The 64,791-nt window shown below is 48.1% G+C and overlaps 5 protein-coding genes across 5 annotated transcripts; 2 read left to right on the forward strand and 3 right to left on the reverse strand.

Moving 5' to 3' along the window:
* The first annotated feature begins 1,785 nt into the window (after positions 1-1,785).
* On the forward strand, positions 1,786-4,642 carry LOC137801653 (keratin, type II cytoskeletal 8-like). The gene is made up of 9 exons (XM_068598983.1): positions 1,786-2,172; positions 2,830-3,038; positions 3,147-3,207; positions 3,301-3,396; positions 3,480-3,644; positions 3,754-3,879; positions 3,981-4,201; positions 4,296-4,354; positions 4,473-4,642. The coding sequence occupies exons 1-9, from the start codon at positions 1,786-1,788 to the stop codon at positions 4,640-4,642; spliced, it is 1,494 nt and encodes a 497-aa protein (XP_068455084.1).
* Positions 4,643-18,040: 13,398 nt separating this feature from the next.
* On the forward strand, positions 18,041-27,438 carry LOC137801697 (V-set and transmembrane domain-containing protein 2-like protein). Its single transcript, XM_068599051.1, has 4 exons — positions 18,041-18,232; positions 25,304-25,473; positions 26,741-26,785; positions 26,997-27,438. Exons 1-4 carry the CDS (start codon positions 18,055-18,057, stop codon positions 27,276-27,278), a joined length of 675 nt encoding a protein of 224 aa, XP_068455152.1. The 5' UTR covers positions 18,041-18,054; the 3' UTR covers positions 27,279-27,438.
* Positions 27,439-29,119: 1,681 nt separating this feature from the next.
* tgm2b (transglutaminase 2b) lies at positions 29,120-39,318 on the reverse strand. The gene is made up of 13 exons (XM_068599047.1): positions 39,239-39,318; positions 35,522-35,701; positions 34,375-34,593; positions 33,858-33,976; positions 33,425-33,553; positions 33,137-33,314; positions 32,852-32,984; positions 31,891-31,994; positions 31,574-31,813; positions 31,024-31,299; positions 30,781-30,941; positions 30,389-30,525; positions 29,120-29,746 (listed from the first exon to the last, which is right to left on the reverse strand). The coding sequence occupies exons 1-13, from the start codon at positions 39,246-39,248 to the stop codon at positions 29,596-29,598; spliced, it is 2,037 nt and encodes a 678-aa protein (XP_068455148.1). The 5' UTR covers positions 39,249-39,318; the 3' UTR covers positions 29,120-29,595.
* A 1,705-nt stretch (positions 39,319-41,023) lies between these two features.
* Positions 41,024-56,207, reverse strand: LOC137801644 (puratrophin-1-like). Its single transcript, XM_068598967.1, has 23 exons — positions 55,250-56,207; positions 54,328-54,519; positions 54,076-54,199; positions 52,977-53,070; positions 52,551-52,637; positions 52,355-52,471; positions 51,761-51,859; positions 49,893-50,041; positions 49,637-49,775; positions 49,425-49,547; positions 49,117-49,314; positions 48,638-48,980; positions 48,037-48,409; positions 47,587-47,836; positions 47,160-47,249; positions 46,709-46,933; positions 45,038-45,208; positions 44,552-44,729; positions 44,253-44,369; positions 43,883-44,119; positions 43,344-43,608; positions 42,129-42,184; positions 41,024-42,004 (listed from the first exon to the last, which is right to left on the reverse strand). Exons 1-23 carry the CDS (start codon positions 56,205-56,207, stop codon positions 41,913-41,915), a joined length of 4,677 nt encoding a protein of 1,558 aa, XP_068455068.1. The 3' UTR covers positions 41,024-41,912.
* Positions 56,208-56,279: 72 nt separating this feature from the next.
* Positions 56,280-59,341, reverse strand: LOC137801650 (uncharacterized protein KIAA1755-like; the record flags this gene model as incomplete). The annotated part of the gene is made up of 3 exons (XM_068598979.1): positions 59,078-59,341; positions 58,219-58,416; positions 56,280-56,744 (listed from the first exon to the last, which is right to left on the reverse strand). Coding segments are annotated over exons 1-3 (927 nt in total), but the record flags the coding sequence as incomplete, so codon positions are not given.
* Positions 59,342-64,791: the final 5,450 nt, after the last annotated feature.

The following is a 64,791-nucleotide window of genomic DNA, read 5'->3' on the forward strand; positions in this document are numbered from 1 at the left end:
GGGGTTCTGCTTTTTAAAAAGTCTGTTGACGTCTCTCTCCAGGATAGAGAGGATCGTCACTGAGGAAGGGGGTTTGGGTGGGTGGAGGGTGGTACAGAGGCGTGAGCCCCTGATTGGCTGAGGGAGGCGGGGCTGATGGTCTGTGGCTGGTTGGTGGTGCTGTGGGGGATGGTGTCAGGACTGCTGCATTGTCTTTCAAAGCGACAGCAGAACTCGTTCAGCTGGTCTGCTAGGCGGAGGGCGTTCATGGAGTGGGGGTTTACTGGCTTGTTTTTGCAATTTCTCAGAATCCAGTCGTTAAGCATCTCTTAGCACCTTGCTAAACCTGTATTTTGACTCTGTGTACAAGTCCTTGGCCCCACTCTAAAACACCTGGTCCTTTTGCAGTCTTAGCTTTCTGAGCTTGGCTGTGAACCAGGGTTTGTTGTTATTATAAGTCACCCTGAAGCTGGTGGGAACACAACTGTCCTCACAGAAGCTAATGTATGAAGTTACAGCCGCTGTGTGCTCATCCGGACTGTTTGTAGCAGTCCTCAACACATCCCAGTCTATACTGTCCAAGCACCCTCCAAGATCCTCCGGAGCTTCACTGGTCCACTTCTTGAACTTCCTCACCACAGGTTTCCAGAGCTTAAGTTTCTGTCTGTATGAGGGAATCAGGTGAACCAAGACGTGGTCAGAGTTTCCCAGTGCAGCACGAGGGACGGCGCGATAAGTCCCACTGATGGTGGTGTAGTAGTGGTCCAGAATGCTCTTCTCTCAAGCAGAGCATTTAGTAAAATGTCTTTATTTAGGGAGTTCATGGCTGAAGTTTCTTTTGTTAAAGTCCCAGAGGACAATAACTAAAGAGTCTGGGTAGGTTCGCTCCACATGCCGTATCTGTTTGTCGAGTGTCCGCTGTGCCTTCAGCATGTTGCCCTGCGGCGGCATGTAAACACCGACCAGGATGAATGAAGCGAACTCACGTGGGGAGTAAAAGAGTTTGCAATGGATGAAGAGGGATTCCAGGTCCACTGGATCCAAGGACCCTTGGCAAGCTGAGCCATGTGCAAGCATCAGCACAACTCAACTTTAGAAAGGGGTACTTGGGTCAGAGCCAGTGCGACAGACACAAAAGCGGCAGGCAGACAATGACGACGCTGCTGAAAACGGAGGCTGAAGCAAATCGTTCGTGCTGAGGAGCAGCTGAAACTGACGGTGCATCAGCAGCAAGAGACACGGCTGATAATACAGCTGTTGGAGAAGTTCTTGCTTAAACATAAGTCCAGGATAGTTTATCAAAAGAAAACTGAACTTTAAATGCTTCATGTGGATGTTGCCCAGTATGGCTGCATGCTCTCGAGGTTGCTTTCTCAACACACCATTTCATTGACTGCCTGCTGACTCACTCACTACTAATGACCACTGCCCTGGTATGAAATGTCATGTATGACGAACTCAACTTTGAAAGAAGTGTGTTTACTTTCAGCACATACCTGTCTCTCACTCCACTTCTTCAGCTCTCACTCTCTTGCCCTAGAGCCTGTCCAGGTGCAGGGTGTGTCTTATCTTTTGACAATCCATCCCTACCTGTTTTACAGGTCACTCCTGTCAGTCATTGCCAGAGGCGTGCAGCCTGAGGTGGAAGGGAGGCTGGACAGCAACATGAGTGCAGATTCCAGAGGGTCCTCCCTCTTGTTCCACACAGACATAAAAGCCGACAGCGCCTACAGTCAGACACTCAGAGGGACTTTTGAAGACTGCTCTTCTCCGTTCTCCAGAAAGCTGATAACCCCTTCCAACAAGATGAGGAAGTCATACTCAATCTCTGGCGGCAGCAGCATCAGGAGGTCCGCTGCACCAAGCAGCTACTCCGTCCAAAGATCCAGTTATAGTTCTGGTGGTGGTTCTGGAGGTGGCTTTGGTTCCGGTGGTTATGGAGCTGGAGGTGGTGGAGGTGGACTCCGTTCCGGTGGTTTCGGTGGTTCTGGTATGTCTTCAACGGGTGGTAGCTATGGCTTTTCTGCGGGCCAGGGCGCCTGCTTGCCTCCACCGATCACCGCTGTCACAGTCAACCAGAGCCTGCTGGCCCCCCTGAACCTGGCTATCGACCCATCCATCCAGGTGGTCCGCACCCAGGAGAAAGAGCAGATCAAGACCCTCAACAACCGCTTTGCCTCCTTCATCGACAAGGTTGGTCCCTCTACCTTCTGTGTGCCGGTCTGAGGTACTTTAGTAGATAGTTCTGTTTAGTTCAAGACAATCTGTCCACCAGCTGTGAATGATATCTGTGTGATGTTGAATGCATCCATGAGTTCCAGTCTCTGGGATTAGGAGGTTTACAAACATCTCAAAGTCTGTCACAGATGGTGACCCCACTGGCAACTCCATCCAAACTTTACTCAAGCTAACAGGTCTTTCTGCCTACTATCTAAACATGGGTGGGTTTTATATTGCAGTGACTGAACCGGAAGACAGCCATTAACAGGCTACACCTCTACGCTATGCTCAGAGTCCTAAGTCTGACATTTGCTCAGTGCACCTTTCACCTGGTCTTTATGGAAAAAAAGAAGTGCTGAGCAGTAAATTCACTTTCACTTTACGCAACAATCACATATTTGTGTTCTGTGAAAGCTATAAGAAGAGGTGAAGAGTGAGACTCTCTGAACACAATAAATTGGCACTGACAAAAACTGATACCACAATGGCACAACATTTTTGCAAAGATTATTATTCAAATCCCTTCTGAGCCCAGAATTGCCAAAAACAGTCAATCAAGCCAATCTCCAGTCAAACAAATCAACGTTGAAACAACATCTGACAATCGTCCTTGTCTTTGTGTGTCCACAGGTCCGTTTCCTGGAGCAGCAGAACAAGATGCTGGAGACCAAGTGGAGCCTCCTGCAGGACCAGACCACAACCCGCTCCAACATCGAGGGCATGTTCGAAGCCTACATTGCCAACCTGCGCAGACAGCTGGACGGGCTCGGCAACGAGAAGAACAAGATGGAGGGAGAGCTGAGGAACATGCAGGGCCTGGTCGAGGACTTCAAGAGGAAGTGAGTGCTGGCATGACATGGCCACTAGTTATAATAGAAACCTTGACATAGTGAGCAGATGTTCAAGAGGGAGCAGGTGGTCTAAAACGTTGGCTTTTGTCCCAACAGGTATGAAGATGAAATCAACAAACGTGCAACCGCAGAGAATGAATTTGTGCTCCTGAAGAAGGTGCGCAAACATCACAATGCTTTTCCGTAATCCTGGGTTCAGACCATGTGGCCTGTTGTAACACTTCCTGTTTCTGTATGATCTTCTTTCCAGGATGTTGATGCTGCTTACATGAACAAGGTGGAGCTGGAGGCCAAAGCCGATGCTCTTCAGGACGAGATCAACTTCCTCAGGGCCGTCTATGAGGCTGTATGTATCTGTAATGTCTAACCCTCATCATACCACCGTCACCATTTGAGTTGAAGCTGACAAAACAACCATTGGTTCTGCAGGAGCTTCGTGAACTGCAGGGCCAGATCAAGGACACCTCCGTCATCGTGGAGATGGACAACAGCCGTAACCTGGACATGGACTCCATTGTTGCTGAAGTGCGTGCTCAGTACGAGGACATCGCCAACCGCAGCAAGGCTGAAGCAGAGACCTGGTACAAACAGAAGGTGAGTGAAAAGAAACGTCTGGTTTCCTGCTAACGTCTTTTGATTACACTTTCAACACCTCTTCCAACTATCGGATCGTGCTCTTGATACAACTTGTGTTTCATATCAGTATGAGGAGATGCAGACCTCTGTCGGACAGCAAGGGGACGACCTGCGCTCAACCAAGAATGAGATTTCTGAGCTGAACCGCATGATCGCCCGTCTTCAGAACGAGATCGAGTCCGTCAAGGGACAGGTATATTTCCAGACCTTCACGTGGATGACGCCCTCTTATGTACACACTGCATTGTTTCAGAGGATTTGCAGGTATTAATCCATCAACATCATTTTCCACAGAGGGCCAGCCTTGAGGCCCAAATCGCAGAGGCTGAGGAGCGCGGTGAGCTGGCAGTGAAGGATGCTAAGCTCCGCATCAGAGACCTGGAGGATGCTCTGCAGAGAGCCAAGCAGGACATGGCCCGCCAGGTGCGCGAGTACCAGGAGCTGATGAACGTCAAGCTGGCCCTGGACATCGAGATCGCCACCTACAGGAAGCTGCTGGAAGGAGAGGAGGACAGGTGGGATACACTCGAATGTGAAATGCATTTCAATGTCTGCAGCGTTAGCTTCAACTCTGAATCGAGTGCTAACACCCCACTATTCCACCATTAGACTGGCCAACGGAGGTTCAAACGCAACCATCCACGTGCAGCAGAGCTCTGCAGGTGGTGGTAAGTTTCAGATTTCATACATCATCATCATCATCATCACAGAGATACCTGAGCCAACAGACCTCACTGACAGATAGACGGATCCATCATAACACTTACACGCTTTCTTTTGCTTCAGGATTATCCAGCTCCGCCGGTGGATTCGGCTACGGTGGCGGCAGCAGCTACGGTGGCGGCAGCAGCTACGGCAGCAGCAGCGGCTACGGCGGCGCGTCCGGTGGTTATGGTGGTGCGACTATTACCAAGTCCACAGTCTCATCCACCAGTTCCAGCAGGAGAGCCTATTAAAAGGAGAGCCAAACCATCTCTACCCCCTCATGGTGCTATGCAATATTGTTAAGCATGAGCCACAATGCAGCTTAATAAATTGTGTTACACTGTTGTGTTTCATGGATTAACAAATTAGAAAAATAAATGAAACTGAGAACTAAAATGATCACTCTCATTATTGTTTGGATTAAATGAAGAAAAAGCTGAAGAGGTTTTTACTACAACTTGTCTTTGTAATTTCACATGAGGGCAGTGCTGTGCCACTTTTCTGATCCTCACTTCCTGTTTGAAATAGCCGTGCAACACATGTTCAGATCCCTTAAAGACTCACAGCTTTACTTTCTTACTGTAAAGGTTTCATCTTCAAACGATTGGCTCCTTATCAGTTTTTAAACTTCTTTCATATTTATGCATGACATCCTACCTGTCTTATTTGATCACATTCAAACTATTTATATTTACATATTTAGGTATTCATACGAGTCCTAAACATATAATCAAATCTTGCAACAACTGCATTGAAAACATGGAACATATAAATCAGTCATTTTTAATATCAAATGTCGATTCACCTTCAAAATAAGTTATAGAATATTTGAATGCACAAATGTGCACAGTGTATGAAAATGTTACGCAATCCATTGTTCATCAACGTTGAATTGACAGAAATTCAACTTTCTTCCACGATGTTGATTAATGAACTTTGACCTCTTTATTGTAATATGTAACATGAAAATCATGATTCTTGGGAGGATTTTGTGCACAGAGGCAAGAAGGATGCAAACAATTAAGGAGCTGATGACGCAACATGGCCGACATGCAAACCAGCACCAACAGGACACTGAGGAAGACTTTCCCTCCCTCCTCGTCTTCCTCAACTCCCTCCTCTTCTCTCGCTTTCACAACCGGGAACGAGAATGTTCTGTCGGCTCGTCCGCTGGAGGATCCTCTGATCTGGTTCAGGTACAACACACGTTCACACTTAATGTGGTTTCGCAGCTGAATTCAGCGTCTTCACGACGCCACCATGAGCCTGCCGGCAGAGGCACAAGCGGCTCTGTCTAGAGTCGCCATGGAGGATAGACGCCGCTCTAGGAGCCGCTCTGGCCTCGGCTCGTAATGAAGCTGCACGCAGACGGTTTATTCCTAATAAACTCGCGTCTTCTCATGACATGTGGAGACATGTTGACTCACACGCAGACACAATGGTGTATTTTTAAATGTGCCCTGCTCACATTTACAGTTGTATTGGCAGGCGAACAAATGAGATCCTTCCTTCATCTTCCCCTCAGGCTCCGAGCGTGTGCAGCAATCCTTTTTTTTAGATGTTGAATCTGGTCCCAGAGGAATTAAAGTTGAGTCATAATATATTTACAAGGCTCATGCCAAAGTCTGAAGTTACAACCATTCATGTTTCCAGAAAACCAGTTACATCACCATGAGAGCAGTTCTGGGTGATGCAGCTCTTCTCCCTGCAGGGAACGTCATTACAAACCAGCAGTTTCATCTCCAACGCATGATCACAGCACAAGACATGTCCTCTTGATGTTGTTGTGCAGCAGCATTAATGTCAACATTGATGCTGCTGCACATTGTGGTCAACAAAGACGCCTTCGTTACAGAATAAGAGGCAATAATTCATATTTATTTGTAACTGAGCTCAGTGTTATAGCCCACAGCCTCGACATAAAGAAGCTGAAAGTATATTTATTTAAATATAAAATGTATGTGAGGGCTCCACATTTTGCATTGGGGCACATTTACGCGCGTCTGTGACATTTTAATGTACTGAATGTTTTTCACTTACTTCTGGCTCTTTTTTCTCCATAAAACAAGCTTTGGTTTACAGTTTTGGATAACGATGGCTCTGCCCCCGCAGGTTGCATTATAGAAGGCTAATTATGGCCCTTTAAAGAGCATTTGTTGGCTTTTATTTGTTCGCTCAGGTTTTCAGAAGCACACCTGAGCACCTGATCTGAGACGCAGCAGAGCAAAGGTCACGAGGAGGCGACCTTTGTTGTCTTTGCTCTCTCTGATGCGTGAAGACGCACAACGAGGAGCTTTTGATTGAAGGGCGGCTCTTCCACGCCACTGGAGGAAGTGCTCAGGAGCGATTGAACCGGTCGAGTAACCCTTGACCCGATCGATGAGCATCACACCTGCAACACACCCGACAGCTCCGTCCTCCTGAATATTAGCAGAGGATTGATGAGCGGCATGTGGAGCGGGGGAGGGTCAAACCACTCAGTGCTTTCACCCTGTCACGTGCTAATGAGGGGTGTGTATATGTGTATGTGTGTGTGTACATACTGTAGGTGTGTGTGTTTGTGTGTGTGTGTGTGTTGCACGACATGACAGTTTCCATAACTTATAATAGGACTTTTTTCCCCCTCCAGCGAAAACATAAACTGAAGGTGAATTCATGGCCGTGTTCACACAACGTTGACAAGTTAGCAAACACAACACGTTTCTTTGTGTCATAAAACTCCACCCTGAGCAAAGCTTTGGCATGAAAGCAAATGTTTGCTCTCTGCAACTGCAAACAGGAAAACATTTTACAAACGTGAAACATTATTAAATGTTCTACTAAACAACGCAGGAGTTCACGACCCGCCGTGAAACTGCACGACTGTGACCTCAAACCTGCGATAACGGGGTCTTTGTCGGGTCGTGCTCGTTCATCTCCACCTCCAGCAGACACATTAAAACATGATTACTTTGGTTTTAAACCACTAATATCCAACGTGATGGGATTTCACAGGAAATTGCTTCTGGGCTGCACGTTGAAGCTCCGCTGTGTTTTTTTATCGATGAAGAAGGTGTGTGATGTCACAGAGCATCGACCCCAGAGGATCCGCTCCGCCTGCAGCAGCTCAGCTCCCACAGGACACATCGTGGTGTCAGCCGGACTCTTGCAGCTTTGCAACAGACTTATTCAACAAACATTGTCATTTTAAATGATGCAAACAGATTGTATTTCAGTAATATTGTGTAAACATCTGAAAGCCTCCTTGTCTGTTGCAGAGACAATCAGGAGTCTTCCTCTGCAGGTTGTTGCTGTTCAGCACATTGTGTGCGATGGCGTGTCCCACAGCGATGTGTCTCTGCCCCGCGGCCGCCGCTCCGTCCTCGGTGCCTCGGTGCGTCTGAGCGATGGAGCGCCGGAGCCGGACGGACGGGAGGAGACAGATGGCCGACGCCACGGCTCATCCAGCCGGCGGGAGATGATCGATGCCCCGGCTAATTTTAAACTCTGTGAACTACATTCCTGTTTCCAGAGGCAGTGACGGGTAAGTGGGGCACATCTGGAGGGCTCAGATAAGACCTTCACTCACCTGTGTCTCACCACCACGGCCTTTGGACTCGCCCACGCCGCTAAATGTTTAATAATGACGGGCTGCTGGTGATGGATGAGGCTGAAGACGCGGGAGGAGAGGCGCTTGTTGCAGTCGGTCCTGATGAGAGGCGATGTCACGGCCAGCAGCAGGACTCTGACCTACGAGCTCCCTGAGCAACTTCACACACATGTCATGGAGGCGTCACTCAGCTGCGTCGCAGTCTGATGCTAACTGAAGTAACGCACATGGAGAGAAGAGGCTGATGTCAGTCCCTCGTCCTGGTGACCTCTTGACCTCTCATCTAGCCGCCTCCAGACTGCCCGTTCTGGCTTTGAATGGCACCTTCAAGCCCACAATGTTCCCTTTAAGAGCTGATAAAGTTTGAGCCTTTGAATAGTGCATATTGTCATCAGGATTAGTTTCCATCGAGTTCTTCCCTGATGCGCGTTTGCATTAAAAAAAAGCTTTAAAAGCAGAGTATTGATGTGTTTTGCCTTGGGACCTGTGGAAAGTGGCTTTCTGGACTCATTATCACACAAATCAATGGTCCTGCTGGTGCTGATTGGTGTCTTTGACTTTCAATCTATTGCGTGAAAACCTTTATCGACACCTGGAGCCGCAGGGAGACGAGCGAATGTGCGAGGCAGAAAACACGAGTAGAGGACGCTCCACACGGTTCACTTCCAACGAGTTCTCACTTCAGTTTGGCTTTTTTGTTCTTTTTTTCAGTTCAGAGCCAAGAGACTTGAAACATGGTATCACATCCCTTCTTGTTGTATTCTGTAAAACACATTAAAACAATCTTATGAGTGTAAATGCAGCTTTTCTTGTGTTGTGCAATATGAAGGCATTTTGTTGCTTTATTATCTATTATAATAAAACATGCATCTTAGATTCTGCATTGTTTTAAATCTATAAAAAAGGGAAATTACCCAGTGATTTATTTTCGCATTCCCAACGCATTTCAATGGCTGTTTAAAAAGTTCTGAGTAGTTTTGTCTTGATGCTGGAGCCTCGGCCTGAATCTGAATCATGAGTTCTCCTTCAGATGAAGAACAAAGATCTGAGAGCAACAAACCAGAAGCTGCGCTGCTGCAAAGCGTTTCACCGTCAAGTCGTCCGGTGGAGCGATGACGTCGTGGTGATGGAGGACTTCTCCTCCATGAGGTGAAACAGTCCCACTGTTCCTGACGTGAAAGGATGACCTCTGTGAGAGGATGAACACAGACATTCATGCTCATCCAGCAGCTCACATCAAGGCTGAGCTCCAAGGTCTGACGTGAAGCATCAACCTTCAGACACACCTTCACAACGTGTGCAGCGTTTGACTGAAACGCTGCACATCGTAGCGGCCAGGAGGCTCACAAGGACTCACAGGTGATGCTCACTGTCAAGAAAAGTGCAGACGCCATCTAGTGGACAGGTGTGGTGCAACCAAGTCCTAATTCCATCCTGCATCCGGTACAATCTGTACTAGCGTGTCCTCTATACAACAGTGACGCACAACATGGACCAACATGGTGATGCTCAGCATCCAGCAGGTGGAAGTGATGTGTGGAGCAGCGTCTTCTCTCCGTCAACACGCTGCACGGAGCTGCTGTGTGCGACCAGACGGCCGCTTCACGACCAGATATAAATATAGGAAGTCATCTGTTCTCACGGCGACCAGCAGGAGGTCGGGTTAGGAAACGGGAACATACATTGATGTGCAGCAGCAAACTGACCTCCAGCAGAGATAAAACATCACAGACGTGTCTCAGACCTCTGCACGTGTTGGTGTGAGTCCATGAAGCTTGAAAACATGCATGGACATGAAGCACGAGCGCCTCATTCCTGCACTTCCTTTAGCTTTAACGTCTGATCTCCTGCAGTGGAACAAACTTCACACATCTTTATACAACTTTAATGAACCCACTTACTTAGGGTGTGTTGTTTGCGTTATCTTTTGGTTTTATTTGTCTTTGAAGCCGGTTTTCTGGCAAAAGCACCAACGTAGACACGTTTTTAATTTGCATTGCAGTAAATGATCTGAATACTTCTTCAAACCCACAAACCACTGAGCCACAGCGCCACCTACTGACAGGACGTGATGTGTAAAGGAGTGCAACAAACCTCACCAAGGCTGCTCGCAGATATGAAACCATACGGAAAATCATCATCACTGGTTAACCCCTCGGTGTGTATATATGAGGGAATTAGTCAAATATTATATGACATGATATTTATATTGTATATTTATGATATTTATATTATATTGTGTTTATATTTCATATTATACTGATGATTATATCTATGGAATTGCATGAATAAGACCTCATTATGTCAGCGTGGTGATGTGTGTCTGATACCTTGAGCATTGCATCATCCTGGATGTTAACTGAAATGATTAAATGGCTCTACAGCCTTTATCTCCCAGCAGCCTCTCTGGTGATCTTCGGTCGTATTGACGGTCACTCTGAGGCGTCAGCAGCACTCACAGCTCGGCCGGCTCTGCTGCTGTCGTCCATTTTGTTCACTGCTTCTCTGCAGAGCTCTTCTGCAGCAACACGGAGATCTGAGCTGCTGATCAGGAGCAGATGTCATGTGTCCCTGTGCATGTGAGTTTTGTGTAAAAACGTTAAGTTCTCCTCAGCTCTTGAAGTTGTCCAACTTATAAATATGATATATTATGAATTACAAATGAGCTGTTGCCATTTCCAGGCATGAGCTGGATGAGTGCAGCGCACTTTGGACAGACAGAGAGAGCAGCAGGAAGTTATCTTTGCTAATCACGTTCCACTTTTACGATGAGCGTCATTTAAGTTTCATGTAGAAAGCTGTAAAATGTCCGTGGGAGGCGAGCGAGGCCGAGCAGAGCCTCTGCACTCCCACGAGGATGAAGCCGCTGGAGCTGGAACCCCCGACCTCCAGGACATTGAGCCTCTCTCCCTCCTCCACCACGTTGAGGTGGAGACTTTACTTCAATAAAGTATGTCCTTGATGTCTCTGCAGCACACTGCATGCTGTTGTGTGTCTTGTCCTCTGGTTGGTCTCCTCCGTCAGCGTCTCAGCAGCTCCAGAGATCTGCAGCACCAGCAGGAGCTGCTTCCTGCGTTGGTCCGTCCTTCACGGAGCTCCTCAGTGATCAATGTCCTCGCTGTTCTGAGTGTTTGTCAATGTTTAGTTCCCTTGTCTCTGTATCTCTGCTCCACCTCTCTCTCCTCTCCAGCGCCTCCTCCATCTCTATTCTGCAGCATCTCTAAATCTTTCCTTCAGTCGGTTCATCTCCTCTCTTTCTCCTCGCTGGTGTTCCCTCCGTGTTTTATTACAACTTTCAGCGCGGCGACCTTGTCCCTCCTTCCCTCACATCATTCATTCATATACACATCATTCATATTCATGTGTACATCGTTCACATAACGGCTCACGCCGTGTGCGTGTGGTGTGTATGTGTGTGTGTGTGATCATCGTGTGTGACCCCTCAGTACAAAGCACTTAATGGTTTGGCACATTTGAATGAGCCAGGAATCTTCTCAAAGGGAACGCAGCAGCTCAACGTCACAAATGTTCAATTTCAAGGGAACAATTCAACATATCTGAAGCTTTGAGTTCACAATAACAAATCTATATTTTGGAGTATTTTTATCAAGATGTTTCTAGAACTCTCAACAAATGAAAGGCTGTCTCTACTTTCTCTGCATAACCAGAGAGACTCTAAACAAAACATGTGAAAGGAGTTGCATGTTTGCTCTCTGCGTCTTCCTCACACCTGAAAGAGGTGACTGACCTCTGGATCCTCCTGCTGGACGTCATGCTGTGCTCAGCTGAAGCAGAGGTCCTCTCGGGGTCGGGGGGATTAGTGGCGGTGGCAGGTCATTACACACCTGGAAGCTGAAGCTAATCAGAGTGTCAGCAGAGCGGCGGGCTCTGAAATGATGGGCTCTTCTTTTACCTTCCACTGCTCCGCTGTGCTGATGGTGTTGTCACAGCGCTGCCGTCTTTATGGCCGCCGGAGCACATTTATAGCACACACACTGAGACAAGGGATCCATAATTCAGAGGTTGTGAGGTTCTTGCATAAAAGCACATCTACTATGTGCACGAGACAGAAAAGAGGACTTTGCTCCAGCAGGAAACCTGCAGGTTCGATGCTGAGCCTGATAGGCATGACATCATCATGTACATCATCATGTACATCATCATGTACATCATCATGTACATAAACATGTACATCATCATGTAGATAAGACATATATCATCATGTACATCATCATGTACATCATCATGTAGATAAACATGTACATCATCATGTAGATAAGACCTATATCATCATGTACATCATCATGTACATCATCATGTACATCATCATGTAGATAAACATGTACATCATCATGTATATAAAGACATATATCATCATAGATAAACATGTAGATAAACATGTACATCATCATGTACATCATCATGTACATAAAGACATATATCATCATGTACATCATCATGTACATAAAGACATATATCGTAATGTACATCATCATGTATATCATCATGTACATAAAGACATTTATCATCATGTACATCATCATGTGTAGAAAGTGCTGCTCCTGTCATCCTGTGGAGCTGTTAGCTCAGGTACATCCGTACAAACAGAACTGGGTTTACATCAATATGAAAACCTTTAGTTGTGCATGCAAATGATCCTATTAGTATTTTTCATTAAACTTTTATTTAAAATAATAAATCTAAAGCTTTTCAGTGCTCACTGTATGCACGTGTCAATCAATCCACAATACGTGTTGAGATGTGTTTTCATTGTTTCATGCGCACGTGGCTGTCGTGCTTTTATTTTGACACCTGCAAGAGAGAAACAGGAAGTTAAGAGCAGCAGGGTTTCACTCTGATTCAACGTTTACAAGATGATTTGATGTTGAGAGTCAATAAAGGAGCAGGTATCTCATCCCAGGCTCCTGAACAGGAGTTAGCTGTTTCAGTCTGTTAACACTGAAGTAAACACAGAGAAGGTTTTACAAGAGTAAAGGCAGTGATGACGTCACAGGAAAAAGCATCAGAACAACATGATAGCTTATCTAACACAGTATTGCAGTGTTGTCGTTATTTTGTCCGCTACGCGTAAATAATGGTTATTGATACACAAGCTAATGCTAAGCTAACTTCAGGATGCACAACATCTCATTTAGTAGAGACTAAAATATGACGGATGCAGTTTTGAGTGTGTTGCAGTTTAGTTTCTTCTGAGATAAGAGAAGAGCAGATAAGATAAGATAAGATAAAATAAGATAAGATAAGAAGATAAAATAAGATAAGATAAGATACAATAAGATAAGATAAGAAGATAAGAGAAGAGAAGAGAAGATGAGATAAGATAAAATAAGAGAAGACAAGAAGATAAGATAAGATAAAATAAGACAAGATAAGATAAGATGAGATGAGATAAGATAAGATACAATAAGAATAAGATGAGATGAGATAAGATAAAATAAGAGAAGATAAGATAAGATAAAATAAGATAAGATAAGATAAAGAATAAGAGAAGAGAAGAATAAGGATAAGATAAGATAAGATGAGATGAGATGAGATGAGATAAGATAAGATAAGATAAGAAGATAAGAAGATAAGATGAGATGAGATGAGATAAGATAAGAAGATAAGATAAGATAAGATAAGATAAGATAAGATAAGATACGATACGATACGATACGATACGATACGATAAGATGAGATGAGATGAGATGAGATGAGATAAGATAAGAAGATAAGATAAGATGAGATGAGATGAGATAATCCTTGATTAGTCGCTCACGTTCAGGTTCTGCTGAATGAAACGTTGCCGTGAAGCTGAAGTGTTGACAGAAAGCTGCAGCGCTGAAGACAACTGCTGGAAGATTAAAAAGCAGTTGACGGTAATTTGTTCCCGCTGTGTTGAAAAGCTGCTGAGCAGAGATTACAGATTACATCACCTCCTGAGCTGAAGCACTAAGGAGGTGTGTTCACACGGCTGTGTGTCACAGGAGGATCTGTGTGTCCAGCACCAGAGCAACAGCCGCTGTGAGGCCAGAGGGGTTCAAACATGTGATCGTAGAGCTCTGGACTGCTGGGTCATGCATTCACCGATGAGAGCTTTATCAAGGTGACATGATGTAAGAGGTTCAGCGTGTACTCCAAAGAGGTTTCACATCCGTACGAACAGAACCGGGTTCTCACGGCGTCATCACTGTGAGAACATGCTGTGATGGAGGCCATGATGCAAAAGACCTCTTTTCCCTGTTTGAGTCATTAGGAACCCCAAATTAATTACAATACTTGTGTTTATTGTATGTATTTGTTCAGCAAAGTCTTGGGAAAAAAATGTATATCTGCAAAAAAAAATCACTTTTAAAAGATGTTTTGATGGTAACTATGAACATCCAGCATGATATGAGCCAGATTCCCCAAAAAGCCTCCTGGAGCGTCAATAAGACCTTTATGGAAAGATTAGGACCTAAAGAATCAGAACCTGCAACAACAATCACAATAAAACAAAGTCTTGTCCTGTTATGAAGGAGTTTCAGTCAAGAAACTGTGTTGTTCAGTTAAAAAAAATGTAAAAGTACGTATTTTATGCCAAAATATTGTCTGAATGGGGCATGCTGGGTCTTACAATGGGAGCGGGATGATTTCCAAAAGGTTAAACTTTTATTTCATAAAGTTGTATATCTAATATCTTTCCAGTGGTAACTGTGTATGCGGCAGTCCACAAAGTCATATGGACTTTACATATTCAAACTGTCTGGTTTGTGTGTAAGATGTCGGATCCTCAGTGTGTTGTTGTCATAACTTCATAATTGGAACACAACATTTATCAAAAGTACAGTTTTAAAACAAATCGGTGTCTCATTGGACGACCGATCACAGCTTCCTCCATCGCTCCACGTGTGACAAGAAGTCATCATTTCCCCGTGAACATCCAGACTCGTGGCGCCCTCACGACCCCGTGATGGATCTTTATTCATGGCATGTTTCTGTCGCGCCGCGTTATCCTCGGGAGCGAGGCGTGAACGCTGAGGCGGTTAATGTGGCGCGCCGGCTCCTGCAGGGACGCTGGTTCACACCTTCAGCTGAAATTACAGCAGAAGCGAGCAGGAGGAGGTTCAGCGGAGCGCAGCGCCGCCGCCACTGAACCAGGAAATGGCGGCGAGGCTTTTTGCCACGGTGTAATTTTTCCTGAACGGTCAGCGAGGTGACGGAGCAGACAGGCGGTGACGGATGCTGCGGCGCGTGAAAACACTTTCCTCCTGTTGAGAACACGTGTCATGGTGTGTGACGCTCACAGGCCTGACATGGCCTCAGGACATCAGAGCCACAACAGACGCTTTCCTGCAGCTGCAAACCAGGAACACGCTCATGTTGTTTTAAATCATCGCATGAACGTGTTCCCTGTTGAACGTCCTGCGGTTTTAACGCGGTTGCAGTTGCACAGAGTTCTGCATCAGGAGAGGGATGCGCAGCAGAAAGCTTCATTTAAAGCACTTCTCTGAAGCTTCGGCTCACTTTCAATGCACATCGCTCACACACTCCGTCTGAAGTGAGCTCACACTGCTCCGGTCTGCGGCCTCCTCTGAGTGGACCTGGAGGGTCCGTCCTCAGAGAGGAAGCCCTGCACGTCTTCTCCACTCTTTCCACCGCTGGACTCACAGAACAGGTGACGCCTGCTCAAAAGCTCGGCCGTTGCAAAGGAAGTGAGACGGGGTGAGACTCCTCGGGCTTCAGGAGGTGAATCCCTGAAGATGCTTCGAGGATTCAACACAGAAATGATTCAGTCCAGAGTCGGTAAGATCACTGCAGACCCTCACACATATAGACCCTCACACCCTGTAGACCCTCACACCCTGCAGATACCAAGTCATATACAGTGACAGACATTATTACTCATATGCTGCAGGTATTTCCATCTCTAGCTGTGATTTCATTCATATGCTTTCAGAGGATTTCAATAGAATAAAGATCACGAGAACACGTGGAGTTTCCTGCCACACAACAATGATAATACATCATAAACATTTAAATCCAATAGCAAATCCAACATGTGAATATCTTAATGCTGTGTTGGATACAGAGGGATGCGCTCCACATCCTCTGCTGATTGCATCAATCTGCTGAGAGCGCTCTGCTCGCACAGAGCAGCAGGTACAGGAGGGCTGAACGCGTCAAAGCGACCTCAATAAATAATGGATGTCAGGAAGCGTCTCTGGAAGCTGTCGGCTTTGAAATCTACTCCCCGGTGGAGACCCACCGCCGGCTCGCGCCTTTCATTTTACATTTACTGGGTCCTGCTGTATAACCATCACACACACACACACACACACACACACAGCTCATCTGTGGTGGAGCTGTGTGAGGCGCTTGGTGCTGCTCAGACTCCAGGCGGGTGCTGTGTCCGTCTCCAGGCTCACGTCGGCATCCGTCAGCTTCAGTCTGACCCTCGGTCGGGCTGGAGAGCCGCGGTCGACGCCCACAGGAAGGAGCCGAGCATTCAAGAGGAACGACGAGCAGCTTCTCCTGGAGCCGGCACGCAGGCAACACTGTAGCGTTTCCCAAGGACCTTTGAGGTTAACTGGTTTTCTTTTGTGGCCGTGAATCGATTCGGAGCTCTTCAAAAGGAGCTGAATCCGTCTGATATGTGAGGGAGCTTCTCGCTGTGGATGTCTAGATGTCTAGATGTCTAGATGTCTAGATGTCGAGATGTCTAGATGTCCCCAAACAAATCATGTCCCTGCATTGCTGACAGGCAGAAGACAGAAGGGGCCTCGCAATGAAACACCTCATTAACGTCGGAGCAACCTGGATTCCACGACCTCACGTCATTCCTAATTCAGCTAATATAAACCCGGGAGATTAAAAATGTATAAAGATGTTCAAACGTGAATGAGAAACTTCCCAGAAAGTCTGAATGGCATGCTGCGAGCTCCACGTGTGGCTCCTGCACAGATGGATCAAAGTCAGTGGGATACATAGCTCTCTCCCTCGGATGATAATGAATTACACACTCAAGACAAAACAAATGCGTGTGCAGGCAGCGCGCCTCTATAAGCAGACGCAGAGCAGCAGCAGCATGTCCTCACCGCTTCACCTTGTCCAAAACTGTTTGAAAGATGAAAGGAATCAGCAGCATTTCTATAAAGAAAGAGCATTTGAGACACGAAGAGGACATAGAGAGGACAGAGAGGACATAGAGAGGACATAGAGAGGACATAGAGAGGACATAGGACATAGAGAGGACATAGAGAGGACATAGAGAGGACAGAGAGGACATAGAGGACAGAGAGAGAGGACATAGAGAGTACATAGAGGACATAGAGAGGACATAGAGAGGATAGAGAGGACATAGAGAGGATAGAGAGAGGACATAGAGGATAGAGAGAGGACAGAGAGAGGACATAGAGAGGATAGAGAGAGGACATAAAGTGGACATAGAGGACATAGAGAGGACATATACAGGATATAGAGAGGACATAGGACATAGAGAGGACATAGAGAGAATAGAGAGAGGACAGAGAGAGGACATAGAGGACATAGAGAGGACATAGAGGACATGGAGAGGACATAGAGAGGACATAGGACATAGAGAGGACATAGAGAGGACAGAGCGTCCTCACGGCCTCACTCTGAGGTGAGCGTTGTCCTTCAGCAGGTGAACGCCTGCTGGCAGAAGGACGCTGAGGCTTGTTGAGGGAACCAGTGAGATTCTAACACTGTGCACACACACACACACACACACACACACACACACACACACACACACACACACACACACACACACACACATTTGAATAGTGATTATAGATTAAAGGACATAAAGTAAAGTGCTTCTAAACATGTCCTTGGATGAGAGGAACAGGAAGTCAAACTGGGTTCCAGCTCTGAGTGAACACGTGTGATCATTAAACACAAAAAGGTGCAAAAAGTGGAACAACTCCGCCAGATCCCTCCGCCTGATTGACTCTGCGCGTGAGCCGCTGCACCTGCCGGCACGCCGCGTCTCCCTCCGCCGCCGCCGCGTCTCCTCCTCCCGCAGAGCCGCGTCTCCTCCTCCCGCAGTTCTCAGCTGCTGTCTGCGGGATGAGCGACCCCGCGCGCCGGCTCACGAGACGTTCCTCTCTGCGCGAGACAGCCGCTGGAGCGATGCGCGCCTTCGCGGCCGTGATGAGCCTCGTGCAGTGCGCGGGACTTTCCGTCCAACTTCACGCGGCTCTCAGCGGCGGACAAGCGGAGCTGCAGAACCACGTCTCTGGGAACGGCAAGTTGTTTACGCGTTGTTGTTTGTCTGTTGTTGTTGTTTACGTGTGTGTGTGTTGGAGCGGACTGGAGGAAGACGCTCCGCTATGTGTTGTGGAAGAGGAGGGCGGGGCTCATGGCTGTTGTGAAGTGTATTCTGGTTGTTGTGTCGTTGTGTGCATGTGGACTAGAGTGCAGTTTACGTGATATCTTGATAAGATGATTTGGGGTTAATTCAACTTCAACTTATGAATATTCTATCACGTGAAAGTGGTTGAATGTAGGCTGTTTTTTTTTACATTTTAAGTGACAGGAAGATGACTTTTCCTCACTTCTAAAGAGCTGGAGACACATTGAACCCTCATGAGAAGTTGATCAGGAATGAGTTCCAACAACCTGTTTGTTGCACGAAGCTGCAGCTTGTCAGGCTTTTCCTTCAAGGTTTTATTGTGCTTCATGATTGAACTCTTAGCCTCATAACCACAACCTCACAGATGTGACTCTGACAATAATAATGGTTTAAATGTCAGTCTTCAAAAGTATAATGATGTCATGATCCAATAAACACACTAGCATTCTTTAAAGTGTTTCCATGGACCAGACCAACAGTTCAGTGGGACTACTTTCTCAATTCAACACGCTGAGCAGATCAAATTAATTTATGGTTACAAACACAAGACCCAAGGTTGACACAATGCAAGCCTCCAGGAACCACAACGCAGAACCGGAAAGCCTTCAGGGCTTCACAGACAAATTACAGCTCCTGAAGGCAGCAATGAGAGGATGGAGAGGAGATGTGTGCTGCAGACACGCTTCATGAGGAGGGGAGGAAGCTACTGTAGCGCTGATAGCAGGTTTAATGCTAAGCTGATAGCAGGTTCAATATTAATCTGATACCAGGTTTAATACTAAGCTAAAAGCAGGTTTAATACTAAGCTAAAAGCAGGTTTAATACTAAGCTGATACCAGGTTTAATACTAAGCTGATAGCAGGTTCAATACTAAGCTGATACCAGGTTTAATATTAATCTGATAGCAGTTTCAATATTAATCTGATACCAGGTTTAATATTCAGAGTTTCTTGTTGGAACAAACATCCTGGTGAGTCTGTTGTTGCTCAATACTCGACCGCAGGCTGCATTAGATTTCTTTAGAGTGGTTTGTTTGTGGTGAGCTGTATTGGAGGCTGATGCATCAGTGTTATTCTATGAAACTCAAACAGTTTGCTGTGAGACATTGTTGTCTTTTAATTAAGGCAAGGAGGACCAACTCAAATATTAATGAGCTCTCTGGATGAAATGAAAGGGTGTTAGAAGAATTAACGGGAGGATTCAAACCCAATTACACGACAGTGAAGCTCACATTGTTGTATAGACTTTCCTGAAAACACTTGTTTTGAGTGACTGATTCCAGATGTGCATGCTGCAGGTGAGGTTATCCTTCACTATGCATGCTGCAGGTGAGGTTATCCTTCACTATGCATGCTGCAGGTGAAGTTATTCTTCAGTGTGCATGCTGCAGGTGAAGTTATCCTTCAGTGTGCATGCTGCAGGTGAGGTTATTCTTCAGTGTGCATGCTGCAGGTGAGGTTATCCTTCACTATTCATGCTGCAGGTGAGGTTATCCTTCAGTATGCATGCTGCAGGTGAGGTCATCCTTCACCATGCATGCTGCAGGTGAGGTTATCCTTCAGTATGCATGCTGCAGGTGAGGTTATCCTTCAGTATGCATGCTGCAGGTGAGGTTATCCTTCAGTGTGCATGCTGCAGGTGAGGTTATCCTTCAGTATGCATGCTGCAGGTGAGGTTATCCTTCAGTATGCATGCTGCAGGTGAGGTTATCCTTCAGTGTGCATGCTGCAGGTGAGGTTATCCTTCAGTATGCATGCTGCAGGTGAGGTTATCCTTCAGTATGCATGCTGCAGGTGAGGTTATCCTTACTTGACTTGTCACTTTAAAACTGCTTTCCTTTCCAACCAGTTCTTCTAGAATACATTTCCTGATACATTTGTGTCTCCGTCAGCTCTTTTAAACCTCATTGTGAAGCATTTGTTACCTTCTCCAGCATCTCCAGACACATTTACTGTTGTGTAATTAACTTGTGCGATAACCACTTCATCACGGTGCCTCACAGTTGTCCCTTGAGAGCGCTCTGCTTAGCACGTTAGCTTGAGCTTAATCACCACAAATGAATGCAGCGTGCGGTGCTTTCAGATGGATTGACTGCCTGGGACAGGTTGGAAAATCAATTAGCATTTCTCCCCATGGAGTTAATTAAAATTAGCAATAATCGTTGCGTTGTCTTTCCCGCTGCACGCCTCAGGAGGGAATGCCTCAGGGTGAGGACTCCTTTAACAATCAGGGGAATTACTCTGGAGAAACAAGTGTTTTTAGAAGTTGCTTCAGAAGAAGAAGCAGTGGAAACAGACAGTCCCTGTGGTGAAGTCATCCTGAGTTTGTGTTTTCTTCTTCTTCCTTCAATCGGCTCTTTGATGAATTGCCGAGCAGAGGGGAGCTGATCCGTCATGGAGAGAGACTGCACGCCCTGTTCTGGAGAGGGAAGGTCACATTCAGATCTGACTGATTGGTTTCAGATCAATTCAGTTCAGTTTGTTTTGTAGAGCCCTTAATCACAAATACACATTACCCTCTGAGGGCTTTACAGTCTGTACTCATGACATCCTGTCTCCAGACCTCACATCGGATCAGGAACAACTCCCCAAATAGAGACAGTAAAACCCTTTTTACAGGGAACAAAGGGAAGAAGCTTCATAGAGCAACAGAAGAGGATCCTCTATCAGGATGGAGAGAAGCAACAGATGTCATGTGACCAGAATGAGCAACGGAACAGAGCATTATATTACATAAAGATGACAGAAACTATTCATATAATGAGTAGTATACACATGTACATATACTGACTAGTATACACATGTACATTTAAAGAGTAGTATACACATGGTACATATAATGAGTAGTATACACATGGTACACCATCCATGGGTTGAGAGAGAGAGAGAGAGAGAGAGAGAGAGAGAGAGAGAGAGAGAGAGAGAGAGAGAGAGAGAGAGAGAGAGAGAGAGAGAGAGAGAGAGAGAGAGAGAGAGAGAGAGAGAGAGAGAGAGAGAGAGAGAGAGAGAGAGAGAGAGAGAGAGAGAGAGCTCACCTCGAGGAGGCTGGAGAACATTTTAACGATGTGACACTGTAAAGCTGCTTCCTGTCTGTTCTGACCTGCAGGTGAAACATTTTGTCTGCTCCACTTGTTGAAATCATTGATACGTTTTCCATGGAAAGAAATTAGGATTTAAAAAATACAGTAATAACTATTTTCAATTGTTTTGTCTCGATGCAGAAAAGTGTAAAATTCTTTTGCAGCTCATTGACCAGCGGCGTGTCGGTGACATCTGCACGCATGAGGTCATTGCATACACGTATGAGGTCATTGCATACACGTATGAGGTCATTGCATACACGTATGAGGTCATTGCATACACGTATTGACCTGAAGCTCTTTTATACGACAACATTAACTGCAACAGGACAATAAAACACGGCCCAATGCACTCGGCTGCAAAACATTATGATGGTGTTTGTGTCTGAGTACATGAACACAACTTCTAGTGAAGACTGGAGACAGAGAGCTGCAAACATGAAGCATGGAGCGGTCAGCTGCTGCTGCTCATGAGGGGATGTGATCTACTACCAGCTGATCGCAGCAGGATCAGACGTTTAAAGTGTCCTGAAGGCGTGATTGTGATCCTCATACAGCATTATTGACTGTTTTACTCAAACCCCCAGGGTGCTTATTCTGGTCTGCCGGTGTAATTATGTGTATTTCCACATTTGGTGATGTGTTGCTGCAGCTACTTCCCCCGCTGGACGATGGCTCAGTGAGTCTGTCTGTGACTCACACCTGCAGGTCGACTGATGAGAAAACAACGCTTTAATAAAGCTGCCATATATATTTGAAGGTCTGGTGTTAAAACTATATCTTGTAAACCACAAAGAGCCTTCAAGGCTTCTCCCTGGTTCACTCAGCAAACACACCTCCTTCCCCCCGTTGGTACCTGCATGCACAACTGAAGCTTTGTGAGAGATGAGCTCCTGCAGCAGTTCTTCATCTCAGGAGCTTCTTGTTGGTTCATGCTCCCTCAGGCCTCCCCTGCTTATTAAAGCCGCTCATCACGTGAGTGAACCTCCTCCCTCAGGGCTTCTTTACCTTCACCTTGCTGCTGCTCAGCTGGATTCGGATGTCTCAGTATTTACAGCCAGATACATCTCCATGAATCACTTCTGCTGTTCGGCGCCGGTGGATGTGACTTAAAGGGAAGCGACGAGTTAATGACCCGGATTTTACTTGCTGTGTCCGCCAGGTGGCGACTTCCAGGTGAACGTTGTCCACACGAAGATGTTCTACTCTTCAAGAGCTTTGTCTTTGTGTCCAGTGGCCGCAGCACTTTGACAGAACTGTTTGCTTCAGTGCCGACGTTCCTGAAGCCCAGATTTCATCTCAAGGATGACCTCACAAATTACACCTTACTGCTTTTAAAGAACAGAACCACTGCACATAGTTGTGGTTCAAAGTTCAGATTTCAGGAGGATTGGACTTGAAAATTAACTTTGATTTTGTTCTTTTCATGTGATGTATTGACAATAACAAACTCTATTGAATATGGCAAAGAAAAACAAAGGTTGGTGCGGTCTAAAACCGTAAAACACACACACACACACACACACACACACACACACACACACACACACACACACACAGAGCTGAAAAGATACGCTAATGCTAATTATTACTCTGTAATGTAGTCATCCTCAGGCAGCTGAAGCGGAGAGAGAGAGAGCTTGGAAACACATTTGTTTGTTTATTTGACAGAAAATATGTGAAAACAAGTGTTGATGAGGCTTTACTCCAAAATAAAATCAATACATCCAGAGGATGTTGCAGGGAGTCAGACATGTACTGTCCTCTCCTCCTCTGTGTGTGTGTGTGTGTGTGTGTGTGTGTGTGTGTGTGTGTGTGTGTGTGTGTGTGTGTGTGTGTGTGTGTGTGTGTGTGTGTGTGTGTGTGATAATTGGATGCGCTCCTTTCTTCGTGTAGGGACACGCTGCTTAGTGACTGAAAACATGCAACAGAAACACACCGCAGCACCTTTATGTGACACACACACACACACACACACACACACACACACACACACACACACACACACACACACACACACACACAGAGTGAGTCTCCCAGGATGCTGAACACCTGCCAGAGCCAGTGGGCTCGGCTCCAGGAGATGAAGTGAGCCACTGATAGCTGGAAGCATCTCTTTACAGCACACACACACACACACACACACACACACACACACACACACACACACACACACACACACACACACAGATTGCCCACTCAGCCGCAGAGAGGAGGAAACAGAACTGGATTAGAGGAGCGCTCAGCAGGATGGAGTGGAAGCAGCAACCTCTAATGGGGAAAGTAGGAAAGGGGGGTGGGATGTGGGGTTGAGGGTGGGGGGGGTGGGGGGGGGGGGGTGAGGGGGTGAGGGTGGGGGGGGTGAGGGGGGTCTCAGGGTCCACAACGAGAGGGGAGACTTGTGGGAGATGTTACTGAGAGAGAGCTGAGGATTTAAACAAGAAAGGAAGAGGTGGTTGTGTGAGACGACCTCTCAGCTCTGGACTCATGTTCAGGACTCGTTGAGATCTCCTTGACTGGACTTTGACTCTCGCTGGTTTTCTGCCGATTTCAAGATAATTATTTAACAAACAATGACATAAATAGTTGATAATATCAATCAAATTTAGTCAAACACAATTTGGTGCTGTAATATTTCCTCAATAGTCTCATTTATAATGAACGTGAGACTAATTGACAGGATGCAGAGACTCATGAGTAGAGAATGTAGGTCATATATGTATTTATGTATTTATATAAGATCAATGCACAGCTGCTCAGATGATATACATGCATTATACTTCCATATGCACTATATTAATGAGATAGAAGGGTCGATACCGTGTGAATATTGACTATGATGAGTTTATATTTCATTGTATATAAACAGTTTGTCTTGAGTCTTTGTGCAGAAGCTGCTGTTATGCTCTGTTTTCAATGCCAGCCTCATGTTACTGTGGAAGTGAATAGTTTCCATCACCCTGTCATCCTGGTGAAGCTTTCCTTCATTGAGTTTCATCCGTTACGTCCTGCTTCTCTCATCCATCCTTCCTCCTGCGTCTCAGGGAGTTTCAGGAGAGCTGAACGTCTTCATGGAGACGTTTCCTGCTTCCTCCTCCAGGAGGCGCTTCAGCAACCAGCACGCCGCACGAGTCACATGGGATGTCTGACTTTGACTTATTGACCGTTACAGGAAGCCAAACAGAGGAGAATGATGTTCTCTGTGTGTGTGTGTGTGTGTGTGTGTGTGTGTGTGTGTGTGTGTGTGTGTGTGTGTGTGTGTGTGTGGGATTAAAGTGTTATGACACTTCTAGATTACTTCTCAGGTTCAGCGTTGAGCTCAGCTGCTGCTCCATCAGAGGAAGGATTCAAACATTTTAATAGCATCTTATCTCCGTCTGCACTCGTGAGCTCGTGACCACAGTTTCTGCAGAAAGACTCACGCTGCAGACGCAGAACGCTGCAGACGCAGAACGCCGCAGACGCAGAACGCCGCAGACGCAGAACGCTGCAGACGCAGAACGCTGCAGACGCAGAACGCCGCAGACGCAGAACGCCGCAGACGCAGAACGCCGCAGACGCAGAACGCCGCAGACGCAGAACGCCGCAGACGCAGAACGCCGCAGACGCAGAACGCCGCAGACGCAGAACGCTTCAGACGCAGAACGCCTCAGACGCAGAACGCCTCAGACGCAGAACGCCTCAGACGCAGAACGCCTCAGACGCAGAACGCTTTCACCTCCGTTGGTTGAGGTGAAAGCGACTCTGGCGGCTCGCTGCTCTGGTGTTTTGCTCTGGGAGGTCTGTGAGCTCCCAGAGCGACGGACATCTTTCAGGGTTTTGTGCTTCTGTCGCTTCAGATCAGAGGTTTCTCTAAACGTCGCTGTCGTTGTCTCCTCTCGCAGCGCTCTTCACGGAGGTGCCGCGTGACGTCCGGACGCAGAGCGGCGCGGACGTGGAGATGGCGTGCTCCTTCCGGGGGGCGGGCTCTCCGTCCTACCTGCTGGAGATCCAGTGGTGGTACATCAAGGAGCTCCGGGACCAGCAGGAGAGCACGGACCAGACCAGCAACAGCGTGAGCGTTCAGTCTCAGATGGGCAGGACAAGATGAGATAATCCTTCACTAGTCCCTCAGTGGGGAGATTACAGGATTACAGGATGCTCGTGTCGCTGCGGGGGAAGAGCTTCTGTTTCTGTTGTGAGCGACATCCCAACAGGATGCTAGCTGTGACGAGAGGATTCACAATAAAGAGGCAACTGTGTATATACTATGAACACCAATAAAACACAGTAAACAACACATAATGAATCATGACATAACCAGAATAACACATGATGGATGACGCAGGGGTCCAGAGCTCAGTACTCTGGATTATACATCATGAACACAGTGAAACACTCACACACCAAAAGAACAACATCAAGAACGTTCAAGCCCGACAGTAATCCTACAAGGCTCTGCCTCGTCTCCTGGCTTCATGTCTCATGTTCTCTTTCTGTGTGTTGCTCGTGGTTTAAAAGATTACCTTTCAGCTTTTTATCCTACAAGACAACATGTGAAGTTTCCAGTAAAACAAGACAATATGGAACCAATGCCCTTCATCTTTGAGCTGCGTTTGGTTGCATGACGGTCATAACATCCTCCATGACAGATATTGTCTCATGAAGAGAGTTTTACTTCTCTCAGGAACCACAGCGTGAACATTTCTTTTGTTTAATCTGTTCAGTAGATTCACAAAGTCCATTTCCTGTCGCACCATTTCTGTTTTTAGCTCATGAATGTTTCTGGACAGAAGTGACTGAACTGGCGCTCGCTGCGCGGCAGCAGGGGGAAGTTGCAGGAACCCTCTGGCACGGAAACCAAGGGATAATTGCTGATTAGCATTCTCCAGCTCTGAGGGAACAGGTTGACTCTCCCGTCATGGAGGAACTCGGCTCCCCTGTTGTGCCTCCAGACGCCATAATTGGCACTGAGAAATAAATAGATTTTCAAAATCTCTGTCTGCCGCATGCATAATTCATACCTATACCCAAAAGAATAGCTCTGTGCCTCCGCATGCACACTCACACACACTCTCCTGCAGAGGCTTACGTGCTGGGGTGCAGAGAGTGTGCTCACACACACACACACACATCTAAACACGCACAAATCAGCATGCGCACCCACGCACACTGTACATGAAGCTCAGCCACCAGAGAGGAAATGGGAACAACAGGGACGGCTTTTAAAGAAAGAAACGCCGAAAACATCAAACGTCTTTGTCCACAGCAGCGTTTTGCTTTGTGAGATGTTTTTAGAAATGTGCCTGTGTTGCTAATGCATCATCCATGTTTCTGTGCAGGTCGCCCCCCTGGAGGAAACTTCCAAAGACGCCACCAAAATTAGTGTGAGTTTGATCCTGGTCAACAGCGAGCACAACAAAGACCACAGCGCCAGAGAAAACCAGCTGATCTGTATCTCAGTTCAATGAATATGAGAGACATGCGAGCTTCTCTTCAGATGATCCTGTAGCCCATGAGCATGCTGAAGGAGTCAGGACGTTACTGCATGCTGGCGTCCGGCTTCAGGTGAGAAACTTCCTGTCTCGTCTCCATCAGGTGGTGAAAGTCGCCGGCAGCAACATCTCCCACAAGCTGCGTCTGTCCAGCGTCAAGCCGGCGGACGAGGGCACGTACGAGTGCCGCGTCGTCGACTTCAGCGGCGGCGTGGCGCAGCGTCACCGCGTGCGCGCCCGCCTGCAGGTGGCGCCGGAGAGGAGCCCGGAGCCGCATGGCTTCACGCTGCAGGGGAGCCCCTCCCCCCCCCACCAGACAGAGGGCCGCCAGCTGAAGAGGAGGTCAGCGAGCAGCACTGACTGCAATGAGAGCTGTGGGCTGTAGACCCTCTATATGTCCACGACCTCCAGAGATAGAGCACTTCATCAGCTCTAGAGGGTCTTCATCAGCTCTAGAGGGTCATCATCAGCTCTAGAGGGTCATCATCAGTCTGTAGAGGGACTTCATCAGCTCTAGAGGGACTTCATCAGCTCTAGAGGGACTTCATCAGCTCTAGAGGGTCTTCATCAGCTCTAGAGGGTCATCATCAGTCTGTAGAGGGTCTTCATCAGCTCTAGAGGGACTTCATCAGCTCTAGAGGGACTTCATCAGCTCTAGAGGGACTTCATCAGCTCTAGAGGGTCTTCATCAGCTCTAGAGGGTCATCATCAGTCTGTAGAGGGTCTTCATCAGCTCTAGAGGGTCTTCATCAGTCTCTAGAGGGTCTTCATCAGTCTCTAGAGGGTCTTCATCAGCTCTAGAGGGTCTTCATCAGTCTCTAGAGGGTCTTCATCAGCTCTAGTGGGTCTTCATCAGCTCTAGTGGGTCTTCATCAGCTCTAGAGGGTCTTCATCAGTCTCTAGAGGGTCTTCATCAGCTCTAGAGGGTCTTCATCAGTCTCCAGAGGGTCTTCATCAGTCTCTAGAGGGTCTTCATCAGTCTCCAGAGGGTCTTCATCAGTCTCCAGAGGGTCTTCATCAGCTCTAGAGGGTCTTCATCAGCTCTAGAGGGTCTTCATCAGCTCTAGTGGGTCTTCATCAGCTCTAGAGGGTCTTCATCAGCTCTAGAGGGTCATCATCAGTCTGTAGAGGGACTTCATCAGCTCCAGAGGGTCTTCATCAGCTCTAGAGGGTCTTCATCAGCTCTAGAGGGTCTTCATCAGCTCTAGAGGGTCTTCATCAGCTCTAGAGGGACTTCATCAGCTCTAGAGGGTCTTCATCAGCTCTAGAGGGACTTCATCAGCTCTAGAGGGACTTCATCAGCTCTAGAGGGACTTCATCAGCTCTAGAGGGTCTTCATCAGCTCTAGAGGGTCTTCATCAGCTCCAGAGGGTCTTCATCAGCTCTAGTGGGTCTTCATCAGCTCTAGTGGGTCTTCATCAGCTCTAGAGGGTCTTCATCAGAGAGACTTCATCCTCTGGACGTCGCCACAGACTCGGTCGTCTCTGTATGTTTGTCCTTCATGTTGCTGTCTGGATGCTGGTGAAGGACACACTTTTCTTCTTGACTGTTCATCTGATTGTTTAGTTTAGTTGTGTATGTGCTTCATGTTTATGTTTATGTGAGGCTGCTGCAGTAGTGTCTGTCTGTCTGGACGCTCTCTATGGACAGAACCTCTCACAAAGTTAAAGTTCAGAATTATTACTGAAATACCACAAATACTAAATTAAGCTTCTGTCATTCACATGAGAAGGTTTGAAATTGCAGTTGTTTTACTCTTCACGAGGTTCCCTCTGAGCGTCTGTGCACTGCTTCTTCTCTCCAGACCTCTGTGATAACCTTCTCACAGCGTGACCTGTTGTTCTCTCCACTGTTTGTTGTGAGTGCTGCTGTTTGGTATCGGTTCTGTTCATTACATCTCTTCCAAAGGACTCGGCTCTCTGTCCTCATTCTGGTTTTCACTGTTGTGTTTTTCTACTATTGGCGGCACAAACTCACGTGTTTGTGGATCCGTGTGCGTTGTTAATGTGAACTGTGAGGTTAAATCACACTTTATCTTTACCTGCTGCATGCTGAGGATGTGAGAACGACGTCTTCTGCGTCTCTGAACACTTGAATGTCTGTGTTGCTGTTTCAGAAGCCTCAGTTTAATACCTGCAACTACAGTCTGTGGCCAGAAGAGGGCAGCACTTCCTCTATTGAGGACAATGAACCACACACGCTACAGACACGCTACAGACACGCCAGTATTGATGGTAGCAATATATATTTATTGATTTGTTTTGGGCCTGAAGAACCAGCAGATCAGAGATCAGAGTTGGCAGAAAGTCGCACTAATTATTAAAATAAAACACTTTGCATTTGTGCTTTCAGTTGAACACATTTTGTTCAACAAGGTCAAAGATTGTGTGAAAAGACGTTATCACTAAATAAAGTGACAAGTCTTCACATCGTGGCACTTATAAAATGTAAAAATAGTAAATAGCAGCTAAAAGCTCCTCATCACATGCCCTGTTGAGTTGTGCATGCACAGGTTGGATTAGCCTGAATGAGTCCAAAGCGTTCACATATCTATGGTTAGAATAAAGATCGATATACTTTAAGCCATCAGGATATAAAGGGACAAGTCAAGTATCTGAATATAAAAGCATGTTGTGTATTAAAAGGTCTTTAAAGGCTGAGCGTGAGCACGTCTGACTTCACAGTCACAGAGTTGTTGTTGTTTATTTCCCGATGATGACGTTCCTGTAGCCTTTGACGTGACACAGCTTGTCGCTGTCGAAGTCCACCAGCAGCTTCCTCAGGCCCGAGTGCGTCGGCGTGAAGTAGATCTTCACCTTGGCGTCTTGCCCGGGGCCCACCGAGGAGCCCAGCCTGCGAGGTAAATATTTAAACATCAACTTTGTGCCACACACTCAGGAGGGATTCATCAGACCTATTATCGCATAAATATTTAGATAATCAATTGTCTCTGACATATGACTATCTAAGGAGATGATGCGGCTGGAGCTGCAGCGTTTGACCTCAGCAGAGGACTGAAGGTTATGAAGAAGCTTATTTAACGGTTCCCTTGTTCTTTGTGCACCATGAACACACATCATGCCTCACTCGTGTCGTCAGGGTTAAAGTCATCGATTGGCTTCTCCTCACTTTGCTTTAATTCAATTAAATCATCGAGGGATTATTGAGCAACAACCAGCAAGAACCAGATGTTCTGCTCCCGGGAACCTCTGGACCGAGTTAATTCCTCAGAGGGCTCCTGACGACAGGGCCACACCCAACACATCGTAAAACACTGTGACACAACGACACAACGACACAATGACACATGTGTTTGGAAGTCAAACGCTCCCTTTCCACAGATGTGATGGTTTAAGAAGGACCAGAGCGGCCCGCGTGTTGTCCTCGTGAAACGTTTAATATTGTCTCCTGCTTCAAGACATTTGCTGAGTTGTGTTGCGATGTCTTTGCTGGTGATGTGCGAGCGTGAAGACGGAGGCTGTGCGGCGCTCGTACCGCTCAGAGATGACGCTTCCCGCCGTGAGGTTGGCCCCCTCGATGCTGAAGCAGCAGTTCTCCAGCGGCTGCGGCAGAGGGTTGTGGAGGCTGATCTCTGCAGCCAGCTTACGATTTTTCTTCGGTTCGCCGATGATCTGCAGAGCGCCACCACATCCAGGTGTCGTTAGGTTATACATCCATATAGTTATAGTTATGGATGAGGGAACAGGCGTTGCTGTTCCAGTACTCATCCTGATACTACACAAAGCGTTTCAGCCATTGGCCTTTTTTTACTTTCCTAAACGTGCTCAGGGCTTGTCATGATATTTAATTGGACATGACGTGTGTGGATGTGTTGGCATCCTTATGAAACGTTGTCCCAGGTTCATACCTCTTCACTTCATACTCACTCGGACTTTGATTTCAGGGTTGTCCAGCACGATGTTTCTGACTGCCAGCGTTGCTTCTCTGGTGGCGTAGTCCATCAACAGAGCCGCCAGACGGATCAGGTTGTCCTCGGTGAGCCGGTCCCCGTACTTAGAGAAGTTCAGCCTGAGAGGAACGCGGCGCTCTGGAAGAACACAGACGCCATGTTCAGTCGCCTCGGGGAGCGTAAAGCATCCTCATGAAGGCCTCGCTGCGACCCGGCTCACCTGCTCCTGGGGAGAGCTCCACATTCAGCAGGTCTTTAAAGCCACAGTTTTCTCCCAGGATGCCGTTGTAGGACACGGCGCAGGATCCGAACACCAGGCGGCACTTCCTGTTGCTCTGCGTGTTGTTCGTGACCACGGCGAACACGTCGAAGTCGCAGCCCTTCCTCATGTCCGACGTCACTTTGATGGCGAGGTCCAGGCCCTGGTTCTGCTGCTGCTGGAGCAGCTTGTTCTGGTGGTCGGCCTTCTGGAAAGCCTCCCGCTCCTCCTCAGAGCCTGCAGGCAGCCAGAGCACACGGCGGAGCTTCAGGAGAACGTCATATCTCTACATTTACCATGACACAGTGTTTATGTGCAGGAGCTTAAACCCAACCTCCTTAAGGAACTGCATCAGGATTAACACAAACACTGACATGTAAGAATTTACCCAGCGAGTGACCTTGATGCGAGCGGCTGGAGGAGGAGGAGGAGGAGGGTTGTGTATGTGACATGTAAAGCTCGCAGCAGCTCCTGTGATGTGTATCTCATGTGCGGGTCCAGCTCTCTCTACCTTCGGGGTACTTGTACAGGTGAGTGATGTCCTCTCTGTCGTCGCTGCCGACGCTCTTGGTGCTGATCTTCTGGCCCACCACCGTGGCGCTGGTGACCCTGGACGTGCTGCCGTCCGGTTTCCTCATGGTGGTGACGACGTCGGCGTTGACCTCGGCGAAGACGAACGGGGCGTCGTACTTGAAGGTGAGCTCGCCCTGCTTGATGGCCCTGACGGGCACCGGGCCGCAGCAGTACGCTCCTGAGGGGGAAACCTCGGTGAGGGTGAGCCTTGTGAGGCCTCACAGAGGTCACGCAAGGTCACGGGCGCTTCCTTACCTTCGCTTTTCTCCTGAGGCGTCGGGTCGCTCGCCTGCCAGCCGTTGAAGTCCGAGCTGAGGTCCGGCCTGGTCATCCAGCTCTCCACCCAGCAGTGGTAGTTCCTGCAGGCGTCACGGGTTCATGCACTTACAGATGACGTGGTGTTTGTGTAAGACTTCTCAGTTCTGAAGGCGTTACCAGAACCAGCTGAGGGTTCTGTGTCATGTCAGGGTTCTTACACATTGTGACCAATGGATTTCCAGGACTTTAAACCATATTTTAATGACTTTAACTAAATGTTCATGAGCAAACATTGTGTGAAATGTGTGTGTAAACAGTAAAAAGTGATAAAATGCAGTATTTAAACTAACATTGAGGATTCAAAGCATACAGTAAACCTTAAATGACTCAAATGAATGAGAGACAATAGTTTGATTAAAAGAATAAACATTTCTATAGATGCCTGTATGGATGCTGCTGATGTTTTGAGACTTTCTTCTAAAAGCAGATTCATTATTTAAACTAAATGAACGTCATGAACACATGAATATAACACTTTTACACAACTTTTACTACACTTTTGGGGATTTTAGTTTTTTCAAGGACTTCTCCTGGCCAGGAAATAACCATTTTAAATGATCATGACTTTTCCAGGTTTTCCAGGTTTTCCATGAGCGTATGAACTCTGTATGAACATTTCTACTAGGAGGGTTCAAATGTTGTAAACTTTATGGAAAAATAGTCAAATCAGTGAATCCAAACTCCAGTATTGGGAAGTAAATCTGATTGAATACTTTTCTACATATTCAATATTTCTTTTAATGGAGTCATTGCCGTAACGGAGGAAAGACAATAACTCAAACTCAGTTTGAACTACTTCCCAGTCCTCGTTGTGCGTCTGCAGCTTCTTTCACCAGTGTGTGTATTGTAGAACATGTGCAGTGCGTTGGCGCGAGGCCGTGCACGTGAAGCCTCCTACCAGATCATCTCTCTGGACTCAACGGCTTCTCCCTTCTCGTTGATGAAGCGCTCGATCACCAGGTCGCTGTTGTTGTCGTGGGCCGACAGGTAGTTGGTGACGACTCTGCAGGGGATGCCGAGGGCTCTGGAGACTAACGGGGAACACACACACACCACAGACGCACCACAGACGCACCACAGACGCACATCAGAACCGAGTGTTTGCACCCGCGGCGTCACGGTGAGTCGGTTGAGGACCGATCAAATGTGCTTTCCGGTGACGTGCCGCTGCCTCCTCTCTCACCTGAGCAGGCCACCGCAGCAAACACCCAGCACTGTCCGTAGCGGACGGGCTGACAGGCTTGTGTGTCCCAATTGCGCAGAATCTCCACGCAGCCCCTCCAGAACAAGGGGCTGACGCCGCCGTCGTAGCTGTCGGCCCACTTCCCCTCCACCACCCCTTTGTCTCCGTTACAGTTCACCTGGCAGGCGCAGGGGAGGAGCGTGAAACATCTTCCATGACATCATCGGCATTGCACACAGCGACCCCGCCGTGCAGATAAGACCAGAGGAGAGGATGATTATAACTCACCATGGCACTCAGCACTCTGGACACATATATGGGGTTTCTCCTCCCCGAGCAGTCCTTGCCAGGATTCTTCAGACATTTCGGATTCATGTCCAAGATCCTCAGACAGATGTCCAGGATTCCACTTTCAAACTGTCGGAGGGAAAAGAGAGAGTCCAGGTGAGACAAGGTGCCAGGCTGTGAAGCTCCATCGCTGCCAAACCAATCAGACTGGACATCACATGTCCAGGAACCGGCTGCAGAGCAGATGGCTCCTCCTCGCCCGTCAGACCCATTGCAGATAAAATACCTCAGTCTGTGCACGTGTCAAATGATCAGTAAGTTATTGCCCGTTTCCAGTGGACGTGTTATCAGAATGTGAGTGCTTCATGTTCCTCCACCCCTCCGTGGGCGTGAGGTGAAGTGCGGCTGACAGCGCTGATGTTGCTGTTGGTACCTGGCCAAAGTTCCAGGGCGTCGGGACGGGATGCTTGTAGCTGCCTCGATAGATGATCCCATCCTGAGACAAGACGTACTCGGCCAGACTCTGCTGGTCGTCCATGTAAACTGCGTCTCCTGTTACCAACACACACAGTCAATGAGCTCACACTGCTCCTGCTAAGTGGACCGTGACAGGTGAAGCATCGCCTTCATCTCTCGGGAAAAAAGAGACGCACTCCAGTTGATGGAGGGTTTTTTATAGAATTATAAACCTTCACTTAACAAAAGGAATAGTTTGTTATTTTGGAAATTGCACATCTGTACATTAACTCCATTCAGAAGCTGGTTAGCCGAGTTATTATGCTTCTAATCTTTATGCTAAGCTAACTCAGTGGCTGTTATACATTCTGAGCTATTGCTAATGAATCAGTTTATTATTACATGCCCTCTGTGGGCTCTGCGGCGCTCTCAGGAGTAAAAGCCTCAGATCACTCCTCCAGACCGGCTGCATGCCGTGCGGCCCGCTCACCCACCTGTGCACCAGGGGTTGAAGAGCAGGATGAAGTCGACCCGGCCCGAGCGGCCCAGGGTCAGGGTGTAGCGGCCGATGGGCGCGTCGGGAGCGGCGCAGAGGGACAGCGCCACCGTGGCGCCCGGCGGGCTGCTGACCGCCGCGCTCCAGCGGGAAGCGTCGATGCTGGCCGACAGGCCGAAGGAGGCTCTGGTGCCGTACTGCTCAGAGGGCTGAGGACCTGCAGGGACCAGACACACAGTGAGAGCCATGACATCACACGGCGCCTGAAACACTATGGGGAACGGAAACTTTTCCACTGTTTGCACAACCCTGCTTCAATTAAGTTCAAACATCTCTGGAATCCGTCTCATGCAACTGTGTAATGGCGCTTCATTAAGAGCGGCCGTTTGGGCCGTGAGTCTCCCTGTGGGCTTCGGTGCAGAAGCACTTCCTGGTAAACTACGTACACTAGAAGTCATTTGCAACGCTTTGACTTCACATCTTCCTCTCGCTGCAGCCAAACAAATTAAAGGCGGCTTCCTTCTCAACGGCAGAGATTAAAGTTCCAACTTTGAATCATTAAAATACATTTAACTTTCACAGGCTGACAATGTTATCTGTGATTATACGTGCACTCCTGTTGGCAAGCAGAACTTCCTGTTTGGGATTAAATGGCCAGCAGCAGCTGTCTTATCATCCCCGGCATGAGGAGACATCTAAATATGAACCGAGGAAAAGAGACAGATGGTTTCAGCGTTCGTGGAGTTGACAGTAAATCCTTGAGCGTACAGTATCTGAGGCGTCCAACAATAACATGAGTTCACTCGCACCCGCAGAATAAAAGGGAGGGGTCGAGGTTAACAATAGAAAAAACAAAAGAACAGCTTCCAGCTGCTGAACATGCGCTCCAGCTAACAGCAGTAGCAGCGAGACCCTAACAAGGGAAATAACACCAGCGCTCCCTTCCCCTCTCGTCCCTCAACCCATAAGGTAGCAAAGAAAATAACGTCTGCAAAAACACACAGCGGGTTCAAACGGGACGTCCTGAATAGGAAGAATGCTTTGCACTGCACTTTTCCAAACGTCTGATGCAGTGTAAATGAAACGCCCTCCAACAGGAGGAGACAACCGGAGGAGACAGAGCGTTGTGAATGATGAGTCTCTACCCGTCTCGGCGATGCAGTCCAGAGAGCTCAGACCCGGTTGGAAGCTCCCGGAGCGAAGGACCAGGCTGATGGTGAAGGGCTGGCCTCGCCTCACCACCAGGCGCTCCGCCCCGTTCAGGTCGGTGCGATGGTCCGCGTTGTTGAACTCACACTCCAGGTCCCAGCGGTCAATGTCCAGATCTTTCAGGGAGAGAGGGCATTGAAACAGCTTAACACACAGCGCCACTGAAGAGGAGTCTATTACACATCTATTACACACCTATTACACGTATATTACATGTCTATTACATGTCTATTACCCATCTGTTATACACATATGTTACACATCTAATACATGTCTATTACACATCTATTACACATCTGTTACACATATGTTACACATCTATTACACATCTATTACACGACTATTACATGTCTATTATACATCTATTACATGTCTATTACCCATCTGTTATACACATATGTTACACATCTATTACACATCTGTTACACATCTGTTACACATATATTACACGCTTATTACCCATCTGTTATACATCTATTGCACATCTGTTACACATCTATTGCACATCTATTGTACATCTATGACATGTCTAATACATGTCTATTACCCATCTGTTATACACATCTATTACACATATGTTACACATATGTTACCCATCTATTACATGTTTATTACACATCTGTTACACATCTGTTAACATGTTACATGTCTAATATACATATATTACACGTCTATTACCTATTTGTTACCCATCTGTTACACATCTATTATTCATCTATTACACATATGTTACATGTGTAATATACATATATTACACATCTATTACCCATCTATTACTCATATGTTACACACCTATTACACATCTGTTACACATCTGTTAAACATCTCACAGGACAAATGTTTCAGCAGGGTTCTTGGATCTGAGTTTACTTCAATCGGAGCGTATAAATGTTTACGGCGCCGCAGCGCAGTGTTGAGGAAGTTGTAATATCAGATGAAGGATATTTAATTCACACGACTCAACAACGACAAAGCGCTCAGTCATGGCGTGTGGGGCAAGTACACAGAGGTTCACTGGAGGCTGGATTTCTTCACGTGGCCAGGTATGTGTCACTTATATTCTATACTCAAGCCGGTGATGTCATGCCAGGAAAGGTTCACCATTATTCTGTGGAAACGGCAGGACACTCAGGCATTTATGGTCGGACAATGGTGCTTTCTATCTGGGTTGAAGAGGTAAACAGTCACAGAGCGTGCTCACACAGGCACTCCTTCTCTCCGGGCGCCGGCTGGCTCAAAGGATCCCACCCTTTGATTTCCTGTTTGTAGGGAAAGTCCGGGTCCGCCGTGTATACGGCCTCCATGGTGCTCCGGCTCCACGACACGTCAGGAGGTCAACCTCTCCCCGTTCAGTGTGAGGACGAGAGTCAGGTTGTAGTTTCTCGTCTAGACGACGCTGGGGTCAACACTGAGGTTGAAGACTTCACATCAGGAAGTCCTCCGTAGTTCTCACGGCTCAGGTGCACGATGCGAGTTAGCGTGAATAATCGGGGCTAATGCTTTAAAGATGGCCTCGCTCTGTGTCGAGCAGCTGCAGCCTGTCGGCAGAGCGTCATGAGGGCTCTGCTGCTCGGCTGCATGTTCTCACGTCTTTGTGAGCACAGATGCAGAAATAAATCCTCCATCTCGCTGGTGTCCAAGACGTTCTTCACGTTCTCCTTTTGAAGCGAGAGCAGCTTCACTGTACTGCCAGCTCGCAGCGCCAACAACACAGACCTGAGCGTAAAGAATGTGAAATCTACCCCAAAGATTAAGAACACATGAATGTCCCACACACACACACACACACACACACACACACACACACAGCAGACTGATGGTGCAATGTGAAACTGACATCATGCTTTCTGTGGAGATTTAAGGAGTTTTTCTGTAGCTTTTGTAATTGATGTCAAATGAAATCTCGTTGGGTTTGTTCCCTGCACGCATGCAGCAGCGCGCGGTTGGAGGTGAAGGTGGAGGTTGGTGGAGGTGGAGGTGGAGGGAGCAGATGGTGCTCGTGTGATGTGAAGCCAGACGTTGCGTTTAACTGCAGCCTGCAGTTTATTTTGTTGGGTTACAGACATTTTAGCAGCACAACTCTCTGATAATATGAAGCATACGGACACAGATTCCTCAGCCTTGACCCTGCTCTCTGGACACGCCCACTTTACCCACGATGCCCTCCCCACAAACACACACACACACACACACACACACACACACACACACACACACACACACACAGAGGGCGCTTCAGCCATATACGGTCACTGCAGCTTGTCACTGTACAGAAAACACTGAACCCTGGAAAAATAAATATGCTCCCGTAAGAGATGAATGATGCTTCAGTGTCGTAACGGCGTGTTGACTCCAGAGCTCCGTCACACACTTTAAACACACTTTAAATGTCAACAAAATGCTTCGTAAACACACTTAAACGAGCGAGCGGTTAATCCATGAACATCCAATATTGAAAAACACATTTATTTTAGTCCAGACCAGTCTGTTCCAGGTCACAGGTTTTATTTTCAATAGTCACACCTTGAAGTACAAGGTGTGTCTGTTCTGCTGCTGAGCGTCCAGCAGCCCTCTGACCTTCAGCCTTCTGCTCGCCAAGGTCAAACACAGAGTTACAACCTGAAGAGGCGAATCTGAGCAGCCTGGAGTTTGACTTCTTTTGTGGAGTTTTGAAAGCCCTTCCGAGGTTTTAAGGGTAAACTGTGTGTGTGTGTGTGTGTGTGTGTGTGTGTGTGTGTGTGTGTGTGTGTGTGTGTGCTTGTAAAGAGAGCAGCAGTGGACTGCAGCTGCTGTTCGCAGGGTCCCAGCAGAACAACAATCATCTTCTCCAACATGTTCTCTGTGTTTCAGGCGTAATGATGTGGTGACGTGTGCAAAGCGTCTCTGTACATGTGTAATGTCTCTTTATGTCTCTGTACATGTGTAATGTCTCTTTACATGTGTAATGTCTCTTTATGTCTCTGTACATGTGTAATGTCTCTTTATGTCTCTGTACATGTGTAATGTCTCTTTATGTCTCTGTACATGTGTAATGTCTCTTTATGTCTCTGTACATGTGTAATGTCTCTTTATGTCTCTTTACATGTGTAATGTCTCTTTATGTCTCTGTACATGTGTAATGTCTCTTTATGTCTCTGTACATGTGTAATGTCTCTTTATGTCTCTTTACATGTGTAATGTCTCTTTATGTCTCTGTACATGTGTAATGTCTCTTTATGTCTCTGTACATGTGTAATGTCTCTTTATGTCTCTGTACATGTGTAATGTCTCTTTATGTCTCTGTACATGTGTAATGTCTCTTTATGTCTCTGTACATGTGTAATGTTCACGGCGTGCACAGCTAGTGAGAGTTGCCCTTCCTGTCATTAACTCATCAGTGTTACTACACACAACATCAACATAAATAACAAACTAAAATATTCCCATATTAAGAATTGTGGGAAGAAAAGCTCAAAGTCCTGGGGACTGATTTATGGAATAATAATAATAATACTAATCATAATAATAATCATAATAATCATAATAATCACAATAAAGATTATGTCCAAACGCATCAACATTGATCAACAGTATTTTTAACCATCTCGGATGAACGTATTTAAAACACTTTGGCTGAATGTGTCCGTGCGCCAGCAGAAAGTAGTCCCACGTACCTCGCGCCATGCTGCTGCTGCTCGTGTTGCTCTGCCGCGGAGGAAAGTGTCACCTCTCCGTTATCTGCTCGTATTTGTAGGTCCGCCGGTGGGCGTGACGCGACCCTCCTCACGCGCAACGCGCCCTTTCCCCGCGCGCACGGGGGCGAGCCTGCGCGCGCGCGCGCCCTCCTCTGATTCACTGCAGACGGCGAAGTGACGTCAGAGCAATGCCACAGAAAAAGGACGCGAGTGAACTTGTTGACCCCGAGGAGCAGCGCAGAGCACCCATGGGTGTCATGAGAGAGGTCAGCGCGGTGCTGTGTTGTTCCTCACTGGGTCCAACAGTCACGTGACTCTTTGCTGTTGACAACAAAACCTGTAAAAAGATCAAACGAAACAACTAAAGTAGCCTAATAATGCTGCTGTTTGGTTTATCAATGAGTTTAACAACTCACTGAATACTTTGCTGAAACATGTTGCTTCACAGTTTATTTAAAGCCAGCAGTCATACATACTGATGTAAATGTTTACCAGCACTAATAAGTCGCTGTAAACAGTTTAAAACTATTAACTCCTCTTACCACAGCTGTTTTACTACTTTACCCTTTTTGAAAAAGAACAATTGTCAGTCATTTAAAAAAAAAGGTATTTTCATGGTATTTTTGGACAATGAAATGCAAAATATAATTATACCAGCATTTCCATTTAAGAAGGTTTAAATGAGTCTTTCAGACAATGTAGAGCTCCACACACACACACACGCACGCACGCACGCACACACACACACACACACACACACACACGCACGCACGCACGCACGCACGCACACACAGATACAAGAACACAAAGGACGTTACGTACAAACGGTGAAAGGGAAGTGAGACTTTATTCCATATTTCAGAATCATGAACTCTAAGGAACCTTTGAAGAGCAATGTGGTAAAACTGTGATGTATCACAGTTTAACTGTGTGGCCAAAGGGTTCAAAGTGACTGTAGTTATTGCTGACATTATTGTTAAGTTATATATATATATATTATCTATATATATAATATATATATATATATATATATATATATAATCTATATACATTTATATATATATATATTATATAATATATATATTATATAATATATATATAATATATATCATATATATTATATATATATGATATATATTATATATATATAATATATATATATTATATATAATATATATTATATATATAATATATATATATAATATATATATATAATATGTATATTATATATATAATATATATTTATATAACATAACAATGTATATAGATAATATATATATATATATATATATATATATATATATATATATATATATATATATATATATATATATATATATAACAATAATGTTAGCAATAATGTAAAAAGACAGACTTTATAAACGTCTGTCAGTTGGGTTTAGTTTATTATTATTTTATTATTATTATGTACATATATATATATATATATGAATATAAAATAATAATAATATAATTTATATATAAATATATATACATATATATCTATATATATATGAATATAAAATAAATAAAATAATAATAATATAATTTATATATAAATATAAATATATATATACATATATATATATATATATATATATATATATATATATATATATATATATATATATATATATATATATATATATATATATATATATATATATACCAGTAATTAAGCTATAAATGTAAATTAAAGACAGACTTTATAAACGTCTGTCAGTTGTTATGTTGGGTTTAGTTTATTATTTGTGGTGCAAATAAAAAACAGATAAAAGAAAAGTCGTCCATCATCACTGCAAAAGTTCTGTATTTTCATTAAAAGCGAAACAGGTGTTACATATCTCAATTCCAGTAAAATATTACTTCATACAAAACCGTTAATAAAAAAGAAAACATGTTTTATTTTCAAGGAAACGAGTAAGACACAAAGTTTGATGCACAAAGAGAAACACGTTGCAGACATTAAGGCATCAATAAGACCTTCCAGACCTCCTCAAGACTTTATCATTACTGATCATCTTTATCAGGCTGCTCTGGGATCAGGACGGGGTCTGCGTATGGAAGTCTGCATATGGAAGTCTGCGTATGGAAGTGTGCATATGGAAGTCTGCATATGGAAGTCTGCATATGGAAGTCTGCATATGGAAGTCTGCGTATGGAAGTATGCATATGGAAGTCTGCGTATGGAAGTCTGCGTATGGAAGTGTGCATATGGAAGTCTGCGTATGGAAGTCTGCATATGGAAGTCTGCGTATGGAAGTCTGCGTATGGAAGTATGCATATGGAAGTCTGCATATGGAAGTCTGTGTATGGAAGTCTGCATATGGAAGTCTGCGTATGGAAGTCTGCATATGGAAGTCTGTGTATGGAAGTCTGCGTATGGAAGTCTGCATATGGAAGTCTGCGTATGGAAGTATGCATATGGAAGTCTGCGTATGGAAGTCTGCGTATGGAAGTCTGCATATGGAAGTCTGCATATGGAAGTCTGCATATGTCCCCGGGATGAGTTTACTTTACTCATGTTATAAATAGCATGTAACCGACAGCTGGACTGACAGCTCACTGTGAAGGTGAATCAGATCAGTACACACACATACATATCACAGACATATCACAGACATATTATAGACATATTGTTTTAGTGGAGAGATTACAGACGGCATATATTTACAGAGTGGTAATAGGTAACAGCTGGAACATAAGAGCTCTGTTTGAACTGACTCATCTCCAGCGCCTCCAAGTCTGTAGAAGAAAAGATAAATGTAACTCTTCCTTTCCACAGAAGAACCGTTCATAATTAATATACACATAACACTTCATGAAGTAGTCATATTGCATACATGATGTAATCCTGCACTAACCTCACCTGCAGGAGCATCAAGGTCAAACCTCAGTGGACTTTCCAACACTCGTGTTCTGAACCTGCGTTATAAAAACATTAAAATATGAACAACAGCAGATAATCAATGACATCATAAAACTCACTGAGCAGAAATAAATCGTTTTAGTGCAGATTTAATGTCTTGAACCACATGAACAACTAGACAATTTCGCAATAAATTTTGAAAGTGTGGCTACTACTGCCGTAAGACGTCGCAATATATAGCTTTTGTTTCTGACGCCCGTCTCTCCTCCAAAACACTTGAGTTGGTTTGTGTGTTAAACTGATTGGCTGATATGAAGCACCTGTGTGCTCTCGTCATCATGGTGACCAAGTGAGAGCCAGCAGACTGATTAGAGGCAGACTGGACTGTGGACTTAAGGAAATAAACTACTGAACGTCCTGAACACACGCAAACGTATATGAAATATCATACCACCTTATTAATGATCACAGTGTTGACAACTACACAATATAAAGCACACGTAAACGTCTTTGTGTGTGTCTGTGTCTGTTTGTGTGTGTGTATGTGTGTCTGTGTGTGTGAGACAAACAGACAGAGAGACAGAAGTCATCTGTGTTGTGTGTGCGTGTGTAAGTGTCTGTGTGTCTGTTAAACTGCCCTAACGAGAACACCTGTGGGTTGCTAGATCAAAGGTTGCCATAGTGATGACTTCAAAGGTCTTCAGTTAAACAGATTTCAATGGAGGTAATGCTTGGGAACACCTATCCAAACATCCCTCAAAAAAGATACTTTAAAAGCTCCTATTGCTTCGATATCGCATATAGAGCATTAGGAAGACTTGATAAACAGATACTGTGACTGGCGAGTCTGTACGATAAAACATGTGTCTGTACGGGCGATTTACAAATCAGGTACGAGCTTCAGGGGAGACGTGGCTTTGGAAGGAGATTTAACATGGCGGCGGATGGCAGAGCGAGGTGGACTTGCTCTCACATTCAGTCGGATTTCAACACGTCTGAATCTGTTGGATTCCTATCGACCGCAGTTTACGACAGAAGACAAGATTGAACATTGTGGGAGTAAAGACAAAATACGTTTTATTTTTTTAACAGTCTCTGTCAGTTGGTGCTCCACTCTAGCCACGAACATTTTGTGCCATACACACCCGTGGGACAATTTTTTCGCATTTTTCGGGAAAACGGCCGGGCGAATCTCTTAGAAAAGTCATAGCTCACGATTCCCTGAAGCCACACTTAATGAAAGCGTCGTGCTGCACCTTGTTGCCACACAGCGGATCCTCGGGCTGCTCCGGTGGTTTGGTTTTGGGCTTTGGTGCAACTGCTGGTGGTGTTTTTTCTGCGGGTGGAGTCGGAGCAGCCGCCGCCTCCTTCTCGGTGCTGGTGGAGGCGTCCTCCGCCTCTCCGCCAGCAGCAGACTGCTGGCCGCGGCTGCAGCTGCTGAAGCCGCTCACGCTCTCTCCGGACGACTCGGAGCTGTCCACTGGAACACAGAGAGGATTCACATCCAGCACGCATTGAAGGAAGGCCAAGGTTCAAACACATGTCCTTGACCTCTGACCTCTGACCCCGTCGGAGTGGAATAAAAGAAAAAAAGGCTTGAAACACGAGACCAGCAGCCTCAGTGGAGGGGCTGGAGTAATTAATAACACCCTGTCAGGGCAAAGGGAGGTTCCTGTACCATCGCATCTAATCTTTAGGCTCAATAAATCATAAACCACATGTAGGTCATCTGTGAGCTGAGAACGTGAACTCACACAGCAAGCTGTGACTCCCACTCTCGTGGTCCAGGTCGTCCTCCTCCAGAGCTCCAGGAGGTGATGCGTATCCTCCGAAGGCTCCGACCGCCGGCCGCTTCGGCCCACACGTGTACCCCACCACAGAGGAAGACGAGGAAGACGAACTGCAGCCCGAACCAACGGATTTTGGCCGACCCCCGAGAAGCCTCTTGTCCTGCGGATCGCTGGACGCCATCGAGGACAGCGGCCTGTTTTCTGCACGGAGCGAGAGAGCATCATGTTCAATGAGAAGAGAACGACACGCCAGAGAGGTGGAAAGACATCCGGATGTGTCCTGACGTCTGGGAGGTCATGTGATGAAGAAGAGCGTGCTCCAGTGTCTGCTCACCTCTCCCCATCATCACACAGCTGACGGCTCTGTCGTGGATGGCTGCGTCGCTGGGCTGGATGTCCATGAACGGCTTGTTTCCGATCCCCATGAACACGCTCTCCTGCATACGGACCTCTGCACGGACACAAGTTAGTTCATTTCATGTTTCAGAAATTACATTTTCATACAAAAGATTGTTTTTCTTTGTCAGGAGAGACAGTAATCCAAAAGTGAGGGTTATTGCATTGACTGTGCGTCCCATTATTACCAATATATTCACATCTGTACACATAGACCTGGCTCATGTACGTTGGTACCTCTGTTGTGCACCGCCTGCTCCCACAGGATCCGCTCCAGGTCTCGGGTCCAGCAGTCCTTCACCTCGCGGCCGGCGGCTTGCAGCGTGTAGGTGTCCTGTGTTTTCCTCTTCCTGAACCAGATCTCGAAGCAGAGCCCGCTGTCGCCGCTGTTCTGGGTCATGCCCACGTCCGACGTCTAAAGGTGAACAAAGACCAGCTGATCACGGGCGAGGAAAGACTTCAGTCCTGTTGGAATGGAACTTTACAACACTGATCATTAATATAATTATATATGTGTGTGTGTGATTATAAGTTGTGACTTGCAATGGAAGCAAACTGTTGTGTGTAAATGATGAATCACGCACTGAGTTCAAGTGTAATCTTGTACTCGATTGCTGTGAAAGAGGAAGTGGTCGCAACACTCAGCGCTTCTCTTGCTGTTATTGCACAATTACAAACATGGAAATTTCACTTGAATTCGAGTGTGACGCAACGTGTGTGCACCTTGAAGGACTGCTTGTAGAGGTACGTTTCGTTTCCCACGTCCGTCTTCCTGGTTTTGCTGAAGAGGATGAGCTCTTGGAAGAGGAAGATGTGGCGTAAACATTTCTTCTTCCTGAACGTGACCAGGAACTCGTCCTGGCGGATCAGCTGGCCCTGCTCCTTCAGGTTGACCTGCAGGGACGACGCCGGGTCGTGTGTTGTGGTCAGCGTTACCCTCACACAGTGACAGCCAACACAACAGGATGAACCTTCTGTACTTTTGTTCTTAACGCAGCTCTGGACCATCACCACACCAAACGCCTCCCTTTGCATTCCATGGACAGGAAAATAAATTACTATCCTTTTCACCCATCTTATTCCTTCCATCCCAGATTACTCATGTATAACGGGCGCCATCGCACTGATCCAAATCACCAAGAGGAATGTTTTCTTTACTCCTCATTCGTGCATCATCCTTAATGTCCTCCTGTGTGTACCTGTTTCCATATCAGCAGGTTTTCCAACGTTGTTGCTCAACGCTGGATGAGAGAGCGATACATCATTCTTTCCTCAGTACAGTACCGGTATGTAAGTACTGGATAATGGAGGTGGAGGGTAGGGAGCAGGGGTTAGGAGGTGAAGGGTAGGGAGCAGGGGTTAGGAGGTGAAGGGTAGGGAGCAGGGGTTAGGAGGTGAAGGGTAGGGAGCAGGGGTTAGGAGGTGAAAGGTAGGGAGCAGGGGTTAGGAGGTGAAGGGTAGGGAGCAGGGGTTAGGAGGTGAAGGGTAGGGAGCAGGGGTTAGGAGGTGAAAGGTAGGGAGCAGGGGTTAGGAGGTGAAGGGTAGGGAGCAGGGGTTAGGAGGTGAAGGGTAGGGAGCAGGGGTTAGGAGGTGAAGGGTAGGGAGCAGGGGTTAGGAGGTGAAGGGTAGGGAGCAGGGGTTAGGAGGTGAAGGGTAGGGAGCAGGGGTTAGGAGGTGAAGGGTAGGGAGCAGGGGTTAGGAGATGAAGGGTAGGGAGCAGGGGTTAAGAGATGAAGGGTAGGGAGCAGGGGTTAGGAGATGAAGGGTAGGGAGCAGGGGTTAAGAGGTGAAGGGTAGGGAGCAGGGGTTAGAAGATGAAGGGTAGGGAGCAGGGGTTAGGAGGTGAAGGGTAGGGAGCAGGGGTTAGGAGATTAAGGGTAGGGAGCAGGGGTTTGGAGATGAAAGGTAGGGAGCAGGGGTTAAGAGGTGAAAGGTAGGGAGCAGGGGTTAGAAGATGAAGGGTAGGGAGCAGGGGTTAAGAGGTGAAGGGTAGGGAGCAGGGGTTAAGAGGTGAAGGGTAAGGAGCAGGGGTTAGGAGATGAAGGGTAGGGAGCAGGGGTTTGGAGATGAAGGGTAGGGAGCAGGGGTTAAGAGGTGAAGGGTAAGGAGCAGGAGTTAGGAGGTGAAGGGTAGGGAGCAGGGGTTTGGAGGTGAAGGGTAGGGAGCAGGGGTTAAGAGGTGAAGGGTAGGGAGCAGGGGTTAGGAGATGAAGGGTAGGGAGCAGGGGTTTGGAGATGAAGGGTAGGGAGCAGGAGTTAAGAGGTGAAGGGTAGGGAGCAGGGGTTAGGAGATGAAGGGTAGGGAGCAGGGGTTAGGAGGTGAAGGGTAGGGAGCAGGGGCTAGCAGTTAGCCTTCGGGTTTGAAATGGCTCAGACGTGAAAGAAGCTGCCTCACGTCACAGTGGTGGATGGCGTCCATGGCCAGCAGGTTGTTGCCGTGGTGCAGCTGGAAGTGGATGACCTCCAGGGCGGCCTCCACCTCGGCCGTCTCCCGGGTTCGCTCCGGGCCGCACTCCCTCCTCATGTCCTGCAGCAGCAGGCTGTACTTACTGATCCGCTGCACGGGCTTCAGCAGGTAGGACCACAGGTCCATCTTATCGCCCAGCTGCAGCTGCTTCTGCTGGAGTGGGAAGAGAGTCAGAGCTGAGCGGGAGAACAGCGAGCATGAAGACTAAAATAATACAGAGAGATGTACTGCACGTCTTCTCTGTTTGTTAGCATGCTAATGTTAGCATTCAGCTGAAAGCACAGCTTTGGCTCTGCTGAAATACAACATTTATTCTCCCTCTTGTTCAAGGAAAACCAGGATCATGAGATGAAGTGAAGGAAGCGCAGCAGGCGCTCACCTTGAAGAAAGTCTGTCCGTGATCGATGAGCAGACGATCAGACTGAGGCTTGTTCTTGCTGTAAAGAGCATACAGAGCAAAGCTCTCCCTCTAAAGTAAAATGAATGAATAAAGTACATTAGTCATTATCAGCAACCAAACAAATGAAATGCAGACTAAGCAGTGCACCACAGCTGCATTACTTCAACGTTCAATGACATCAACACAAAGCGGTTGCTTCCATGGAAGCTAACGACATTCAGCCTGCAGCTGTGACACATCTGGAAGGGCGTTTGTGCATCATCAATATGTTGCTTCATAACAGAAAAAATGTTGACACCTTGACATTATACAGACTCTAATCTGCTGACATCTTGTTGCATCACGACCCCTCATGTCCAAATTTGTATACTTTTGTACTTCTGCACATTAACACTCGAGCGCTTACGTGTCGCAGGAAACAGCGTCCGGCCCTGAAGGGCTCGCTCACACAGCTCTCCAACTCGTGGAGGAAGTGATGGCGGTGGAAGTCGTGGAGCTTTTCTAAGTTTCCGAAGACGCTCCCCCTCTGGCCCCTGAGGTCCTGAGGAACGTCGGGCCTCTCCAGCTCGGGGAAGTAGTGCTGCCGGACGTAACCCAGAGCCTTCACGTACTCCCTCTCTGTGCACAGCAGCTCCTCCATGATCATGCACAGCTTCCTGTTGCACACGTGGGAAAAAGTGAACGGTGAAATCATCGAGCTCAGGATCATACGACACAATTAATCTGAGCATCACAGTGTTGTTTAACTGGAGAACTACTGTGGTCGTGTGTACCATTCATGGAAGCAACCGGTGTCACTGCCTGTAATGTCCTGGACTCCCTTCAGGTTAAAGCTAAAGGAGCCAGCGCTACTTACACAACGCTGCTGCCCTCGTCGTCTGCTGCTGTGAGTAATGTCTCTGGGGTGAGGACTGGGCATCCTCCTCCCTCGTCTCTTGTTGACTCGCAGCTCAGGTTTCCTGAGCGTAGACTCTCCTTGTGGGAAACCAGGGGACTTTGGACGGGCTGCAGCTTTTGTTCCAGAGTCTGTGCTTCGGTCCGACAAAGTTTGTGCCTCACGTTCAAAGGTGAGAAGCCGGAGATGCTCGTCACACCGGAGCAACCACTGGAGCCCTCGCTCAGGGAGCGACCCAGAGGCCTTTGCGACGGGAAGCCGGCGCTCCCTTCGGCGGAGCCCGCGCTCCTCAGATCGGCCTCGCTGCGGTGCTCTCTCGGCCGCCGCCGGGTTTCTGGGTGACGGTCGACGTTTTGTGGACATTTTTCTTTTTCATCTGTCTCAGTTTTCTCTGCGGCTTCAGGTTGTTCCTGCACTTGATGTTCTCCTTTCAAGTCGTGTTCCACATGGAGGATGGAGCGTGCCACAGTGGTGCGGTCTCCTCCACTCTCTGATGTACGGACGACCTCTTGCTGAGCGGTCGGCTGCCGGGTCAGGGAGCATCCATCCTCCCCCTCCTCACTCCTTTCCTCCCCCTCCATTCCTCCCACTCCCCCTTGATGGTTTGCAGCTGTGAGCTGCCGGATCTGGTTCTTATCTACTCCTTTCTCTTTCTTTAGCGCGGCTTTGAGGCGCTGGCCGACGTCCGTGCGCTGGATCCAGGCCGCATTCCAGACTCTCATCGCCCCCGAGGCCCCCGATCCCACGGAGCCGGCCTCGGCTCTCACAGCCTGGAAGTGCAGGGGGGAGAACTCGGCACCTAATCTCTCCTCAAACATCTGGAGCGTTCTCAGGGTCTGAGGCGGGTAACAGCCCTGCTCTACCTGCTCCAGAAAGTCACTGCATTCCTTGGCCAGGGCCGACGCCTGGAGAGAGAGAGAGAGAGAGAGAGAGGATTTTAGATCTAAAGGTTAACAGAACTCAGTTGGGAACATGTAGACAAAGGGCGAGTGAAGAAAGAAAGAGGGTTGCATTTGAAACGTCAGATTGTTTTTCACACACCTGCTCACAGAAGCGCTGCAGGTGCACCGCGGTGTGCAGCTCTTTGTGCCGCCGCTCGGCCCGCAGCATGAAGTCATCCGTGTTGGACTTGAAGGTGCTCACCAGAGTACGAAACACTTCTGTTGCAGGACTGGGATCGCTGGAGCCGACGGCGGCCTTGGCCTCCGTCACCAGGCTCATGGCGCGCTGGTGTTTGTCCTGGAAGAGATGGTGAGATGTCACGAGGAACTTCTCTTCTCTATTGATTAGTTCAGACGAATAAGGCAGCTCTTATTTCTAATCCTGGTTCTCTGGCTTCTCTGTCGTACCTTCGACCGAGAGAGAAACTCCTCAAAGTGCTGCAGGGCCTCTTCAGTGCACAGCCAGTGGTCCTCTGTTGCGTAAGAGTCCTTCAGCGTCTGTTCGCCTTCTGCGTTGAACCACGTCCCGGCCTGCAAAGCGTCATTCAGAGTCACACAACGTCACGGACACAACAGCTGTTTCAGCACATCGTGCAGATTGTGAGGCCGCGTTGCGTCACCGTGCTGATCGTGGCCTCCATCTCTCTGAGCCGGAAGAGGAAGTCCAGGTTCTGCAGCGACTCGTTGGACCGCATCACCAGAGTGTGGAGCTTCTCCTCCACCTGGTTGTACACACTCGTCACGGACTCCAGAGCATCTCTGAGGACCGAGGTCACAAGGTCGCAAGGTCACAAGGTCACAAGGTCACACACCAGTTGTGCGGCATTGTGAGGCAGAACTATCGATGCTAAAGTCTATTCAGATATGATCAGATACCTGTAGTCCTCAGAGAGAGGGAATCTGAACTCCTCCCTCCTCATGCGGGCCAGGACAGCACCTCCTTCTCTCTGCAGCGTCACCAGGTGAGCGTCTTCCAGCACCTCCTTCATGGAGGCCTTCTGCTCCTCAATGCACTGCTGCACCTCCTGCAGCCGCCACCAAGCAAAGTCAACACGTTGTCCTGCTACACAACGTCCCGCTGTGGTCGTGTGGACTCTACTGTGGTCGTGTGGACTCTACTGTGGTCGTGTGGACTCTACTGTGGTCGTGTGTACTCCACTGTGGTCGTGTGGACTCTACTGTGGTCGTGTGGGCTCTACTGTGGTAGTGTGTATATTCTACTGTGGTCGTGTGGACTCTACTGTGGTCGTGTGGTTCTACTGTGGTCGTGTGGACTCTACTGTGGTCGTGTGGGCTCTACTGTGGTAGTGTGTATATTCTACTGTGGTCGTGTGGTTCTACTGTGGTCGTGTGGACTCTACTGTGGTCGTGTGGACTCTACTGTGGTCGTGTGTGATCTACTGTGGTCGTGTGGACTCTACTGTGGTCGTGTGGGCTCTACTGTGGTTGTGTGGACTCTACTGTGGTCGTGTGTACTCTACTGTGGTCGTGTGGGCTCTACTGTGGTCGTGTGTGCTCTACTGTGGTCGTGTGGACTCTACTGTGATTGTGTAGACTCCACTGTGGTCATGTGGACTCTACTGTGGTCGTGTGGACTTTACTGTGGTCGTGTGGACTCTACTGTGGTCGTGTGTGCTCTACTGTGGTCGTGTGGGCTCTACTGTGGTAGTGTGTATATTCTACTGTGGTCGTGTGGACTCTACTGTGGTCGTGTGGTTCTACTGTGGTCGTGTGGACTCTACTGTGGTCGTGTGGACTCTACTGTGGTCGTGTGTGATCTACTGTGGTCGTGTGGACTCTACTGTGGTCGTGTGGGCTCTACTGTGGTTGTGTGGACTCTACTGTGGTCGTGTGTACTCTACTGTGGTCGTGTGGGCTCTACTGTGGTCGTGTGTGCTCTACTGTGGTCGTGTGGACTCTACTGTGATTGTGTAGACTCCACTGTGGTCATGTGGACTCTACTGTGGTCGTGTGGACTTTACTGTGGTCGTGTGGACTCTACTGTGGTCGTGTGTGCTCTACTGTGGTCGTGTGTGCTCTACTGTGGGCGTGTGGACTCTACTGTGGGCGTGTGGACTCTACTGTGGTCGTGTGTGCTCTACTGTGGGCGTGTGGACTCTACTGTGGTCATGTGGACTCTACTGTGGTCGTGTGTGCTCTACTGTGGTCATGTGGACTCTACTGTGGTCGTGTGGACTCTACTATGGTCGTGTGGACTCTACTGTGGGCGTGTGGACTCTACTGTGGGCGTGTGGACTCTACTGTGGGCGTGTGGACTCTACTGTGGGCGTGTGGACTCTACTGTGGTCATGTGGACTCTACTGTGGGCGTGTGGACTTTACTGTGGTCGTGTGGACTCTACTGTGGGCGTGTGTGCTCTACTGTGGTCATGTGGACTCTACTGTGGGCGTGTGGACTCTACTGTGGGCGTGTGGACTCTACTGTGGTCGTGTGGGCTCTACTGTGGTAGTGTGTATATTCTACTGTGGTCGTGTGTGCTCTACTGTGGGCGTGTGGACTCTACTGTGGTCGTGTGGGCTCTACTGTGGGCGTGTGTGCTCTACTGTGGTCATGTGGACTCTACTGTGGTCATGTGGACTCTACTGTGGGCGTGTGGACTCTACTGTGGTCGTGTGGACTCTACTGTGGTCGTGTGTGCTCTACTGTGGTCGTGTGGACTCTACTGTGGGCGTGTGGACTCTACTGTGGGCGTGTGTGCTCTACTGTGGGCGTGTGGACTCTACCTGGGCGGAGTCGGTCATCTTGCTGCCGTCCACCTTCCTGATGGCTTTCTGCAGCAGGCTGTCGGCTCCTCGCAGCTCGGACAGGAAGCACACGAGCCTCTGAGGAGAATCACAGGAAACAGACTCAGTGGAAGTTAAGAAACTGCTTTTAGGACACAACATTTCTGCCATCTGCAGCACATAACTGACTCCATCACTGACTCTGACCTCTGACCTGCAGTTCAATGACCGGCTGAGCAAGAAGTGAAAATACATTTGATTCTGTTTTGATTTAATGTTTTAGTGTCATCTGCAGTCAAATGATGCGTGCATATCACATCCTGCTGTATATGACTGTTATCATAATAACATGAGCAGTGAGGCTGTTACTCATCAGTGTTGCATGTGTAAAATATCTTGTTAACGAGCAGAAAGTTATGATTAATAATCTAGATGGGACTTTTTCTTCTCTTGACCTCGTCCTCCCTCCTCTCAAAGCTGCATGAGGCATTCAAGAACCGACAGCATGAATGTGTGTGTGTGTGGAAAGCAGCAGTCTCCTCGACAGGAAGCTGTCCATCAGAGCCCTCGTGGGAGGAGAGAGGACATCAGTACCTGGTGGAACTGCAGCCAGTCGGTGTGACTGTACGTGAAGGTCCCTCCGAGGTCGGAGGTCAGCTGAGAAGCTTCTACGGTCTTGTTTAGGGCTTTCATAGACGTCACCAGGTCCATCTAATAGACACACTCAAGGTTATGCAGGAAGGAAAGGAACTCATCAAAGAAGAACACGGACATGTATTTCATATCTGACCTGTAACCCCGGATGCTTCTCAGGTCGAGGACACGTGTCTTTGTCCACCAGCATCACGAGGCTGTGCACGGCATGCAGAGCTTGCTCCTGCAGCAGAGAGCCAGTCAGGTCAAAGGTCATCTGATCAGTCACACATGAGATGACTGAATGATCACCGCAGGAGAACAGCGAGCGTACACTACGACTGACCTTCTTTCACCTGACGATAATGTGTTAACTGGCCGACAGTGTGTGTTGTGTGTATTTGGTAAAATAGAGATTGTGCTCCCGGTGCATTTCTTTGCTGCTAACAAAGCAGAAACTTGCACAAACTTGTGCTGCTCAGTATTTGTGCATTGCAGACACACACACACACGCTGATGATATCAAGGAGTCTGCCATGTGTCTGGTGGTTGAGTGGTTGAGTGCATGAGTGTGTGTCCTCACCTGGGCCATCAGCAGCGCTTTGTACAGCAGCAGTGGAGGAGGCTTCCTCCTGGCGTCCATCACCAAAGTCATTCCCAGCTCTCCAACTTCTTTCCTACAATACGTTGGATCGTGTCAGGACAAACTCAAACAGGATGACCTCATCACATCGGGCTTTATTTGATTAGAGCGCTTCTCAAATGCCTGTTTATCTTTTTATCTCACGTTGACACTCTCACACACACACACACACACACACGTTCTTCACACATTCTGTTCCACACGTTGACGCCTTCACGCCCCTCACGACGGCCTCTTCTTGTGTTACTGCTCTGTGAGCTCACAGACGACTCGGCTGCTGATTCCAGCTTGGCGCTGCATCCCAGACAGCCGGCAGCGAGCCGGCATGAGACTGCTGTGGTGCACAGAGGAAGGCGGCGCTATCGACTACAGCGGCTTTGAGAACTTCAAAGACTCCATTAAGGCCGGAGTAAACAAACAGCAAAGCTTTCAGGGGGAGGGTTGACACGGCTCTGGTGAGGTCACACAGGTCAAAGCTGCTGCCAGCTCATCTGTACACACCACGGACACATGCAGAGATACAACGTAATGTGTTTTGTTGTATTCTTGTTGTATTTTTGTGTAGCTATAGAAGGTTGTAACCAGTAAGGGAGCATGCACCTCAACACTGAGAACACTTTAACACTTTTGGTGCAATACTTTTACTTTTACACTTTATATACATTTTTTACTGTTTATTTTATTCCATTTCTATATTTCTATTTTTGTGTTTTATTGTCTAATTTTTTAATTGTGTTTTAATTACTGTTGTACTGTTTACTTATATTACTTGATCTGTGAATAAGGGCTGCTGCTGTAATACTGTAATTTCCCAACAGAGGGACTAATAAAGGACTATCTTATCTTCTGCAGCACGTCATTCTGCAATAATGATATTTAAATGGTGTCTGCTGCCCTCTTGTGGTCAGACCGTGTATTGCATACCATCAGAAGCTGGAGACAATAAGCTCACAACATCTTTTCTCTGCTGAGCAACTGAGGAGATGTCGTGCCTCTCACATATAAACGGTCTTGTTTGCTCTATCTACGTGTTCGGTACCTCGGTATGGAGTGTAAGTAGAGCAGCAGCTCACAGACGCTCTGGACGGACACCAGAGAGGACGTCCACTCCTTTCTGCCTCCGTGGACCTCGAGCACCGCCCGGCCCGTCCGGTCCCTGCTGCCTGAGGGGTCAAAGGTGAGGGATGTGTGTTGTTTTATTCCCAATGAGAGATGATAAAGTGCTGTGAGAGTAGAACATTTAGAGGGTGTCTTCCTGAGATCCAGAGGTGCTGCTGGCGGCATGAAGTACCTGGCAGACAGACGATGCCGAGGTCGAGCATCCCCCGGACGCCTCTGAAGCCCTCGAGCTGCTGAGCGGAGTCAGAACCTGCAGCTGGAAGCTGAACTTGTGCATGAGACGACTTTTCTGTCTTTGAGTGATGGAGTTTGGAGTCTGGTCCGTCTGCAGCGGAGGAGGGTTCACCCCGATGGGAGTGTGAGTCTGCAAAGGACGACACACACAATGATATTCACACACAAACAGAAACACACATGGATTATAGTAAAGTACAAAGTACAACTGCAGCATTAAAGAAGTGTATTTTGTTTCTCAACTGGATTGCATCCGATCAGTAATCATCCATCAGCCAGTGTTAATATTAATTAGCGTATAAACTATTATAAACTTTCAATCCTGTCCAGCAACCTCTGCCCTTTTATACTGACAGTAATTATTCAGCGCTTCATTCATAAATCTCCTTCAGCAGGCGTTTCGCTGCACAGCGTAGCGGCCTGCAGACGTTGGACATGCTCTCTGTGACGCGGCGCTGCAGAGGCCGGAGCCTGGCTTTGATTTCAGACGTCCTAATTGGCTTCTCCACAAAGCCTGGCCTGTGTCGTTGCTGATTTAATAGTCTCTGACAAGCACGTCTGCAGTCAAGCTCTCAACATGCGCTGTGAGGGCGCGAGGGAGCAAGGACACAGGACACAGGACACAGGACCCTCCTCCCTGCATGTCACGCTGTCTCCCTGCATTACAGCGAGGGTTCGGGGTTCAGGCTCGGCCTTTCATCGGACGGCAGTGGGAGGAGACTATTCTGCAGCCCGATCTCTGACACTTGGACCTTTTTTGCTTCACGGCCTCAGAGGAGCTCGACCTCTCGGGCTCCAGAGGTCGCGGTCGCGTCTCAGTCGCTGTGAAGAGAGAGCAGTGCAACACATTACTCGCTTACCTTTCCTTGGGGACTTGAGCCGTTCCAGCTTCAGCGTGACCTGATCCAACAGATCGGCTCTCCTGCCCTGCATCATGCTGGAGATGGTTTCAGGGCAGATGTCGCTGTGGCTGCGGGTGTTGACTTTATAGAGAAGAGGACTTCCTTTACAGGTCTCTGACACGGTGGACAGAGACCTGGCCTTGACTTTGTGCTTCCCCGGCGGCTTCACAGCCTCCACCTCCTGAGCCGGTGTCACGTCTCCGTCCGGTCCGGCGTGCACGTCGGCGCTTGGTGCTGATTGGTGGGAGATGAGTCTCATCTGGACCTTGTGACTCTGGCTCAGACCCGGGGTGGATCTGAGGATCATGGGCGATTCCTTCATGAGGTGTTCTGGATCAGAAGCGGAGGGAAGGTCTTGGGACGCCGAGCGCTCACAGCAGCGTCTGCTCTGGCAGAGCTGGTTCCTCGTCACAGGTTTATTACAGTGCTTGCAGAAGTTCACAAGTTTGTCTCTTTGAGCCTCCGACGCGACCTTGACCCTTGACTCTCCTTCCTCACTCGGGCCGCCCTCGTCCAGAGCGGCCAGCAGGTCCACGCCGCTCCTCTCGAAGGCGACCGGGTTCCTCAGCGCGGCCACGTACGAGTCTCTGTACCGACCCTTCGGGTCTTGCTCGGTGGGCTCCGGCCGGCTGTGGCCGCCCGGAGGACGCGGCTCCTCTGGGCTCTGGGTTTGGCCTCCAGGAGGAACAGGCGGCGGCGGCCTGACGGGTTTGAACAGAAGTGGATTATGTGGCTGCGCATGGCTGCCTCTCTGCTTACTCACAAACTCCTTCCCCGTGGCGATGTCCACCAGGTCCACGTAGTCGCCCTCAATCTCTCGATAGTTGCGGCTGTCCCAGGTGTTCGGGGAGACCCACCCCACGGGTTTGACTAGAGGTCTGGAGCACGACTTGGAGGTCCTCCTCTCGTGGTCCATCTTGACCAGCCTGGAGGAGCAGTGCGCGGGCCTCAGAGAGCCCGGCATCCTGTCTTTAGCGGGGACTAAAACCGCCTCCATCGGCAGGGTGGAGGAGTTGAAGAGGGAGGGGACGAGGACCTGCTTCAGCTCGGGAGGAGCTTCCCGATAAGCGGGCGTGATCTTGGGCTTGTCTAAGAACTCCGGGATGGCGATTTTGGCCCAGGGCAGCTTGACGACTCCTTGGTCCGTGCACAGCAGGCAGCGGGACAGCGGCGTCCCGCGGCGTCCTTCGTTGACGTCCCGCAGCCACTCCTCGGTGAAGATGCAGGGGTAGGACGTCTCCGGCACGGGGGTCTCCTCCACCTCTCGACGGCCCTCCTCCAGGAGACTCTTGAGGACGACGCGAGCCGCCTGGTCCCCGAACGGCTCCACCTGCAGGTAGAAGTCTCCGGGGCGCAGCAGCAGCGGGTTCACGGGCGCCAACTGGACCACGGTTTGGTCTCGCAGGCACAGAGGCCAGCCCTCACAGCGGAAAACCACGTCAGAGTATCCGGCCTGCGGGGACAAGGTCAGCTCATTGCGGGCTCCTCTTGCTCGACTTCAACACAAGATACTGCACACTTACGTGAATAAGCAGAATAATTTAGAAGATTTACACTTTCAGGGACATTTAAAACAGCACAAATGAATCAGTTATTTCACTTGCATGTGTGTATAAACTGTACAACTATACACACACACACACACACACACTAAGCTGTGTGGCTTAAACACTACTGTTCACTTAGAAATATGCTTATTTTTCAAAGAAAAGCACAGTTTTTCTTAATGAACATAACAGTAGATGAATCATAAATCCCCTCTGTTCATAGTTAATGTGGTAGAAGACTATTCTAGGTGAAACATCTGGTTCTTAATGAAATATCTACGTCGTGTATTGAGGCCCATTTCCAGCAGCTATCAGTGTCCTGATGGTACTTTGTGTTTAGAAGACTAATGGAGGATATAAAACCCTTAAAACCCTCGTGATGATGTCACACAGCTGAAAACAGCTCTGCTGGAGAGAGAAGCTGTAAAACTGTTCTTCCTTTGAGCCGGTGGAGGATCTGCAGCTTCACATTGTGCTTCATTAAACTCTCTAAATGTCCAGAAAGAGAACTTTCATGTGAAACTCTCCAGCCGGTTTCATATCTTTATGTGTGGGATGCACAGCTGTGCCCTTAACCCCCAAACAGCAAGCGCTTCAGTAAAAGAATAATGTCACATTTAGTCATTTAAAAATGTGAATATGTGTATGAACAAAGGGAATGTCACTCTCATTGTCCTGTGAGCTGCTGCTGTTGGAGCTGCAGCTTCGTGTGGAAACAAACAGGAAACACGACGTCAGCTGTTAGAGAGATGAGCTGCGAGCTGCTGGAAACCTTTCTTTCTTTATTATATTCATTACATTCGGCAAATTGTCACCATTTAAGGAATAAGAAATAAACTGCTGTTGTTTGGCATCGTGTCCTGAGATGTAAAGACAGTCAACACTGGATTACTTTGATGCTGAAGACACTTTCTGAAGGAACTTCTGCAGAGCTTTCCTTCTGTGATTTAAGCCACTGAGGAAGAGGAGGAAGAGGAGGAAGAGGAGCTCCTCTGTGGAGGAGGAAGAGGAGGAAGAGGAGCTCCTCTGTGGAGGAGGAAGAGGAAGAAGAGGAGCTCCTCTGTGGAGGAGGAAGAGGAGATAGAGGTGCTCCTCTGTGGGGGAGGAAGATGAGGAAGAGGTGATCCTTTGTGGAGGAGGATGAGGAGGAAGAGGAGGAAGAGGTGCTCCTCTCCTCTGTGGAGGAGGAAGAGGAGGAAGAGGAGGAAGAGGCAGAAGAGGCGGAAGAGATGCTCCTCTGTGGAGGAGGAAGAGGCGGAAGAGATGGCCCTCTGTGGAGGAGGAAGAGGAAGAAGAGGTGCTCCTCTGTGGAGGAGGAGGAAGAGGAGGAAGAGCTCCTCCTCCTCCTCCTCCTCACAGTGGCGGTCAGCTGGTACTCACACAGGCGGCCTGCTGCACGCTCTCCAGCAGGTGTTTGGACGGGATGAGGAAGTCCAGCAGGCACTGCAGCGCATCGCCGTGGTAACGCTCCTCGATGGTGCGGAACAGCTGGCTGAGCACGACGGGCGCCGTGGCCTCGAACGGCGGGAAGAGCGCCGAGAGAGCGCCCTGGATGGACGAGTCCAGGGACTCCGGGTTCTGCAGGACGAGAGAGGAAGAACATCTCTGAAGCTGCAGGAAGGAGTTTCACCTTCTGAGGAAGGAACACGTTTCATCCAGATTATTGCATCTGAACTGGGATTACAGAGATTAAAACACATCTAACACTTTAATTACGGCCTGAACCAGCGGCTGTAAAACATGAAGCCTTCGTCAGGGAGTAATAACTCTGCACATTCTCCTCCAGTGAGAATCATATTGTTCTGTCAACCAGCTCGTGAATCATAAAACATTTAATCAGACATTTAAATCTTCCACTACAGATTGTTCTTGACTTATTAAATTAAACACAGCTGCACTCCGACACAAAGCGTGCAGTTATTACAGAGTAGTGGAGGTGCTTTCATGTCTCCGTGATATGGAATATGAATGTTTACACGGATCTATTTCCAGAAGACAAACTGCAGCAGGACACTTCCTGCTCATGTGAGGGATCCCTCAAAGAGCTTCACAGGTATGACATGTGATGATGAATGATCATCCTCATCCTCACAGGATGAAGAGCGCTGCTCTGGAGGAGCCTGATGAAAGTCTCTCAGCGTGTCTGGAGAAGATAAAGTCTGCGCAGTGTGTAGCGTGTAGCGTGTAGCGTGTATTTTCTTTGCATGTGTATTTTCTTTTGCGTGTTTGACAGGTTCACGTGTTGAACATAACTTCCAGAGTGGCGTCTGGGTGGAGGTGCAGTGGAGGTGCAGTGGAGGTGCAGTGGTGGTGCAGTAGAGGTGCAGGAGAGGTGCAGTGGAGGTGCAGTGGTGGTGCAGTGGTGGTGCAGTGGAGATGCAGTGGTGGTGCAGTGGTGGTGCAGACCAGCTTCCTCCTTCAGGTCCTGAAGCCACTGAACCTTCTCTGGATGTTTGATCTTCTCAGGAGCTCTGAGACCACGAAGGAGCCGCCCACACCCCATGAAGCCTCACGGGATGACTGGGACCTGAGACTGGAGACCTGAGACTAGAGACCTGAGACTAGAGACCAGATACTAGAGACCAGATACTAGAGACCTGAGACTAGAGACCTGAGACTAGAGACCTGAGACTAGAGACCTGAGACTAGAGACCAGATACTAGAGACCAGATACTAGAGACCTGAGACTAGAGACCTGAGACTAGAGACCTGAGACTAGAGACCTGAGACTAGAGACCAGATACTAGAGACCAGAGACCTGGGACCTGAAAGACTAGAGACCTGAGACTAGAGACCAGTGACTAGAGACCAGTGACTAGAGACCAGTGACCACAGACTAGAGACTAGGGACTAAAGACCAGCGACCAGAGACTAGACACCAGAGACCGGAGACCAGAGACCAGAGACCAGAGACTAGAGACTCTGGAGGATCAGGTCTCAGCTGGAGGATCAGGTCTCAGCTGGAGGATCAGGTCTCAGCTGGAGGATCAGGTCTGACCTGGAGGATCAGGTCTCAGCTGGAGGATCAGGCCTCAGCTGGAGGATCAGGCCTCAGCTGGAGGATCAGGTCTCAGCTGGAGGATCAGGTCTCAGCTGGAGGATCAGGTCTCACCTGGAGGATCAGGTCTCAGCTGGAGGATCAGGTCTCAGCTGGAGGATCAGGTCTCAGCTGGAGGATCAGGTCTGAGCTTCTTGGACAGATCAAAGCTCATGAAGGTTTCATGTTTCAGTCATTCAGTCATAATTTGTGCGGCTGCTGGCCTCAGCGTTGCGTTACCTGTCGGTCAGACCTCTGTGGTGTTGTGTGTTCAGTGTTGTGCGTGCAGGTGTGTAGTTGTGTTACTCGTGGCTGTTCGGGTGAGTCCGTGTCCAGCGCTGACCGCTTCACTGAGTCCTTGTATCTCTTGTCGGCATTTCATGTCCTCAGAAGAGAAGAATGTTTCTTTTCTCTGATTGTGCACATCTGTCACAACAGAAGAGGAAGGGCAGAGGAGGAGGAGGAGGAAGAGGAGGATGAGGAGGGGGAGGAGGAGGAGGAGGAGGAGGAGGAGGAGGAGGAGGAGTAATGCATCCCAGCTGCTGGAGCCTCACAGCCCTTCATCTTTAGCTTCCACTGAGTCTCACGAAGCTAAAGATGAAGCAGAGGTCACGTCTCCTTCACAGCTCTGCCGGTGCCTCTGCTCGGCTCGGGCGTTCAATTCCCATCGCTGGACGTTGTGTTTGAGTGAATGCCGTTTGGCTGACGGACCTCCAGACGTCTGTCCTCTGATCCACTTCACTGAAACATCCACTTCACTGAAACATCCACTTCACTGAAACATCCACTTCACTGAAACATCCACTTCACTGAAACATGCAGCGACTCATCGTCACAGGGCTCTCTCTCTGTGGGAGGTTCAGCTCCTGGATCCAGAGTCAGATCCCCCTGAGCTTTTACTCCACACTGCTCACAGGGAGGAGGGAGGAGGGAGGAAAGGAGGGAAGGAGGGAAGGAAGGAGGAAGAAGGAGGGAGGCAGCGCTGCATCTCTACAGGAGACCACGAGCCCAACAGGCTGGATATCAAGACCTTCATTGTGAGCACCAGGTCGGTTCCCAGCATGCCTGTGACGTCGGCTCTTCTCTGTGTCAGCGTCTCGCTCTCGTTTCCTCACGTTGACAGAATCACAGTCTTCCTGGAGTGTTGTGACCGCAGCCGGCGACGTTCCCTCAGCTCGGATCTGCAGTGTGTGTGTGTGTGTGTGTGTGTGTGTGTGTGTGTGTGTGTGTGTGTGTGTGTTGGCGTGCAGAGGCAGCGGGGTTTGATGTCCAGCTGACGACCACATTCCAGCGCCGCCTCCTCGCAGGCAGCACGGGGGCTTCCCCCTCGGCTCAGCGTCGACCGCTGCAGTAATTAACCCTTCAGAGCGCCGGCCTCCAGCGGAGGTCATTGTGTGACCTGAGCGGCGAGCTGGTGCGGACAACAGGCTTCTCTCTTTGTCTCCTGCAGCCTGCAGGCCTCTGCGGCTTTCCCCCAGTGTTAAGAACGTAATTACAGGTTTCCTCCGTGTCGCCTCGGGCTCCGGCCGGAGGACGCCGGCACGCGGGTTTGAGCCCCGGAGTCAACGAGCTGTCAAGGTGTGCGGCGCACAAAGTGTCTCTGAGTCATCGGCCACAAAGGCTCAACAGATAAGAGCAGGTAGAAATGAGCAGAGTGTGATTTTAAGGAAGATTAACGTCAGCTGAATGCACTCGGCTGCTGGTGAAACACGCAGGAGGATTTGTTGACGTCTCCGCCTTAAACCCTGAGAAGGAGGCGACTGTCTGAACCTCCGGTCTGAACACACAACACTCTGCATGCACGGACACGCTGACATGTCCAGATGCTGCAGCCGGGCCTCAGCCAATCACAGCGCGGGCACAAAGGGCTGCTGGCTGATCGGCTGGTTTCATGCTCAAAACCCTGACGCTGAGCCGAGTGTCTTTGGCGAGCCGTCCTGCTCCTCGTTGCTCCTGAACACTCGTCACCGGCTGTTTGGAGGAGAGACAGAGCTCTTTGTGATGCCGGTTGTTAAACTCAGCAGAGGGGCGGCCGCCCAGCTGAGCCTCTTTAATCCAGGAGGATCGTTGAAGACCAGACTCTGCATGGTCCCTGAGAGCCGGCGGCCAACTCTGAGTCTTCTCGCAGAGCTTAAAGAGACGAGGCCGCGTCACGAGGTGTCTGCTTTCTCTTCTGCATTAGCAGAGATTTGATTTCACAAGCGACTCGTTAATCTGTCCTGAATCTCTGAATGATGAACATCTTCCACCGGTTCATTCAGAAGACTCAGCGCTGCTGATAACATCTGTCTGTCGCATCGTGTGGGACGAGCAGCTGGCGAGTCTGAATCCAGCGTGACTCATGAATCACTGCCGTCGTCTCTCTGGGAATCAAAACCTGACTCACAGCCACAATAAAAAAACACTTCTCTAAAAACCTTCATCTGCTTTCTGCATATTTTAATAACGACAGGATCAGACAGGTGCTCAGACGTTGGGCAACAGTGTTGCTCAACGTCTGATGCAGTGATTGGCAATGAAGTGCAGCGGTGTGTGTGTGTGTGTGTGTGTGTGTGTGTGTGTGTGTGTGTGTGTGTGTGTGTGTGCGTCATAGGGACACGTGTGACGTTCTAAAACCTGGAAGTCTTCCTCAAAAGATTAAAAGTCCCCCGTGTGCGTGTAAAAGTACAAACTAACATGTTCACGTGTTGTCCATGACGGGCTCGTCATCACCGCTCCCATGCAGCACAACAACACAAAGCATTGTGGGTATCAGCTCGTTTCCCAAAGCTTGCATTCTGCTAAACTCTGAGGAAACTCAGGCCGGAGGCCGCAGCAGCTCCGAGCTCACAGAGTGACGACGGACAAGAAATTAGAAAAGAGTTAATAATACGAGTCCAGGACGAGCTGGTGGGATCTGTTGAGCCCGAACACGAGCGACGAGTCAGCGGGCAGCATGCCAGTGTGTTCACGAGCAGCATGCCAGTGTGTTCACGAGCAGCATGCGAGTGTGTTCACGAGCAGCATGCCAGTGTGTTCACGAGCAGCATGCCAGTGTGTTCACGAGCACACCGACATCTGCTGCTCTTCGTCCTCGAGCTGCAGGTCTTCCTCGGTCACAGAGTCACGTCGGGCCGATGACCGGCGGCTTCAGGTCGTTCAGCTGGTTCTGGATCGGAGCAGAGAGCGACGGCAGAGCGACGGCAGAGCGTGAGACCGACCTCGAAGCCAACGCAACGCAACGGTCGCTCCTGGAAACACAACCAGAGGAGCAGCGACAACAGACACACACACAGCCGGGGAGGAAGAACACTTCACGTCTTCACCCTCACACGCTGCCTCTCTGGAGCTTGACCCACTTCTGGATGCAGAGATAACAAACAGTGAACAAAACACGGCGCTCAGGAACTCCATGACTGAAGCAACGTTGAAATAATTCATCTCAAGCCGCTCCAGATGTCTGCAATTACACGAGCTTCCTCTATAAATCACATCGGAGCATCGTTCAGATGTTTGAAATCTCAATAAGTGAAGCAGCGCTGCAGTTATGGTCTGTATTGTAAAGAGACTTGTTGCAGGCAGAGGAAGAACGAGCCGAGTCCAGATGAAGTTATGCATGTAGACGCTAAGCTGAGGCCAGACGAGCATATCTGTGTTAATCTGTGAGTATGACACAAACAATGGGTCAAACATATACATGTGTGTGAAAGAGGTTTGCTGGTTTTTATAAACACAGAGTTTTTACCCAAAGACAGTTCACCTCGCCTCTGCTGAGCACCTTGAGCTCTTTGTTTGTTGTTTACGCACAACATCACAAACCATTATCATCACGACGGCAACATTTATAAATGCAGGTAGTTTGTTAAAAAAAACTCAACCAGAAATCAAACTGCAGGCAGCTGAAGTTAGCAGCTAGCTAGTGAGACTTTAGCAGCGGATATTTCCTGTCAGGGGGTCGAGAACATATGAACATGTGAACATGTGAACATGTGAACATGGACTCACGTTCAGGTGAATAAAATCTCACTCTGTTCGTCTTTATGAGCAAGAAGGAAACTGTTTTCCCCAAAACAATCCATGCTGCTTTACAGAGATCTTCTCCTTGTTGTGAATCCAGATAAAAACATCGTGAGTACGTGTTTCACCTGGTGGAAGATAAATCCACCATAGATGGCTTGTTTTTAAATATCTTTAATGATGAGAGATTTACATGTCAGATCAATGACAGAAAAACCCGCTGAGCTCAAACTGAACGTGTTCTGGTGGAAGCGACCGGCTTTCATCATTTGCATTAACTTTGAATCTACTTTGAATTCTGCAACTGACGCCTTCACTGCACGCTGCGCCGTGCTGCATGCTACGTGCTGCATGCCGCATGCTGTGTGTTGTGTGCAGTGTGCAGCCTGCAGGACACAGGGCTGACCTTGCAGGTGAATGAATGACTGTGTCCTTGTCACAGTTGCTCCTGTGAAGGTAAACACTGGCTTGTGTGTTCCTGCTCGGTGTCTACAAGAGTGGAAGCTGCTGGTCCCGCTGCAGTAATCTAATAATCTAATAACTCCTCATGACTGGAGCTGGAGGTCTCTGTAGACAACATTAGTGGTGAAACGAGTTAAACAAACAGAGCGGCAGTAAAAGCTGCAGAGCTGTGCAGAGGGGGACAAAGTACAGCGTCCTCCTTCATGCATACACATCCATCACATCTGCAGACACATGCTGGGGTCTGACTGACTTCCATATAGAGAAGAAGGTATGAACAGAGAGCTGAGAGGAGAAGCAACATACACGACTGTGTGATCTTCATCAGGCCCAAACTCTTCATCTGCTTCAGTAAACACCAGCTCAAAGACGCCACATCGTCCACCACAGCCATCACCAAACGCTCGCTCTTTGTCACTCATTAGTTGCTGTTGTTACTGGGATTAGACTGGTCCTTA

The sequence above is a fragment of the Clinocottus analis genome, unplaced genomic scaffold (genome assembly GCF_023055335.1).
Source record: "Clinocottus analis isolate CAN_PGR_092001 unplaced genomic scaffold, fCliAna1.0.p SCAF_42, whole genome shotgun sequence".
Lineage (NCBI taxonomy): Eukaryota > Metazoa > Chordata > Actinopteri > Perciformes > Cottidae > Clinocottus > Clinocottus analis.

What these genes read in the sequence shown, in the direction of transcription:
- LOC137801653 (XM_068598983.1), top strand. Translation starts at nt 1,786, where the DNA reads ATGAGGAAGTCATACTCAATCTCTGGCGGCAGCAGCATCAGGAGGTCC. An exon ending in TCAGGGCCGTCTATGAGGCT is followed by an intron (nt 3,397 to 3,479) that starts GTATGTATCTGT and finishes TTGGTTCTGCAG; the next exon opens with GAGCTTCGTGAACTGCAGGG. An exon ending in GCAGAGCTCTGCAGGTGGTG is followed by an intron (nt 4,355 to 4,472) that starts GTAAGTTTCAGA and finishes CTTTTGCTTCAG; the next exon opens with GATTATCCAGCTCCGCCGGT.
- LOC137801697 (XM_068599051.1), top strand. Translation starts at nt 18,055, where the DNA reads ATGAGCGACCCCGCGCGCCGGCTCACGAGACGTTCCTCTCTGCGCGAG. An exon ending in CGGACCAGACCAGCAACAGC is followed by an intron (nt 25,474 to 26,740) that starts GTGAGCGTTCAG and finishes GTTTCTGTGCAG; the next exon opens with GTCGCCCCCCTGGAGGAAAC. An exon ending in AAGACGCCACCAAAATTAGT is followed by an intron (nt 26,786 to 26,996) that starts GTGAGTTTGATC and finishes CGTCTCCATCAG; the next exon opens with GTGGTGAAAGTCGCCGGCAG.
- tgm2b (XM_068599047.1), bottom strand. An exon ending in CTTCAACCCCTGGTGCACAG is followed by an intron (nt 33,977 to 34,374) that starts GTGGGTGAGCGG and finishes TGTTGGTAACAG; the next exon opens with GAGACGCAGTTTACATGGAC. An exon ending in GCCTCAGGAGAAAAGCGAAG is followed by an intron (nt 31,814 to 31,890) that starts GTAAGGAAGCGC and finishes TTTCCCCCTCAG; the next exon opens with GAGCGTACTGCTGCGGCCCG.
- LOC137801644 (XM_068598967.1), bottom strand. Translation starts at nt 56,207, where the DNA reads ATGGACCACGAGAGGAGGACCTCCAAGTCGTGCTCCAGACCTCTAGTC. An exon ending in CGGCATCGTCTGTCTGCCAG is followed by an intron (nt 54,200 to 54,327) that starts GTACTTCATGCC and finishes TTGACCCCTCAG; the next exon opens with GCAGCAGGGACCGGACGGGC. An exon ending in GACGCTGTTTCCTGCGACAC is followed by an intron (nt 47,250 to 47,586) that starts GTAAGCGCTCGA and finishes ATTTTACTTTAG; the next exon opens with AGGGAGAGCTTTGCTCTGTA.